The sequence below is a fragment of the Triturus cristatus genome, chromosome 8 (assembly GCF_964204655.1).
Source record: "Triturus cristatus chromosome 8, aTriCri1.1, whole genome shotgun sequence".
Classification (NCBI taxonomy): domain Eukaryota; kingdom Metazoa; phylum Chordata; class Amphibia; order Caudata; family Salamandridae; genus Triturus; species Triturus cristatus.
In genome coordinates this window covers 1,107,942,291-1,108,014,379 of record NC_140591.1, presented here as the reverse complement: position 1 = coordinate 1,108,014,379, position 72,089 = coordinate 1,107,942,291, and positions in this window count along the sequence as shown.

The following is a 72,089-nucleotide window of genomic DNA, read 5'->3' as shown; positions in this document are numbered from 1 at the left end:
GATAAGTACCCGGCAGAGTAAGAAGAGAAATTTAACTCCCAGACACTGGCCAGCACCCTGCTTGAGGTAAGTACCCAGCGGAGTAGCAATAGAAATTAGCTCCCAGACACTGGCCAGCTCCTTCTTTGAGGTAAGTAGCCAGTGGAGTAGGAATAGAAAGTTAGCCCCAGACACTGGTCGACACCTTCCCTGCGGTAACAACCCAGCAGAGATAGAATAGAAATTTAGGCCTCAGACACTGGCCAACACCTGCCCTGAGGTTAGTACCCAGCTGAATAAGGCTAGAAAATCTGGACCCCATGCGCTGGGAAACGTCTTCCTTGAGGTAAATACCTGGCAGAGTAAGAATAGAAATTTAGCCCCCAGATACTGGCCAACACCTTCCCTGAGGTAAGTACCCGGCAGAGTAGGAATAGAAATTTAGCCCCAGACACTAGCCAATACCTTCCATGAGGTAAGTACACGGTGGAGTAAAAATTGAAATTTAGCCCTGTGGAAATATGGATTTTTATGATCAGTTATGTCCCCTATCTTGGACCCCAACGGTTTCATGTATAAATCACAAGTACATGTATGTTCCCTCCAGTTCCAGTTATGAAGACGCAAACACATATGCGTCCACCGTCAACATGTCCTCTTTCAGATCCGCCATGAATGGGCCGGATATTCTATTCCTAAGTATGAAAGGCCACCGGCTTTATATGGTTCATTTATCCCATTTTTACAGTCCAGGCGAGTAGGCCCTGATTCTGCCATTAAGCCTTTTCCTGCCTTCTGCCTCTGAAAGCTCCAGTCTGAGCTCGCATCTGTATCCATGAACTTTGTCCTACTCCCTGCGCGGCTAACGGTGCCTGACTCAGCCTGTCTGCTTGCCAAAAACTGTATTTCACCTTCGAGATTATCTGCTCCGCTCCCCATCCAATGCATTCCTGTCTAGTAGTTTAAGTAAACATTCTTCCAGCTACCGAGCAAAAGGCCCGGCTTCTCTGTCTTTATGCAAGTAATTCATAGCCCTGTTACTATGGAAGATTTCTGCCCTTGCATCTCATGTAGACACTTAGACGCTTGTACACGCACTCACAGTCAGTATAGAATAGATTTTGTTCGAGAGACCTTTCCTTTTGGATAACATAGTTCTTTAAACATAGGATGTTAGATATGATTTGGGATTAGGTTCACTTGACCCCCCAGACTTCTGTCTCCACATGTAGAGCTAAATGTCAAGTCCCCTTCATCCCCTAGTTGCACGTCAATCACACGTCATGCTGCTGCGCGCGCATCTCTGCCAAGTATTTCTGCTGACATTGCGAAATTCTTTCATGGAACCACCCATTTGTGACATCATACCTAATGACGTTCTTTAGTTACGCCTAGTTACACCCATTTTAGTTACGCATGTATGTTTTTATCTCTGTTATCAACTGTTACGCCTCCTGCATCTGTTTCACTATAATGCCTCTTCTATAAAAATGATTACCTGTCAATAAAGTATGGTCCTTCACTTCCTGAACCTTCGTGGTGATGGAATATGGAGTCCACAATTCGAATTGATTTTGGAATAAAGCCCGTTCCGAACCTCTAATACCACGGATTCTGCCTCTTATTTTACTGAGCTATTATTATAAATTTTCCGCATCAGGCCCGGTCTCCTGTCACAGCTGGATGGACAACAACGCGTACCCACAGGATTTCCTGTATCTCCCTCCTGCCGAGCGGGGGTAACTGAGGCTGCGATCAACACCCAGACGAGGCGGTGAGAAGTGCGAAGTATCCCGACCAGAGCCTAGCTGAGAGAGCAAGATCCGAGGTATACAGAGGCCCACCAGGTTCCGAAGTTCCGAAGTTTCGAGTCGAGTCCAGTCCGGTTCAAGTCCAGTTCAGTTCAGTTCCGAGGCCTTCCGTTCCGAGCTACCCGGTGAGTACCATTGTCGGGGAGGCGTTCTGACGTGCACATAGGTTGTGCCGGTCAAGACGGGTTTGGGTACACAAATTCGGTCTGCACTGTTTCAGCAGTGTATCTGTACTGTTCAGCAGTATATCTAGTATGTCTAGTATATAATTCAGAATTACCTAGTTAGTGCCGAGTATTATGCTTAGTGACTAGTTCCCTAAATGGCCATCATTGTTGTTCATTAAATGTTAAATATTAAATGTTTTAAATACGTTCTGCATATTGTGGTGTGAATGACTGTTCATTATTGTGTTTTGTTGTATTAAACGTGTTCAAAATTAGGTATCAGATCAGTTCTCAATATGCCGCTCTTTTCGAAATTAAGACAGATCAAAACTAGAAAAGGGGTACTCGAAGAAGCTGTTCCCATTCCTCCTAGGGACACTCCAGGGTACTTCATGTATCATAAACATGGCCTAGACGCCATATTATTTCTTGATTTATGGGTAGACTACACCAAGGAATTACCAGAAAGTCAGAGGTGGCCCGCAGCTGGGACCTGGGATGCAGATTGCATCATGAAAGTAGAGGAAGAATTATGGAAAAAGAAAGCTAGACAGTCACAGAAAGATGCCATTGAATTATGGCGTAAAGAATCATATAGACGTACAGAAAAAGCGCTCAGACAGGAAGAGAAAAGTAAGGAGAATTCAAATAAAGTCCGAGAAAATGTATTAATTGAAGAAGGTACTCGAGTAAAATCAGAACAAGTAGACAGACAAAGAAATGCCCTTATGAATGGTATGTATCCTCTTCTGGCCGAAGGGTTACCTAAGGCTACTCCGGAGATACCAAAAGACTTGCCACCCCCATTGTTTCCGATAAAAGCACATCCCAAAGGGCATCCCAGAACCGCAGAAGATGTTTTCCTTTCCTCTTATTTAGACGACGCAGCTCCCGAGTATGCTAATACTGCGCCACATAGACCGCCTGCCGAGGGGGTTCAACGCCAAGACCCTCCTCCGTCTGTACCTCCGCAACAACAAACTCCGACACAAGTTCCGGCAAGCACATCTGTTTCTACAGCTGTATCCACACCTATGGTTGCTATATCACGTTCAACGAATCCTTTCACATCCAGCACCCCAGGTGGTGCTACAGGAGGTACATCAAACATTTTTTCCACGCCACCCAGAGTAAATAAACTTTCCTTTCAAGAATTAGCCCACCAACGTACGCCCAAACTAGTAACTCCCGACATGCTTAAGGAACTTCTAGTAGATTGTAGATATGACCCTGTGCCCGGCAAAGAGGACGAAATGCTGCTGGCATCATTACGTATCCGACGAGCTGCAATATATTTAGGGAGGCTACCAGGAATGACTACACATTTAGAAAATATATATCACTTTGTCCAGTCAGGGCGAGATTCTGAGAGTATTAATAGAGCCATGGAGTACCAGAAAGTGGAGATACAGGGGGAACTGTTACGTTTCCTCATAAATTGTGTGATCAGAAATCAAGACCGACCAGGGGTAAATCCGGAAGAAATGCGAATTCTTACCACATGGAGTCGGAATATATCAGAGGGGAGACATGATAAACGATTAAGTATAGTAGCTATGTGCCGAAAGATCCGCAAAGAAGTAGAACGAATACACGAAGAAAGATTAGCAGTAGACCAGCCTGAACAAACCGAGGAGGAGGAAGAATTAGAACTGCCCACAGGACAGTTAGAAACCATGGCCTATGTAGGTAGAGGAAGATCTTGCAATAATACTAGATGCTTTACTGATCCGATACGTCCGATACGTCCAGATAATAGCAGAAATTTCCAAACCCCTATAATAAATATAAGGTCCCCCGAACATTCGTTCCAAGCCGCTGACAAATTACTCCGAGAACGAAGGGGTTATCATATACTCGATTCTATGGACGAACAAGAATTAGCCAGGTCAGCCGTTCACTGGGTTGATAGTCCCGGAAAATATAGTGATGATACACTAGCGCACACGTTTTTGAACCTCACCTCAGATGAACAGCGTTTAGCTGGTATCTATATGATTCAACAACTCCTTATATTATATAAAAGCCAACACTCCGATCCTGGTCCCTTACCTGATATATTGACTGAATTACTCACGAATAAATGGAGAGGTTCAGGTACTGAGTTAATTAGAGAAATACTAGAATCCAGAAAGCAGTACATTCTTTTTGTATGCCCCGAACATGTCTCACTGCCCATCAAGGAAAGAACGACGTATTATATGGATAGACAGAATCCCTTACGCGAAGTGCACCCGATAAAAGGTGATGACAATCAGTTTAAACGTGTGTTTGTATACACACCCATATCTAAAATAGAACTATTAGAAATGAAGAAAGTGGTACCCAGTCATGACAAAGACCCAGCGGGTTTCCACCGTGAAATTAAAGACATGTTGCTCATGGGAGAGTATACCTATCCCGACATTATGAAAATATTGAAGGTATTAATGCCTGCGGGCATTTACGAAAAACTCAAGGAAAAGGATTGGGAGGTGGGAGACCAAAAGATAGATTGGACAGCATTAGAAAACGAAGAAACAGCTCGAGGTCCAGGTTCAGGGCTTGGGGAAAAGACCAAAACACTACCAGGTTTACTAGTACAGGTACTGCCACGTTTATTAACTACGAAAAAGGAAGACTGGGGTGCAATCTCAGCCTGTAAACAAAAGCAAGATGAGGACACTAGTGATTTCTATGCCCGATTCGAAAAATGTTTTGGTATAAATAGTGGAATAAAAGCAAGTAGCGAATCGTATCCACATCTGTTTGTGACAAAATTAGTTGAAAATTCCTTGCCCCAAGTTAAGAATAGAGTATTGAAATTCGAGAGTACCTGGCAAGGTAACACTCCGTCACAAATGTTACAAATGCTACAGTACCATCACAATAGAATTAGAGAGGAACAAGAACATGAACACAGACGCATGAAAGACACGAAAATGAAAATGCTAGTTTCCCAGACAGTTCCAGCTGACGGTCATAAAAAGGGTATGACACAGTCCAGTGTTTCAGTAGGTTCTGTAAAAGGGACATGCAACTATTGTAAACAGCCAGGTCATTATGTACACGATTGTCCAGTTTTAAAACATAATATCGCCATAGGTAATACAAAAGAAAGACCACGGCCACTTAGACAGGATCAGAACCAACAAGGAGCCCCGCAGCATGCACAGTCTATGCCAGCTCCACCACCGCAGCCTATTGCTGCCACACAAACAACGACACGACAGATGTATCAGACCGCACAGTATGACTATCCTGATTATCAACGATACTCATGAAACAGCCTAGAGAGGGAAGTTGGCTTACCCCTTATCGAGGTCCCTGTAGATCAAGAAGGACCTTATGTACACAGTGAACTATTAGGCCAAGATAGAAAATTTTTACTTGATACAGGGGCAAGCCGAACAACCATAAAACATAGTGAAGTTCCAGGGGCACCCCTCTCAGGCTCACAGAATATTTCCCTTGGCTTTTCAGGAAAACCTATCATTAATGAAGTATCACAGCCTCTTCCACTTACGATTGGTCCCTTGACACGAACTACAGATTTATTGCTTACTAAATCATGTCCAGAAAACCTGTTAGGTATAAAAACATTGAAAGCTCTAGGAGCTATAATATGTTGTTCTCCGGAAGGAGTAAGATTGTTTTTACGTGATTTCAAAGGGCACTATGTGTCCCGAGACATGGATCACCGACTGCAGACTTTACCCACACATTTATGGGCACAAGGCCCTACAGATGTTGGTTGCATGAACATTACACCATATCGAGTCACACTAAAGACAGGAGTGGTACTACCACGAATGCGACAATACAAGTTACCCCCAGATGCTGTAGTGGCTTTACTGCAAATCATTGACGAGCTTATTACCCAAGGAGTGGTTGTGGAAACTGACTCCAATGTATGTAATTCCCCGATAATTCCGATTCTTAAACGAACTGATCCAAAAGCCCCGCCAGTATATCGATTGGTTATTGATCTGCGCGAATTAAATAAATGTATTATACCACAATACCCCGTAGTCCCAGACATTTCTTCATTACTGACAGCCATTGATTCCGAAGCAACATTCTTTACTGTAATTGATCTCAAGAATGCCTTTTTCAGCGTCCCAATAGATCCGGAAAGCCAATACTTGTTCGGATTTAGTTTAAATGGACGAAGCTTTAAATTCACACGCGCACCTCAAGGATTCACAGAAAGCCCCAGCATCTATAGCCAAGCACTGAAACGAGAACTTGACAGTATCCACATGCCAGTCAACACTGCCCTGCTTCAATATGTCGATGATCTGCTGATCACCGCTAGAAGCGAACCTGAATGTGAAAAAGCCTCACTGACGGTTTTACAATTTTTGGCCGAAAAGGGGCACAAGGTGTCCCCTTCTAAGCTGCAATTCTGTGTCCAGCGAGTTGTTTACCTTGGGCACTCGCTGTCCAAGGAGGGAAGGCAGCTTACACCAGATCGCATCCAGTTAATTGCTAACATGCCAATACCCAAGACACAAAAGGAGGTACGGGCTTTCATAGGCCTCACTTCATACTGTAGGCAGTAGATCCCTCAGTATGCATTTCTAGCAAAACCACTCATTCAGTTGACAACGCAGGAGGCAGCCACATCGACTGTTCTCCCTTGGACTCAGGAACATACACAAGCTTTTGAAAGCCTAAAGAAAGCTTTATGTCAAGCACCTGTTTTAGCAACACCATGTTACAATAAACAGTTTACACTCTTTGTTACAGAACGCGAAGGTACTGCCTTGTCAGTACTCACACAGGAACAAGCAGGATCACACAAACCATGTGCTTATTTTTCTAGTACATTAGATCCCGTAGCTCAGGCTCTGCCTGCGTGCCTGAAATCAGTGGCAGCAACAGCTTTAGCAATCCGACAAAGCGATGCCATAGTGTTAGGACACCAATTGACAGTACAAGTACCACATGCAGTAGAGGTTCTCTTGAACCGCACACAAACACAACACCTGACTATAGCAAGACTCACCAGTTACGAATTAACATTGTTTCAGCCACACATAGAAATCAGACGTTGTAGTACATTGAATCCTGCCACACTGTTACCAGTAAATGGAACAGACCCACTAGCACATGATTGTATTGAAGTTATCACTATCACGACGAAACCCAGACAAGACTTGACAGACGTCCCATTGTCAGATCCAGACCTGACGTTGTATGTAGATGGTTCATGTATGAGAACAAGTACAGGAGAGTTAGTGGCCGCGTATGCAGTCACAACAGACACTGAAGTCATTGAAACAAATTGCATAAATACCTTGTCAGCTCAAGCAGCAGAGCTCATCGCTCTGACACAAGCCTGTATTCAAGCCACAAATAAAAAAGTCAACATATACACTGATTCACGTTATGCATTCGGAGTTGTACATGACTTCGGCGTGCTGTGGCGAGAGAGAGGTTATTTAACTTCTCACGGTGCCCACATTCAGCACGGACCCCTCATTCATGCCTTATTAGATGCAATACATCTACCCACTGCAATATCAATTATGAAATGTAAAGCTCATACGAAAGTTACTGATATCATTTCCCAAGGCAATGATTTAGCTGACAGAACAGCTAAGCAGACTGCTCAAACTCACACATCTGACATGACAAAGACAATAGTTCCGACACCAACACATTGCATGACGGTTAAGGATCCCGCTCTTGACGTAATTGACATACAGACACATGCTACACCAGATGAAATAAAGAAATGGACTGAATTAGGAGGGATCCAAACGGATCAAGGATGGATGACGAAGGAAAAATCTGTATGGTTCCTTCCTGATTCTATGGTTCAAGTTATCATTAATACAATACATAGTCCAGCGCACCTAGGAGAAAAAGCTATGCTAGACAGCATTCAACACATTTGGTTCAACAAACATTTACGAGCAGCAGCTAAACAAAAAGTTTGTACCTGTATGATCTGTTGTCAGTTTAACCCAGGTAAAAGCATTCCCGTAGAACAGGGTGGATTTCAGCCTCCTGATCACCCTTTTGAAGTCCTCCAGATGGATTATATCCAGATGGAACGATGTCGAGGATTCAAATATGTTCTTGTAGTTGTCTGTGCTCTTTCCCGTTGGACAGAGGCATACCCGGTTTCAGATTACACTGCCCCGACTACTGCCAAACAGTTGGTTCGAGAATTCTTCCCACGGTACGGTTTACCACGTGTTGTCTACTCAGATAACGGCCAGCCGTTCTCATCCGAACTAATGAAACACGTTTCACTTTTGTTAGGCTATCAGTGGAAATTTCACTGTGTCCGACACCCCGAGGCAGCAGGTCTCGTGGAACGACATAATCAAACTCTGAAAATTAGATTGTCCAAAATATGTAGAGAGAAAGGTGTCGACTGGGTAGTAGCCTTACCAGTTGCACTCTTTTACATGAGAATGGTAGCGCACTCTCGAACAGGGCTATCCCCTTATGAGGTGATCTTTGGCAGACCACCAAATATGTGGGGGACGCCTATACCACGCAAAATAACTGATGTTGACTGTAATATGCTGACAGATTACTTGGCTTCCTTGATGTCTGCACTACAATCTTGTCGTTCACAGGTAGCTGCAGCCTTTCCCGACAACACCGAGGTGAAACCCCATGACGTAGTTCCCGGGGACCTGGTGTTAGTGCGAAATTTTGACCGGAAGACTCAGCTGGATCCTAGGTGGAAATCGCCTCAACTTGTACTGCTCACCACGAGGACAGCCGTGAAGATCGAAGGTCGCAAAGGTTGGATACATTCAAGTCATATCAAGAAATTTCATGGACTACCGTCTGATGTAAACGATACACCTCGCGTGTCTTCACCGATTGACTCAAAGCTTCCTTTGGTTGAACAGAGAGATAAGGAACTATACAAACTAAAATTACGGTCTAATAAGTCAGGCAATTTGATTGTTTAAGTCCTCTCCAAGGTGAATCGGTCGAATTTGTCTCTGACATGTATCCCCTAGACCTGAATAGAGAAAGAAACCGAAAGATGCAGTTGAAACAACATGCGTACTGTAAATCACTGCGTAGTCATTGCACAGTGACGTTATTAATTTTGTTTTTCTTAAGTCTTTTAATAATCGCTGCAAGTATATTGTTGCACATATATTATCCTATTTCTAAACATGTTTACAATGTTACTGCTGAACATTCTTTTAGTGAATTACCCCCGCATGAGTTGTCCTATAGATTTGCGCTGCGCAATAACACTTTTATTAGTATGTTACATCATTCCCATCAGACTAGCAATGCTACAAATTGTTGGATATGTGGCCGACTCCCTCCCTATCAGAACTATAAGGGAATTCTGCCTCTCTTTCCATATCCGTTCACACACAATGGCTCCTGTGGAGCATGGTTTAGTTTAATTAATTCCTTCGATTCAAACTCAGTAACTTATCAAGACAATTGGGTATGGGGAAACCTGAACCTAGTTTTACTCAAAGTCTGCTACCCTAACAAGGAGGGACTTCCCAAAAGAACAGGAACTGATCTAGAAAATGAAGTATATGGATTAGGGAATTTCACGCTTAATCTCATGATCCTGAATGTTGAATCCGAAGCTGCACCAATTTTGCCCGCTATGTCAGTGTTTCCAGTTAAAGGTGAATTATGTGTAAGAAAGAATGGTTCCATACATATGGGCCATAGTAGATGCACCACTGTAATAGAATTCAGTGATCAAGGCAAGTCTACATTTAGAGCTTCTCGCCATTCCTACTTCGTATGTGGTCAGACTGCATATATACATTTGCCTCTAGAATGGGATGGTACCTGCTACATCGGATTCCTTTTGCCACCCGTTTTCCTAGCTCCTCCTGATTATCACAGAAATACTCATTTAGTACACAATAGAGAACGGAGAGATCTCCCAATCGTCGACTACACTGAAACAGCATGGGAAAAATACACAGATTTCAATAAAGGTCTCTTTCCCTATATAGGTACAGTTACCAATAGTAAGCTGATACGTAGATTAACCAGAACCCTTGAAGCAGTAGTGAACGAAACTATTTCCGCCTTAGGCAATTTAACAGAAGAGCAGTCTGCTATGCGGATTGTTGTGCTTCAAAATCGTCTTGTCCTTGACGTCATCCTGGCCGATAGGGGCGGAGCTTGTAGGGTCATCGGATCAAGTTGTTGCATTTTCATACCAGAAAATTCGCCGTCAGTATATAAAGCCATAACTCGCCTTCATAAGATTGTAAGCCAGATACACCAGAATCCAGGCACCTGGACTTGGTCCGGTTGGTTTTGGAGTGTATTGTCAGCCTGGGGATGGAGGGTCCTATCCTTCCTAGGTATTGGCTTTCTCATATTATTCAGTTGCTGCTTATGCCTACAATGTGGACCAGCGATTTGTGGTCTGTGTGCCACATCGTGTATTCCACCACCAAGATTTCATTCATCCCGGAAGAAGAAAGAAGAACAAATGATGCTATATGAACAGATCGACGGATTGATGAAGATTGATATCTCCTAAGGGCAAGTAGGGGACAAGGAGGGAATGTGGAAATATGGATTTTTATGATCAGTTATGTCCCCTATCTTGGACCCCAACGGTTTCATGTATAAATCACAAGTACATGTATGTTCCCTCCAGTTCCAGTTATGAAGACGCAAACACATGTGCGTCCACCGTCAACATGTCCTCTTTCAGATCCGCCATGAATGGGCCGGATATTCTATTCCTAAGTATGAAAGGCCACCGGCTTTATATGGTTCATTTATCCCATTTTTACAGTCCAGGCGAGTAGGCCCTGATTCTGCCATTAAGCCTTTTCCTGCCTTCTGCCTCTGAAAGCTCCAGTCTGAGCTCGCATCTGTATCCATGAACTTTGTCCTACTCCCTGCGCGGCTAACGGTGCCTGACTCAGCCTGTCTGCTTGCCAAAAACTGTATTTCACCTTCGAGATTATCTGCTCCGCTCCCCATCCAATGCATTCCTGTCTAGTAGTTTAAGTAAACATTCTTCCAGCTACCGAGCAAAAGGCCCGGCTTCTCTGTCTTTATGCAAGTAATTCATAGCCCTGTTACTATGGAAGATTTCTGCCCTTGCATCTCATGTAGACACTTAGACGCTTGTACACGCACTCACAGTCAGTATAGAATAGATTTTGTTCGAGAGACCTTTCCTTTTGGATAACATAGTTCTTTAAACATAGGATGTTAGATATGATTTGGGATTAGGTTGACTTGACCCCCCAGACTTCTGTCTCCACATGTAGAGCTAAATGTCAAGTCCCCTTCACCCCCTAGTTGCACGTCAATCACACGTCATGCTGCTGCGCGCGCATCTCTGCCAAGTATTTCTGCTGACATTGCGAAATTCTTTCATGGAACCACCCATTTGTGACATCATACCTAATGACGTTCTTTAGTTACGCCTAGTTACACCCATTTTAGTTACGCATGTATGTTTTTATCTCTGTTATCAACTGTTACGCCTCCTGCATCTGTTTCACTATAATGCCTCTTCTATAAAAATGATTACCTGTCAATAAAGTATGGTCCTTCACTTCCTGAACCTTCGTGGTGATGGAATATGGAGTCCACAATTCGAATTGATTTTGGAATAAAGCCCGTTCCGAACCTCTAATACCACGGATTCTGCCTCTTATTTTACTGAGCTATTATTATAAATTTTCCGCATCAAATTAAGTACCGGTAATTAAATTATTTACCACAGCCCCCACACACTGGCCAACACCTTTCCTCAGGTAAGTACCCAGCAGAGTAAGAATAGAAATTTAGCCCCCAGACACTGGCCAACACCTTCCCTGAGGTAAGTACCCGGCAAAGTAAGAATAAAAATGTATCCCATAAACACTGGCCAACACCTTCCCTGAGGTAAGTACCCAGTTGAGTAAGAATAGAAATTTTCCCCAGACAGTGGCCAGCACCTTCCCTGAGGGAAGTTCCCGGTGGAGTAAAAATAGAAATTTAGCCCACAGACACTGGCCAACACCTTACCTGAGCTAAGTACCTGGCAGTGTAAGAATAGAAAAACTGACCCCAGACACTGACAACACCTTCACTGAGGTAAGTACCTGGCAGAGTAAGAATAATATTTTAGACCCCAGACACTGGCCAGCACCTTCCCTGATGAAAGTCCCCATCGAATTAGGAATAGAAATTTATCCCCAAGCAGTGGCCAACAACTTCCCTGAGGTAAGTACCACAAGGAGTAAGAATAGAAATATAGCCCCCAGACAGTGGCCAACACCTTCCCTGAGGTAAGTACCTGGCAGAGTAAAAATAGAAATTTAGCTCCCAGACACTGCCCAACACCTTCTTTGAGGCAAGTAGCCAGCAGAGTAGAAATGGAAATTTAGCCCCAGACACTGGCGAACACCTTCCCTGAGGTAAATACTTAGCAGAGTAAGAATAGAAATTTAGCCCTCAGACACTGGCTAACACCTGCCCTGAGGTAAGTACCCGGAAGAGTAAGAATAGAAATTTAGCCCCCAGACACTGGCCAACTACTTCTCTGAGGTAAGTACCTGGTAGAGTAGGAATAGAAAATCTGGACCCCAGGCACTTTTCAAACACCTTCCCTGAGGTAAGTACACGACAGAGTAAGAATAGAAATTTAGCTTCCAGACACTGGCCAACACTTTCCCATAGGTAAGAACCCAGCAGAGAAGGAATAGAAATGTAGCTCCAGACACTTGCCAATACCCTCCCTGAGGTAAGTACTCAGCAGAGTAAGAATAGAAAGTAAGCCCCCAGACAATTGCCAACACCTTCCCTGAGGTAAGTACCCAGTAGAGTAAGAATAGAAAATCTGGCCCTCAGACACTGCACAACACCTTCCCTGAGGTAAGTACCTGGTGGAGTAAGAATAGAACTTGAGACCCCAGACACTGACCAACATCATCACTGAGGTAAGTGCCCGGCAGAGTAAGAATGAAAATTTAGGCCCCAGAAACTGGCCAACACCTCTGAGGTATGTACCCTGCAGAGTAAGAATAGAAATTTAGCCCACAGACACTGACCAACATTTTGCCTGAGGTAAGTATCTGGTGGAGTAAGAATAGAAATTTTCCCCAGACACTGGTCACCACCATCCCTGAGGTAAGTACCCGGCGAAGGAACAATACAAATTTTGCCCATAAACACTGGCCAACACCTTCCCTGAGGTAAGTACCCAGTTGAGTAAGAATAGAAATTTTCCCCAGACAGTGGCCAGCACCTTCCCTGAGGGAAGTTCCCGGCGGAGTAAAAATAGAAATTTAGCCCACAGACACTGGCCAACACCTTACCTGAGCTAAGTACCTGGCAGTGTAAGAATAGAAAAACTGACCCCAGACACTGACAACACCTTCGCTGAGGTAAGTACCTGGCAGAGTAAGAATAATATTTTAGACCCCAGACACTGGCCAGCACCTTCCCTGATGAAAGTCCCCATCGAATTAGGAATAGAAATTTAGCCCCAAGCAGTGGCCAACAACTTCCCTGAGGTAAGTACCACAAGGAGTAAGAATAGAAATTTAGCCCGCAGACAGTGGCCAACGCCTACCCTGAGGTAAGTACCTGACAGAGTAAATATTGAAATTTAGCTCCCACACACTGCCCAACACCTTCTTTGAGGTAAGTAGCCAGCAGAGTAGAAATGGAAATTTAGCCCCAGACACTGGCGAACACCTTCCCTGAGGTAAATACTTAGCAGAGTAAGAATAGAAATTTAGCCCTCAGACACTGGCTAACACCTGCCCTGAGGTAAGTACCCGGAAGAGTAAGAATAGAAATTTAGCCCCCAGACACTGGCCAACTACTTCTCTGAGGTAAGTACCTGGTAGAGTAGGAATGGAAAATCTGGACCCCAGGCAATTTTCAAACACCTTCCCTGAGGTAAGTACACGACAGAGTAAGAATAGAAATTTAGCTTCCAGACACTGGCTAACACTTTCCCAGAGGTAAGAACCCAGCAGAGAAGGAATAGAAATTTAGCCCCCAGACAATTGCCAACACCTTCCCTGAGGTAAAAACCCAGTAGAGTAAGAATAGAAAATCTGGCCCTCAGACACTGCACAACACCTTCTCTGAGCTAAGTACCTGGTGGAGTAAGAATAAAAATTGAGACCCCAGACACTGACCAACATCATCACTAAGGTAAGTGCTCGGCAGAGTAAGAATGAAAATTTAGGCCCCAGAAACTGGCCAACACCTTCTCTGAGGTAAGTACCCTGCTGAGTAAGAATAGAAATTTAGCCCACAGACACTGACCAACATTTTCCCTGAGGTAAGTATCCGGTGGAGTAAGAATAGAAATTTTCCCCAGACACTGGTCACCACCATCCCTTGGGTAAGTACCCGGCGAAGGAACAATACAAATTTTGCCCATAAACACTGGCCAACACCTTCCCTGAGGTAAATGCCCAGTTGAGTAAGAATAGAAATTTTCCCCAGACAGTGGCCAGCACCTTCCCTTAGGTAAGTTCCCGGTGGAGTAAAAATAGAAATTTAGCCCACAGACACTGGCCAACACCTTACCTGAGCTAAGTACCTGGCAGTGTAAGAATAGAAAAACTGACCCCAGACACTGGCCAACACCATCGCTGAGGTAAGTACATGGCAGAGTAAGAATAATATTTTATACCCCAGACACTGGCCAGCACCTTCCGTGATGAAAGTCCCCATCGCATTAAGAATAGAAATTTAGCCCCAAGCAGTGGCAAACAACTTCCCTGAGGTAAGTGCCACAAGCAGTAACAATAGAAATTTAGCCCCCAGACAGTGGCCAACCCCTTCCCTGAGGTAAGTACCTGGCAGAGTAAAAATTGAAATTTAGCTCCTAGACACTGCCCAACACCTTCTTTGAGGTAAGTAGCCAGCAGAGTAGAAATGGAAATTTAGCCCCAGACACTGGCTAACACCTTCCCTGAGGTAAATACTTAGCAGAGTAAGAATAGAAATTTAGCCCTCAGACACTGGCTATCACCTGCCCTGATGTAAGTACCTGGAAGAGTAAGAATAGAAATTTAGCCCCCAGACACTGGCTAACACCTGCCCTGAGGTAAGTACCCGGAAGAGTAAGAATAGAAATTTAGCCCCCAGACACTGGCCAACTACTTCTCTGAGGTAAGTACCTGGTAGAGTAGGAATGGAAAATCTGGACCCCAGGCAATTTTCAAACACCTTCCCTGAGGTAAGTACACGACAGAGTAAGAATAGAAATTTAGCTTCCAGACACTGGCTAACACATTCCCAGAGGTAAGAACCCAGCAGAGAAGGAATAGAAATTTAGCCCCCAGACAATTGCCAACACCTTCCCTGAGGTAAATACCCAGTAGAGTAAGAATAGAAAATCTGGCCCTCAGACACTGCACAACACCTTCGCTGAGCTAAGTACCTGGTGGAGTAAGAATAAAAATTGAGACCCCAGACACTGACCAACATCATCACTAAGGTAAGTGCTCGGCAGAGTAAGAATGAAAATTTAGGCCCCAGAAACTGGCCAACACCTTCTCTGAGGTAAGTACCCTGCTGAGTAAGAATAGAAATTTAGCCCACAGACACTGACCAACATTTTCCCTGAGGTAAGTATCCGGTGGAGTAAGAATAGAAATTTTCACCAGACACTGGTCACCACCATCCCTTGGGTAAGTACCCGGCGAAGGAACAATACAAATTTTGCCCATAAACACTGGCCAACACCTTCCCTGAGGTAAGTACCCAGTTGAGTAAGAATAGAAATTTTCCCCAGACAGTGGCCAGCACCTTCCCTTAGGTAAGTTCCCGGCGGAGTAAAAATAGAAATTTAGCCCACAGACACTGGCCAACACCTTACCTGAGCAAAGTACCTGGCAGTGTAAGAATAGAAAAACTGACCCCAGACACTGGCCAACACCATCGCTGAGGTAAGTAAATGGCAGAGTAAGAATAATATTTTAGACCCCAGACACTGGCCAGCACCTTCCCTGATGAAAGTCCCCATCGCATTAGGAATAGAAATTTAGCCCCAAGCAGTGGCCAACAACTTCCCTGAGGTAAGTGCCACAAGCAGTAAAAATAGAAATTTAGCCCCCAGACAGTGGCCAACCCCTTCCCTGAGGTAAGTACCTGGCAGAGTAAAAATTGAAATTTAGCTCCCAGACACTGCCCAACACCTTCTTTGAGGTAAGTAGCCAGCAGAGTAGAAATGGAAATTTAGCCCCAGACACTGGCTAACACTTTCCCTGAGGTAAATACTTAGCAGAGTAAGAATAGAAATTTAGCCCTCAGACACTGGCTAACACCTGCCCTGATGTAAGTACCTGGAAGAGTAAGAATAGAAATTTAGCCCCCAGACACTGGCCAACTACTTCTCTGACGTAAGTACCTGGTAGAGTAGGAATAGAAAATCTGGACCCCAGGCACTTTTCAAACACCTTCCCTGAGGTAAGTACACGACAGAGTAAGAATAGAAATTTAGCTTCCAGACACTGGCCAACACTTTCCCAGAGGTAAGTACTCAGCAGAGTAAGAATAGAAATTTAGCCCCCAGACAATTGCCAACACCTTCCCTGAGGTAAGTACCCAGTAGAGTAAGAATAGAAAATCTGGCCCTCAGACACTGCACAACACCTTCCCTGAGGTAAGTACCTGGTGGAGTAAGAATAGAAATTGAGACCCCAGACACTGACTAACACCATCACTGAGGTAAGTGCCCGGCAGAGTAAGAATGAAAATTTAGGCCCCAGAAACTGGCCAACACCTTCTCTGAGGTGAGTACCCTGCAGAGTAAGAATAGAAATTTAGCCCACAGATACTGACCAACATTTTCCCTGAGGTAAGTATCCTGTGGAGTAAGAATAGAAATTTTCCCCAGACACTGGTCACCACCATCCCTGAGGTAAGTACCCGGCGAAGGAAGAATACAAATTTTGCCCATAAACACTGGCCAACACCTTCCCTGAGGTAAGTACCCAGTTGAGTAAGAATAGAAATTTTCCCCAGACAGTGGCCAGCACCTTCCCTGAGGTAAGTTCCCGGCGGAGTAAAATAGAAATTTAGCCCACAGACACTGGCCAACACCTTACCTGAGCTAAGTACCTGGCAGTGTAAGAATAGAAAAACTGACCCCAGACACTGACCAACACCATCACTGAGGTAAGTGCCCGGCAGAGTAAGAATGAAAATTTAGGCCCCAGAAACTGGCCAACACCTTCTCTGAGGTAAGTACCCTGCTGAGTAAGAATAGAAATTTAGCCCACAGACACTGACCAACATTTTCCCTGAGGTAAGTATCCGGTGGAGTAAGAATAGAAATTTTCACCAGACACTGGTCACCACCATCCTTTGGGTAAGTACCCGGCGAAGGAACAATACAAATTTTGCCCATAAACACTGGCCAACACCTTCCCTGAGGTAAGTACCCAGTTGAGTAAGAATAGAAGTTTTCCCCAGACAGTGGCCAGCACCTTCCCTTAGGTAAGTTCCCGGCGGAGTAAAAATAGAAATTTAGCCCACAGACACTGGCCAACACCTTACCTGAGCTAAGTACCTGGCAGTGTAAGAATAGAAAAACTGACCCCAGACACTGGCCAACACCATCGCTGAGGTAAGTAAATGGCAGAGTAAGAATAATATTTTAGACCCCAGACACTGGCCAGCACCTTCCCTGATGAAAGTCCCCATCGCATTAGGAATAGAAATTTAGCCCCAAGCAGTGGCCAACAACTTCCCTGAGGTAAGTGCCACAAGCAGTAAAAATAGAAATTTAGCCCCCAGACAGTGGCCAACCCCTTCCCTGAGGTAAGTACCTGGCAGAGTAAAAATTGAAATTTAGCTCCCAGACACTGCCCAACACCTTCTTTGAGGTAAGTAGCCAGCAGAGTAGAAATGGAAATTTAGCCCCAGACACTGGCTAACACTTTCCCTGAGGTAAATACTTAGCAGAGTAAGAATAGAAATTTAGCCCTCAGACACTGGCTAACACCTGCCCTGATGTAAGTACCTGGAAGAGTAAGAATAGAAATTTAGCCCCCAGACACTGGCCAACTACTTCTCTGAGGTAAGTACCTGGTAGAGTAGGAATAGAAAATCTGGACCCCAGGCACTTTTCAAACACCTTCCCTGAGGTAAGTACACGACAGAGTAAGAATAGAAATTTAGCTTCCAGACACTGGCCAACACTTTCCCAGAGGTAAGTACTCAGCAGAGTAAGAATAGAAATTTAGCCCCCAGACAATTGCCAACACCTTCCCTGAGGTAAGTACCCAGTAGAGTAAGAATAGAAAATCTGGCCCTCAGACACTGCACAACACCTTCCCTGAGGTAAGTACCTGGTGGAGTAAGAATAGAAATTGAGACCCCAGACACTGACTAACACCATCACTGAGGTAAGTGCCCGGCAGAGTAAGAATGAAAATTTAGGCCCCAGAAACTGGCCAACACCTTCTCTGAGGTGAGTACCCTGCAGAGTAAGAATAGAAATTTAGCCCACAGATACTGACCAACATTTTCCCTGAGGTAAGTATCCTGTGGAGTAAGAATAGAAATTTTCCCCAGACACTGGTCACCACCATCCCTGAGGTAAGTACCCGGCGAAGGAAGAATACAAATTTTGCCCATAAACACTGGCCAACACCTTCCCTGAGGTAAGTACCCAGTTGAGTAAGAATAGAATTTTTCCCCAGACAGTGGCCAGCACCTTCCCTGAGGTAAGTTCCCGGCGGAGTAAAATAGAAATTTAGCCCACAGACACTGGCCAACACCTTACCTGAGCTAAGTACCTGGCAGTGTAAGAATAGAAAAATTGACCCCAGACACTGGCCAACACCATCGCTGAGGTAAGTACCTGGCAGAGTAAGAATAATATTTTAGACCCCAGACACTGGCAAGCACCTTCCCTGATGAAAGTCCTAATCGAATTAGGAATAGAAATTTAGCCCCAAGCAGTGGCCAACAACTTCCCTGAGGTAAGTACCACAAGCAGTAAGAATAGAAATTTAGCCCCCAGACAGTGGCCAACACCTTCCCTGAGGTAAGTACCTGGGAGAGTAAAAATAGAAATTTAGCTCCCAGACACTGCCCAACACCTTCTTTGAGGTAAGTAGCTAGCAGAGTAGGAATGGAAATATAGCCCTCAGACACTGGCTAACACCTGCCCTGAGGTAAGTACCCGGAAGAGTAAGAATAGAAATTTAGCCCCCAGACACTGGCCAACTACTTCTCTGAGGTAAGTACCTGGTAGAGTAGGAATAGAAAATCTGGCCCCAGGCACTTTTCAAACACCTTCCCTGAGGTAAGTACACGACAGAGTAAGAATAGAAATTTAGCTTCCAGACACTGGCCAACACTTTCCTAGAGGTAAGAACCCGGCAGAGAAGAATAGAAATTTAGCTCCAGACACTTGCCAATACCCTCCCTGAGGTAAGTACTCTGCAGAGTAAGAATAGAAATTTAGCCCCCAGAAACTGACCAACACCTTGCCTGACGTAAGTACCAGGCAGAGAAAGAATAGAAAATGTGCCCCCATACAGTGTCCAACACCTTTCCTGAGGTAAGTACCCAGTTGAGTAAGAATAGAAATTTTCCCCAGACAGTGGCCAGCACCTTCCCTGAGGTAAGTTCCCGGCGGAGTAAAATAGAAATTTAGCCCACAGACACTGGCCAACACCTTACCTGAGCTAAGTACCTGGCAGTGTAAGAATAGAAAAATTGACCCCAGACACTGGCCAACACCATCGCTGAGGTAAGTACCTGGCAGAGTAAGAATAATATTTTAGACCCCAGACACTGGCAAGCACCTTCCCTGATGAAAGTCCTAATCGAATTAGGAATAGAAATTTAGCCCCAAGCAGTGGCCAACAACTTCCCTGAGGTAAGTACCACAAGCAGTAAGAATAGAAATTTAGCCCCCAGACAGTGGCCAACACCTTCCCTGAGGTAAGTACCTGGGAGAGTAAAAATAGAAATTTAGCTCCCAGACACTGCCCAACACCTTCTTTGAGGTAAGTAGCTAGCAGAGTAGGAATGGAAATATAGCCCTCAGACACTGGCTAACACCTGCCCTGAGGTAAGTACCCGGAAGAGTAAGAATAGAAATTTAGCCCCCAGACACTGGCCAACTACTTCTCTGAGGTAAGTACCTGGTAGAGTAGGAATAGAAAATCTGGCCCCAGGCACTTTTCAAACACCTTCCCTGAGGTAAGTACACGACAGAGTAAGAATAGAAATTTAGCTTCCAGACACTGGCCAACACTTTCCTAGAGGTAAGAACCCGGCAGAGAAGAATAGAAATTTAGCTCCAGACACTTGCCAATACCCTCCCTGAGGTAAGTACTCTGCAGAGTAAGAATAGAAATTTAGCCCCCAGAAACTGACCAACACCTTGCCTGACGTAAGTACCAGGCAGAGAAAGAATAGAAAATGTGCCCCCATACAGTGTCCAACACCTTTCCTGAGGTAAGTACCCGGTGGAGTAAGAATAGAAATTTAGACCACAGACACTGGCCAACACCTAACCTAAGGTAAGTACCCAGCGGATTAAGAATGGAAATTTAGCCCCCAGACACTGGCCAACACCTTCCCTGACGTAAGTACCCGGCAGACTCAGAATAGAAATATAGCCCCCAGACACTGGCCAACACCTTCCCTGAGATATGTAGCCACCTTAGTAAAAAATTCTATAACTGCCTGCATATACTCTACATACTTAAAGGGAAACAACGGTTCCTGTGGACTCATAAATAATGATTCAAGCAATATAATTTGCACAATCGCAATAAAAAGAGGGTAGACTAATGTCAGAGGGCAAGGAACCACCAACACATTTGTACAATTATGCACTGTGTAGGTCTGGATGATATTCTGTGTGCGATGAATCACAGCATCTGTATTCCCAAGCTGCGTGAGTCAGCTTCAAGGACGGTCATTGTACTCACGCAGCTTGGGAATGGTCGCCTTTTAAGATTTATGGAAACCTTGTATATAAATATACACCCTGCCACTTACGATTAGGTTCCATTTTTCACTTTGGGACACAGTGCACAAATATCTGTTCTATTGTAAATTTAAACAATGTATATAATAAGTCTGTTGTGTTTATAAAACAAGTCATAATTGTACAAATGTGTTGGTGGTTCCTTGCCCTCTGACATCATTCTACCCTCTTTTTATTGCGATTGTGCAAATTATATTGCTTGAATCATTTTTTATGAGTCCACTGGAACCGTTGTTTCCCTTTATATAACCATTACCCTGGTTCCGTTAGTGAGTAGGGTTCCCCTGTCCTTTCTCTTTTTACAGATATTCTACAGCATGAATGAAATGAATGGTATAAAATAAAAGACAACCAACCATTCACTGATGAGAACATTTTGTAGGGATACCGAAAGTAAAAAATATACACGCCCATCCCTCATGACATTGTCCAGTACTTTTTTACAATTAATGTTTCGCCCCCTACTCACTGACAAAAATTATTCATTTGGCAACATTCCATCCTCTGGTAAATGTACATATGTATTATACATAACACACTTAAGTTGTGTAAATGCATTCCACACAACGGTTTTAATGGATACTAAGTATGTTTGACATTTCACTATTACATTCAATTTTTAAAAAGATGCGAAACATTCTTTATCTTCAGTGATCTGTTTTAACTCACCACTTTCTAAAGAATTGTGGTTAAGGGCTGTTTTATATGTCCATACAAATCCGCGTCACTATTGCAAGTGCGGTAAAATGCTGCCTAGTCGAGGCTCATACGTAATAATGTTTGCGTTGTTATGCCATGCATGGTAATTATATGCGTGGTAAAATCATATAATCCATCCCACCCTACATGATTGCGGTATAATGCTGGAGCTAGTGCTACTGCCCACTCCTGGCGCGTATGTGTGTTTTTGTGATTCTGGAATGAGGTCGGAGAATGCTGGTAAACTTACCTCTTTCCCCTTTGGGAAATCAATGACGAACTCAGGTGGCCAATCTCTTTCAGCCAAAAGGATATCATATTTAAATGTCAGGTTCTACCAAAAGAGATCTTTCACTTTTCTGAGAATGTCCTCTTTCATTTGGAGCGTTATTTCGTATAACTGATGTGGGACACTTTCTTGTATCAAGTGTTTCCACCGTGATATGTTCATTCAACGCTGCTGTCATTAGAAATTCCATCAGGTTCTGGCAAGCTATTGTTACTTCTGCTGCACTGTCTAGCATTGTCAGAGCCCATTCCCCATTCAATAGTTGAGTCCCCAGTAGCCTGTGCATTTCTTATTTTAAGGCCAGCTACCTTCTTCTTTTTAAATTGAGGTTTACTTTTTCGATAATGTAGTCTGAAGTGCAATGTGTGTCTCTTGGCTTGACTCGCTCTTCTGATCTGTGTTCTGACCGTCCTTCCCTATCCGAGGTTTTTGATGAACCTTGAAAGAAGTGAGAGGGATGTGTATCATTATCCTGACACCTGTCAGGTTTCTTAATATTGTCCCGGTTTCTAAGGTTATATTTCCTGTCAGAAGGCTCCTGTTGAGAAGACCCACCCCGTGATTGTGATGCATTTTGCTTGTTTATTGTCCCATTTCTTTTAAGAATCGGGTGCTTGCTTTGAGTTATCCTTTTCAGGATTACCCATCAATTGTGGTATCACTGGTCTAGCTCCCAATTTATCTCTATCCAGGGATGCATAGGTATCTTCAATACTATATGGTAATTCTTGCTCCTGTTGTGCATGAGTGCATTCCCTCAGGTGTTGGCGTATAGCCTCCGCTGCTGCCTCCCCTTTTATGTTAGCCAAAATAATTGTTGATACCTGGGCAAAATTGCCCATCAATTTCAGCCCTAAGTCTAGGACAGGTTCTGCCCTGTACTCATTCTGTATTTGTTTCAATACTTCTGATATGAGGAGTACCATGTGTTCTGGTATAAACGTCAGCCAAGGGGTACAATCTTCTGTCAGGGGAGCTATCCCCATTGGCAAGCAAATTGTCAGTATTCTGTGTTTTTCTTATGGGCCAGTGTGTGGAAAAACTGCCTCAAGCTGTGCTATTTTCTTTGCTATCCAGAATGGTATTTGCTCACATTTAATAGGCATGCTTCCCATAATCGCGTTCAGCATTTGTTTGGTGATTTTTGTTGTGGTCCCTTGTAGTTGATCAGCTGAGTGACCCTTGTAGGTTGAAGTGTGAGTGTGTGCGTTACTCACTGTGTAAGATTTCTGTAATGTTTTTTGTTTCTTTGTGAAGTGGACGTAAGTCTGCTGCTGGCAATGTATCAATCTCTGGATGTGATGTGTAATCACCTAGGACTGGCCAAGTCTCTCCGTTTCTGCTGAGCAGACTGAGTTTCACTTTATCTGTGGTATGGGGGAGGGTGCCTTTAAACCAACATATGTGTTCTTGGTGTCAAATCCCACCAGGGAGGATCCCTCAAGCGTACATGAACCCTGACAATCGGACATTTAGGGACTTCATATCCCATCATGCTGCGCGATCAGGTAGAGACACGCATGCGTCACTGAGTCGGCTTGTTGCCCCCATAATCGTATCCGGATCAATAGACGCAGCTGATTATTCTGTGGACGCTGAAGATGAAGAGATTAGCGAGGAACTGGTCCGGTAAGGGTGTTCATCACACCACCCAATTTTTTAATGAGCCACGGGCTTGTAAGCCTTTGTGGAACTGCACAGTTGCTGTTCAAAATTGATTTGAGTGTTGGCACTGCATGTTCTTCTTCGCTGGTGAGTTTCAACAGAAGCTCATGCGGAGGGAAAAGCAAGGGCCGGCTGGACTCAGATGAGTGTGGTTCTGCGTGTTCTCCGTTGGCAAATTTTAACCGAAGCTCATGCGGAGGGGAAAGGGAGTGCAGACAAGATTCAAATTTAAACTTGCATTTTGGTCTGAAGAATACGACAGAGAGAGAGCGGTCCGCTCAGGCAGCTAAACTCTGGCCAAGAATGATTTTTTCTGAGAGTGCTACGACCTACTCCTTTGTACATTTAATAAGGTGGGATCAGTCTCCCTGACTGTGGTGTATTCACTCGTTGAAGAATAATACACCCACGCTACGTATACCGATGCCTGTATATTCATGATGCTATGATAGGAATAGAATGTGTATCCTTATTTCCATTTATATTTGTTTATGCTTATAACAGGGGAAGTGTGTCAGAACCATGGAAGGACATTTCTCACCTCCCCTGTGATTAATAGCAGTACAGATAAAGGGGTATGTAGGAAGTTGCAAAAGGATAATAGTGTCCACTCAGTTGGTAACAGCCCTATAACCTTTTGGCCTTCTTCTCTCCTCATAGTTGTACATACTGCCTCACTACATGTAGAAAGTATCACAGAACAGTGAGCCTACGAATGCGGAACTTGCCTTATTCTTACTTTTTGTTACAAGTATTGCAAGTGTTTATTGAAGGGGTGATTAAGTTAGAGAGACAGAGACAATGTGTTTTTTCTTTTACAGATCTCCCTCCCTGCCGATCCCTACCTTTCCTTCCCCCACTTAATCACTCCAATAGTCTGTGCTGTAATAGCATTCAGACTTGGAGCTATTGAGAGGTGGACCCATACTAGCTTCACTTCAACCCCGAGGATACATCGTCTCAGACACTTGGTAAGTTAACGGGACTTCTAAGTCCTCGTATGAACAGTATTCATCTGGAGTATAAGAATGAAACGCATGTATCTGCAGGAGGCAATTTAACCCTAGAATAGAACACCTCTATTCTGAATGCCTCATGTGCCTCAATCAAGAAGGTAATGGTATGGTCTAAGGCTGAGGGACCAGAATTTTCTAATTTTATAGCAAGTGCATTTCTGCAATTTTCCGAAATGTTTATAGCACCTTCCTGCTCAGCTTCCTCCCTATTAGCACCACTACTACCACTAGCAACAGCGACTGTGCTTTGAGACATTATAGGTGGATGTTCATAGAAAAAGAGATAACGTTTTGCACAATGTGGGGAACTATAGTCCTCTAAGTTTGAATAAACATACAGCCAATACATAGGGTATGCCTACTCAGCTGTGGTGGATTTTCCCTCCCCACTTTAGACGTCTCTGGGTAAATGTGAGTAGAGGTCTCTGAGAAAGCATGACTGAATTACTCAGATTTGACCCTTAAATAAGAACCAAACCAACTCTGGGTGCCATGTCATGTAGCTACTAATAATACATTGGATCTGCGTGTTTAGACAACATAAACTAAGGGATTGGTGTCCTTACTTACTCCAGACACCCCCAAAGGATATGTTAGCCTTTAGACCAGCTATCTCACAGTGCCACTATAAGCCCCCTAACCTTACCAAGGAGCGAATAGTTTTTGGCAACTATCGAGCATGACAACCTTTGATCCTCCATGGATCGTGGAGACTATACAGTACTTTTCGTTCAGTCACTCATGCTCACTTCTTCTCAGAGAGATAAACACAATAAACGATGGGGATGTTTTCAATAAGCATTTATTGACCCAGCGTTATTCTAGTATAACATACGTGTGCTGCAACCACCATTAGACAGAAACATATATATGATTGCAAGCACCGACAGAGTAAATAAAAGGTAGAATTCTACCATCGTGCTAAACCAGTGACTATATGCAGGCATATACATACATAGCAATAATCAAGCGTACTCCTAATGTGCGAACCCTAGCTAAGTGTACCTAGCATGTATGTAGGTGTGAAGCCAATAATTTCCCTAGGAAAGAGCCAACCGCATTACCTGAAGGGCAAGAAGGAAGGACCCCGTCTTGGTCTGAAGTTTGACATCCCGCAAGAGATATTTAGACCACTGCTTGCTGGAGTTTCTGTGTGTAGGGACTCCAGTGTCTCGTGTCAGCATAGAAGCTTCTCCTCTGGGTTGCCCAGCGAAGATGTGGTGCCTATATACCCAAAAGGGAACCATCAGGTGTTCTACCTAGATGTGTAATGATACTGTGGGCCTGACGTCCAAGGATGACGATAGCGGTGACTTTTGTACAGAGTTATTATACAGAAGATGTTAATTCTGCTGTGAGATACTCAGAATCCTCATGCATAATAAATGAGGCTACTTTTCGACAAAATTCAGTATAAATAACAGTTTTTAAGTATCTACAAGTAAGAGATTACCTTCAGCGAAAAGTGGGGGTGCCCTAGTGGTTTTCATAGGAACACCCTGGTGGGTCAGCTAATAACCGAGGACACAATCCTTATTAGGTCAATTTATCAGTTGTTTTTTTTTCTTAATTTTATTTTTCAATTTTGCACAATAACAATACAAAGCATGTAGGCATGAACTCAAAAACAGGACATTGTATACATCCTTTACATTGGTAGTTCCAGTTGAAGCAGCGTAGTATTATACAGTCAAGTGCGTAGTTCAATATAGATAAGAGGTGTTGTTCGCAATCCCTACACACATCATATCACTGTATATAGCATTTATTGTAATTGCATAACAGAAACTGAAAAGGGAGAATTTAGCTACTAAGCGGAGCGACAGTGGCCAGCCTTTTCTTAGGGATAGATATGAATGGAGCGGTTGGTAACATGGTAGGCATTTGGCGGAAGTAGAGATTCTAGACACAATATCTGATGTGCAACCCAACAAGGATTTGTATGTCTCTCATGGGACAGAGTTTAGGATTCGTTTGGTGAAATAGTGTTTGTCCTCGGGTGTGTGAGCAGGTAACTCGTGAGGGGACCCCATATATCCCTAGGTCAGGATGTGCTGGGAAGTAGCTCTGCATAATGGGACAGCTGCTCCTGGCAATACAAAAAAACAGTCACCCAATCTTTGAACTTAGGCGCCCTCCCTCTGCCCCAGCGACAGGCAGCTCATCTTTTGGCCATTAGCAGTCCCAGTAAAACGTATTTACATTGTGATTTAGGGATTTGTTTGGTGTACCCCAGTGAGGCAAGGAGAGGGGTTTTCTCAATAGTCAGTGCTGTCATCTGTTCTATGGCTTCTAGGGCCTGCACCCAGTAGTCATGTACACCAGGGCAGTCCCAGGCTAAATGTAGGAAATCTGCACACGGGCTCCCCCACCTGTCAAAACAGTGCGAATCCCTGGGCCCGATTCACAGAACTAACTTAAGACAAAATCCTAAACTTACTACCATTTTGGTATTCACAGAAGGCACTTACTCATTTCGGTATTCACAGAAGTTAGGAGTCCTAACTTTGGGACTCCTAAATGCCTTCTGTGAATACAGAAAGTCTTAAAGTTAGGATTTTTCTCAGTTTAGGAGTAGTAAAGTTGGGACTTCTAACTTTAGGACTCCTAAATGCATTCGGTGAATACCGAAAGCCTTAAAGTTAGGATTTTTCTCAGTTTAGGAGTAGTAAAGTTAGGACTCCTAACTTTAGGACCGCAGCCAAGGGGAGTTCCGGCGCTATGTTATGGAGAACTGTGAAGAGGGTCCTCAAATTATGGGTAGTTGCTCTTCCAGGTATAAAGCCTGATTGGTCAGGAAGGACCAATTTGTCCATGAGGAGACTGAGCCTGTTGGCTATGAGTTTAGCTAGGATTTTAGTGTCACAATTAATCAGGGAAAGAGGTCTATAAGAATCACAATTAGTTGGTGATTTTCCAGGTTTGAGCAGAGATGTCCCTAGAGCTTCCCTCATAGAGGGGGTGGGAGTGTATTAGATTCCAGGGAGTCTTCATATACTTCACGAAGAATGGGAGCTAATTGGTCTATATATGTCTTATAAAATTCAATGGGTAGGCCATCCGTGCCCGCGGCTTTCCCTGACTGTGTGTGCATTATAGCCTTGCGTACCTCATCTAATTTGAAAGGGGCACATAAGAATTAACGTTGTGCATCTCCTAATCATCTCTATGCTTCGTCGCCAAGATACTCCTCAAGGTCTAGTTGGTCAGTCCTAGTGGAAGTGTAGATCGAGGAATAATGCCCAGTGAATATACTGAGAATGTCTGCTGTGTCGCGATGGAGTGAACCGTCCGGCCCTTGTATTTCCAGGATGTAATTGGAGAACCGTGGCTTATGTATAGTTTCTGCTAGCACTTTCCCAGGGCGTTCACCCTCCCCATATCTCCTGGCTACCTAGTATTTGCCCCTGAATTTGGCTTCACGATTGGCAGTGTCTGTGTAGTCTGAAAGTGTGTCATGAAATTTCCGCAGGATCTCTCCATTTGGGCCGGTAGAAAGTTGTGTCTTTAATGTCTTTAGCTCAGTCTCCAGCTTCTTCAGTGTGTTTTGTATGTCCCTAAGTACCCCCGCACTCTTGGATATGCAGATACCCCGTATGGTAACTTTAAAGGCTTCCCAAATGGTTCCCACTTCCTCCACAGAGTCCCTGTTTTTGCAGAAAAAGTCTTGTATTTCATCTCCCAATTCAGTATGGAAAACTGTGTCTAAAAGCGTGGAGGGTTCCAAACGCCATCCGCAGCGTGGGGTGCCGTAACCTGGTGAGATCAATGTCAAGAAAACTGGAGAATAATCTGAGTATGTGCACGCCAAGTGCGTGACGCTCGTTATGACAGGTCAAAGACCCTGTGAAATAAACAAGTAATCCAGACATGCCCACGATGCGGCCTGTGTAGTAAAATGTGTGCTTTCCCATTTGTGCTTGTGCGTGTGTCGCCATGCATCAATGAGCAAGCTTGCTTTAGTTATGCCTTGTAGGGCCACGCAGGATTTTGTGTAGTGATGTGGGGCAGGGTTGGACAGGTCGATGGAGGGATCATGTACCGCATTAAAATCCCCCCCATATTATTTGGGTGGAGCCTATCTCCACGATCTTGCCCCAGAGGGTCGTGAAAAAATCTGGGGTGTCTTACATTGGGGCCATAGCAGCATGCCAGTGTTACAGAATCCGTGCCCAGTCGCCCCCACGCGAGGCCAAGTCAAAGTTTGCTTTATTCGGTTAACATTTTAAAACCATCAAAGCACAGTACAGTAGTTCATTTTACGGGCAAATGCAATAACAAAGAAAATCATAAACACAAAAAATAAATACAATACAATTTGGCGCTGAAGACAATAAAAGTATGTCGTACAGTTACTTCAACAGTATTACAATTAAAAAAATTAATTTCTCAATAAAAATTCCATCTTCAACAGTTAATTAGGCACAATACTCTTTGGGAAATGAGGGGAGTAGCTAAATAAACTGAGCCCTATTTCTAGATCTTAAAGCACCCACAATGAAGCTTGCAACCCCAAAACAAATAAATGGGGACTCCAACATTTGTAAATATGCCAGCGCAGGCCTTACTTGCTCAAATTGACGAGTCTTGAAAATCGGAAGAATGTATTTTTTACGCTGAGAAGAGTAAAATTTACAAAAAAATACCATGTGCAACAAGTTTTGTTCAGAAGTGTTGTCACAAGGACAAGGCCCCAATGTTCCCTCTTTGAAAAAGCCTTTGGGGTAAGCCAGGAGCCAGGGGAGCAAACCATGCTTAAACCTTATTAGCAAAAACATATGGAAAGGTTTGTTGATATAGGTTAAATAAGGCTGGATCTCACCACTTAAACTCAGCGTAACAAACCTCCTAACTGTCGGTTTCCCCAACTCGTCTCCTTCCCTTGTCAGCATAGCTCTTGTCAAGAACTGTGTCTTAAAGGCCTTAATTTGCTCTTTACTCAGCGCACAAGGACTGGTAAACAGTTCAGGGCAGCCAAGCGACTTCAAATTGTTTTTGATATAACGGATCCATGGGATAGATGTCGCTTCATCTAGGGACAAACAATCTTGGATAATTTGTTGGTTTAGATTTGGAGGCTGCTGCGCCCAGACCCTCAACCAACATAGTAACGGGGCCACAGATATTAGGTCAACAAGATATCCCGCCCCCAAATCCTCGTGTATATTAAAAGTTGGTGCAGAGGGGGGAAGAGACAACAATTTCCGAAAAAAAGTATTTTCTACTACTTGGATGTCCGCAGAGGCCTTATAACCCCAGATCTCACTTCCATATAGGGCCATGGGAATACACTTAGCTCTATAAATTTTTAATAGAGCAGGTAGCGGTTTACACCCCAAACGCTTTGCAAAGCCCAACAGAGCGCCTGTAGCTCTGGCAAGGTTATTCTTTTTCTGAGCACGTTGCATGACCCAAGATATTCTGTCGTCAAAAACAACCCCTAGATATGGGAATGTCTGCACTTTTATTAATTTCTGCCCATTACAGAAAAACTTCGCCCTTTTCGCTCTTCCCGAGCCTATTGACATGGAATGTGATTTTTTAAAATTTATTAATAGGTCGAAAGAGACCATAAAATCATAAAATCCTTTTAAGAGAGCTTGTAAACCTCTCGCGGTCCTAGCCAACAAAACAGTGTCATCCGCATATAGTAACGCGGGAATCATTTTAGAGCCGGCTTTGGGAATATCATTACTAACCGCGGTTAGAACCACACCCAAATTGTTAATGTAAAGTGAGAAAAGTAGGGGAGCAAGAATGCACCCCTGTCTTACTCCACGCTTTACCTGCCAAGCATCTGTCTGACTCCCGTCGTCACTATGGCGAGCAACTGCGGTGGTGTCCTCATGAATAACAGCCAAGAAGGAGATCAAGACTGGGTCAAGCCCCAGAACGGCTAATAAGGCCCATAATTTTTGCCGGTTTACAAGGTCGAAAGCAGTGGACAAATCCGTAAAAGCTAAATGGAGGTCCCCCTGCTTAGCGACCGTGTATTTTCCAATAATGAGATGTAAATTAAGGCATTGGCCTACCGTACCCCTTCCTTGTCTGAACCCATATTGTAGGTCAGAGATTATAGATTTCTCCTCCAACCACACTGATAAACGAGCAAGGACAACTTTACCCATTACTTTCATGGCAGAATCCAGGAGAGAAATAGGCCGGTAACACGCCGGGTCTTCTCTTGAGCCTTTTTTAAAAAGAGGGACTATAACAGCTTTGCCCCAAGATTTAGGAGCGCCGATCACGGAAGCAGCATTAAAAACACGAGTTAAAAGTTTAGCCCAAAACCTTGAATCAGCCCTGTAAAGGTCAGCGGGAACTCCATCCGGACCTGGGGCTTTACCCATTGCCATAGCCTCAATGGCCTCCAGGACCTCTTCCTCCTTAAAAAGGATTCTTGAAGCTAAAGTATTATCCGCATAATTTACTGGATTAGGTTCTTTGATCTCCGAGTAAAGGCCACTAAAATGGGCCACCCATCTGTCTGGTGAGATGAGACATTCTTTGTTAGTATTCTCCAGCTCATTAAAAAGAGGACTATTAATCACCTTCCAGAACTGGCTACTATTTTTCTGGATACTTGCATCTGACAAATCATCCCATGCCTTGTTCTTTAACTAATTTTTCCTGTCCTTTATTGCTTTTTTGTAACATCTTCTGGCCTCGGCTATCTTACTAGGATTGATATCGGGTTCTTTCAGTGCCAATAAGAGAACAGAGTGAGCACTAGAACAGGTATGGTCAAACCAGTTTTAAAATTTCTTGGGCCTTGGTTTCCCATGACTGGTAAGATTTCCCATAGCTTGTTTAGTAATTCTGTCAAAGGCATCCAGAATGGCCCTAGGTTGTGCCACTGCCGAAAGACACAAGCTAAAATCCTCTTTTTTACTTTCATATAAGTTGTCAAAGAAATCTGCCGGAGTAATAACATCCCATCTCAAACGTCTTCCCTGACTGGTAGACTCTAAGTTTGTATTAGGGAGCAGAGGCAGAGGAACATCTTTCCTCAGTGCCTTAACTTTAATTTCCAGAGTGAGTGGATTATGATCACTTAAAACATTTTGTGTGACACGAAAAGTACCCAGTAGGTTCATCATAATGCGTGGTACAAAAATGTAATCAATTGTACTACCACGGCCTTGACCCGTAAACGTATGGACAGGGACCAACGTGTCTTGAACAGGCATGTATAAGTGATAGGTCGGTACCATGTTCTCCAAATATATCCCACCCTTAGAATGTTCAAAATGGGTAGCTTCATATGGACAAAATTCATAATGGTAATTAGCAAAACAATTAAGATGGCATACGTGAATGTTAAAATCGCCAAAGAGTAAAAGCAAATAAGGTTTAACATTAATTGCATCATACTCGTCCAAAAAACTGGACAGTGCTTTAAGATGCTCTAACTCATCCACCCTAGTGAATGAGCTATAAAAGTTAACCACCAAAAATGATGGCAAGTTAACACAATCCATTTTCACCGCTAAAATATGAGGAGAGTTAGTAAGTAACAGCTCCATACTATATAGTAACTTTAGACTAAATAATAACAAAAGACCCCCTCGAGGTCTCCCCATGACAGAGGGCACAGCATATTTAATAAAGGACTGATACCCATCCAGGTAGTAAGGATCTGTAGCCTCCCATGTTTCTTGTAGAGCAATTATATGATAAGTGGAAAGGAAAGCCCTCCAATTTTGATCACCTCGTTTGGAGCGAAGACCAGCAATATTCCATGATAGGACAGTAATTGTGTCTATTGCTGGGGTGTCCACTACACACACTTGCTCTACTCCATTAGAAGGCAATTCAACACCCAAGTTATCAGAGTTAAGGATTGGAACTAATCCACTCCTAACTACAGAATCTTCATCAGGACGCCTTTGTGTGACACTTATAACTGCCTCTGACTGTAAAGGTAAGATTTCAACTGTTAAAGCAGAACATTTGCCAGTGTTATCCACAACAGGTGTCCTGGGAGGTAAAGACCCAGCGGAATTGGAAGGCACAGAACTAAAAACATCATTATGGGTGTGAACTCCACCAACCCTGAGTCAGTCATTAGCATCTAAAGTACCAAAGACTTCGAATCTGTTACTCAATAGCAGTGAATTACTTACAGGAACTTGCTGAAAGGGGCGCTCTCTCAATCTAACATGCCCCGAAAAGGGTGGTGGATAAAAAAATCCCAATGGAAGGACATTAACATAGTCTTGTTGGATTCTAATAGACCCTGTTTGTCTTAAAATATTATCAACAATATCAGGGGAACTAAAATTCACAATAACACAGTCACCCTTCAGAGTCTTAATAGACTTCCCCACCCAGGGTACCCTTCTTACCATTTTAAAACAATCAAAGAGGTGACTCCCCAAGACTGTCTTTCCAGCCAAAAAGTGAAGGGCTTTATTTTTCAAAGAGGACCAATGTTCCTCCTTGCCATCACAAATTTTCGGGATATTTGCCAAAATAACCGTATATGGACATGCCTCTGGTGGCAAGTGCAGTGGACGCTCTTTATGTGTAGGTTCCCCCCGTGTACTCCGTCTTTCAGTGTGACCCCTCGGCCCTGGACTAACACCATTAGATCCCCGATCAGATGGTAAGGGGATTATAGGGCCCGTAACAGGAATGGACATAGAGTCGACCAGTTCAGATACTCTAGAGGTGACTTCACCTAAGGGAAGTAGATCAGAAGGCTTAGGCCTTAACGACGGAGCACCTTGACCAGCAATATGACGTTCAATCAAAGTAAGTCTGTCGTCAATCCTGCTAAGTCGGTCCAAGACTGGCGATATAATTGCCCTCAGTTGCTCGTCTAACAGCTTAATCAAATCAGCTGGAATGTCCCTCATAGTAGCTACGTCCCCTTGAGCCCCGTGTTCAGTAAGCCCACTTCCCTTAAAAGGAGTTACCTCAACCACTGGACTACCCACCGGATGGGCCAACCCTTGACCCAAACCTTTATTCCTAGGTTGTTTAGCATGTTGACGATTTCCATTGGGGGCATGGGTAGCTTTTCTCTTTCCCTTGGGTACTTGAACAGGGGCAACAGAAGAGGTCTTTAACTGCCTAGTGCGTGAGGCTGGGGGGGAGAAAGAAGGACTAGAGACATTCATCGGAAATTGGACACTGGAATGACAAGTCTCTAATGCAGGCCCAGAAGAGATAGAGTGGGTAGCCTGCGTAAGAACAGCTGAATTAAGCTGGGTAGGAGGCTCTAAAGATAACCGTCTTTCCACAATTTCAATCTCTTTAGACACGGCGTTTTCAGCTTTTTTTAAAAAGGCGTCTAAGGTCCCTGACCCCCCCACTATAGAGCCCTTGTTAAACATTTTCGCCATAGCTTACACTGCTACGAAATACCTACAGCAAATATGACCACAGTTATCACAGCATGAAATAAAACCTTGGCAGCACACAACGTAACAACCAACTTGGTGGTGCAACAAACAATCCCCAAAAACGTGTGAAGCTGCTGAAAGAGAGGTGGCCCAGCCCAGCCTCGTCCAGCCCCAGACGGCCACAGACGGCCCGCCCTTCGCCCGGCACCGCCCGCGCGCGTCCCGCGACGTGGAGGAAGTGCCGGGTTTTTAAGTGACTCCTGGCGCGGGAAACGCTGTGGGCGGGTCTCCGGCCGCACAGGCTGCTGGGAAATGTAGTTAGTCCCCACTCAGCGACCGCTGTTGGTGCTTGCGGCGGCGGAGGACGGAGGAGTCAGCAGGGCAAGGCACACAGGGCGCACCAGGTGAGACAAGTGATAGGAGTTAACAGCGCACCCACAGGTCAGCAAAGGAGCAACCCGCTCTGCCGAGGAAGTGCCGGGTTTTTAAGCGCCTCCTGGCGCGGGAAACGCTGTGGGCGGGTCTCCGGCCGCACAGGCTGCTGGGAAATGTAGTTAGTCCCCACTCAGCGACCGCTGTTGGTGCTTGCGGCGGCGGAGGACGGAGGAGTCAGCAGGGCAAGGCACACAGGGCGCACCAGGTGAGACAAGTGACAGGAGTTAACAGCGCACCCACAGGTCAGCAAAGGAGCAACCCCACGCGAGGCAGTATCTCCCATCAGGGTCGGTGAGTGTGCCTGCCAGGACAAAGGGTGTGCGTTTTTTGATGATAATGGCTGTACCCCTGGCATAGGATGACTAGGATGAGAAGATTCTATGGTCAGCCCATTTCTGCACAAAATTATTAGTATGCATGAGGTTACTATGTGTTTCTTGTAGCATCGCTATGTTGGTTTGGTGTCTATCTAAATAGGCTAATATCTGGTGCCTTTTCCGTGGATCTCACCACCAAGTGATTATGTTTAGTTTCCCAGAGGAGATTGTGTCAGTCATGAGTCCAGAGAGTGTATGATGAGTGGCACAATAGTTGCTCAGTGAGCATGAGTGTGAACCCCTAGGTGCTGCACGAGTACACCTCGCCATCAGAGATCATGGTAGGTGGTATGAATGATCTCAGAGAGGGCAGAGGATGCCCGGCGCTTCATTAGAGTGAAGACCCACAATGGCATCCGGTACCGTCCTATTGTTCAGATTGGGGTCTCTGAAAAGTGTTTGTAGAAGGTGCGAGTCTCCGGCCCTCGCCGTGTCCCGCCTCGTGTCTTGGCCGCTTGATGAGTAACTGGTTATCATTCAGTGTGAGTCAGATTCTGCAGTCGATGAGGTGGAGCGCTGAGAGGTAGTAGGTGAACGAGGATTGTGGTTGGTGCGTTTAAGATGTTTTAAGAATTCGTCCACCTGCTGTGGTTTAGTGAAGAAGCGTTGCTTGCCTTGATAAGTAATTCTGAGGCGCGTTGGATATAACAATGCATAGTCTGTTTGGGCCTGCCGCAGTTTATTTTTTGCCGCTGTAAATTTGCGCCTCTCTTCTTGCACTGTCGCCGTGAAATCGGGACATATGGAAAATGTGAGGCCATCAAAGGTCAATTGTTGCTTGCTTCTTGCCACTCGAAGTGCTATGTCCCGGTCCCTGTAATTCAGGAGTCTTGCGATAATAGGCCGAGGTGTGCTCCCTGGCGGTGGTTGTTGCCCCAAAGTGCGGTGCGCACGCTCGACGATGAACTGGGGCGAGAAGGATTTCGCGCCTATGGATGATAACAGTAATTTTTCGATGTACTCCTCCATTTTTCCGGTGTTAGTAGTTTCTGGAAGACCTAAGACGCTGATGTTATTGCGCCGACTTCTCGCTTCTAAATCTTTGTTCTTGGCCGCTAGGAGTTTCAAAAGTTTGTCCATTTGTGAGACTTGTATTGTGACCTGAGAGGTGGTATCTTCAGTGTCCGATATGCGGCGCTCCACCTCCTTTATGTGTTCCTCATGACCCTCAAGTTTATGAACAATGGCGTCTATGCGCGTTGACATACTATTCACTTTATCGACTATGGTGGCGAAGCCTTGTCTGACCTCTTGAAGAATAGTTTTCATGTCTTCAGTCTGTGTGGCGGAAACATCTTGGGTGACTTCCCCCCCAGTCGTATCTTGCTCATCTTGTGGTGTGCAAGAATGAAATCCAATTTCTTTTCACACTAAGCTAGATCATAATGTTGTACTGAGCCCAAAGGTAATCATGCTTGGAGTCATAGATGAAAAATTTACCCCGGAGATAGATTATTTTATTGCAGTTGCTATGACGATTTTTAGATTGGTATTAGCTACAACATGGGTAGATCCACAACCCCCGCAATTCCAACACTGGCTCGCCCACCTATTAGCTATTTTTAGTCTAGAGAATGCAATGCATGTCAGAAAGGGTGTTAAAACAAAGAAAAAAGGGCTGCTAATTTGGGCACTTGTATCTAGATTAGAAATTGGAGGGGGCTTTGAATGATGAGAGGGATTGCCCTGGTTGTCCCTTTTTACTAACTACTCTTAGCCTTGCAAATACCTTTATCCTTGTACATTTGCACCTTGTAGAATGGTCTGTTGTTTACATCTAATGTATTATTGTCGGCTTTTACCTCAGTCAATTATTATTAATCTCAGTCTCGTCATTATATTTATTCCGCGCGCTGCACTTTAAAGAATGGGTTGTTGACAATCATGTTTTGTAACTGCTGATTTTACTTTGCTCTCTTTCCAACCAATGTATCAAAAATGATTTTGTACGGTTTAATAACATTCTACCCTGACTGGGGGGTGGGGTGGGGATTTTTGTCATACAATGCATAATAAAGATTATTTAAAAAAACAAAAATGAGGCTACTTTTCGAAGAAAACCACACAACATTTATTTGGCAACATAACTGGGCAAAAGGTCAGCATGAAAACCAATATGTAGAGCAAGGTAGGACAAATGTAGGGAAAAGGGACAGAAAAGGTCTGTAGTGTGGTACATTGGGGGCTTTAACAGAATGTCCACCAGCCTTGCCCCCAGAGAGAAAGCTTTGGAGGCCATGATGCCTCTCACTGAATGTGCCAGGTTTCCATTTGTCAAGATGGAAGAGAGAACTCCTAAGGATCCAAACGATGCACAATAGGTTCACCTCTTGATACCCTCAATTCAGATCTGTAATAGAGAATGTTAGGGTGATCAAGCGAGGGAAGGGATAGGAAGGGAACAGTAGGGAAGAAGGAATGATGCCTGAAAGAAGAGAAATAAATGGTTATCACAAAGAATAAGACTACTCCCAGTAAGTCTCACTAATGAAAGAAAGCCACATACCTCCAAAAGAATACTGTAATCTCTCACTTCTCCCACATAGTAATTGCAGTTTAACAACTATTTCCTCCTCCTTTCAAACCAGAAAACAGAAAAAACATTATACTCAACACATAAAACAAACTCAAAACAATTGAACACTTTCGCCCAGGTCTCGAGCATACAATACCCCAAACAAAATGGTGGATTAGAAACCAAAGTTATTCAGAATCCTTCAGTACCAAAAGATATAAAAAAACAAAATCTTAGTCTTTGAAAGGAAGGAAAAGGTTGATAAACGTTGTTCTTGTGCACAACCATATTCAATGTCTCTTCGATAGGATCGTAGGAAATCCGATTCCGTGGTTGACGAAGCAAAAGAAAATACTGAAAAGGCAAGTCAGTTAATGAGCTAGAAGAACATAAAAAATAATAAATATCCCTGGTTATTACCGCATAACCAAATCCAGCAACAGGAACCATTATGAAAAGTCACTTGTCTCCGATAGAACTCTGCCTCGAACCAGGAACAGAAACAGAAAAAGTTAACTCACTGCAACCTTCTTTGACAGTCTAGTTTCTCCTTTAGATGCAGCCGCTGCAGCGTCTGTTTGGGAATCTGAAAATTCCTCCAAGAGGGAATGGCACTTGATATCCTCCCCGTTACCACCCAGGGCACTCCGAAGGAAACTGGAGAGGGAGATGAAAACAATCCTAGTTCAGCAATCCGCTCAATGCCAACCAAGTGGAGCGGACGGAATTCAACAGGTCGGGAACCATGTAAGAAGACTTTCGGGAACAGATCCAGCATCTCAGAATTACGCACGCCCACTGACGTGCAACGTTCGTATTTAACAGCCACAAATAGGCTGTGTTCAAACTACAATAACTCCCATTGCCTCATGGGAGATTTAGTATCTATCAACGAAAAATACTTAATGAGAACCAAACAACTGTGTTGTTTGCCACATGTAACGACATCTCTCAGTTTTTGCAGGCGCCTTGCTTCTGATTCCTGACAGTATGCACCCCAAAGTGGGAGGGGTTAAAGCCTGCTTCTCCCATTATCCATCTGATCCATCTGGCAATTGTAGGAGAGGAAACCGCTCTGTGAGGTTTAGTCAAAGCTATCAGCAATTTTCTTTCCCCATGAGGCCAAAACGCTCCCATCACCGCCTCGTACATTTTGAAGGCACGAACCACACATAATTTCAGCACTTTGGGAACTCTGGATAAGATACTATGCCGGAATTACATTTTGTTCTGCAAGCAATATGAAAGGTCATTCCTTCTGGAGTGAATACTCTACCTGTAATGTCCAAAGCCCAAACATCCGAGACTGCCACACAAAATGAGACATAGTAACATTGCCAGCTTCTCTGATAACTGCTTTCTAGACAGGTATCTATTGGAAGGCCAGGACTTAGAGTTTAAGGCCCTTATTCATGTACCATAAAACCGAGGGCCCGATTCACAGAACTAACTTAAGACAAAATCCTAAAGTTACTACCATTTTGGTATTTACAGAAGGCACTTACTCATTTTGGTATACACAGAAGGCACTTACTCATTTTGGTATTCACAGAAGGCACTTACTCATTGATGAGTAAGTGCCTTCTGTGAATACCAAAATGAGTAAGTGCCTTCTGTGAATACCAAAATGGTAGTAAGTTTAGGATTTTGTCTTAAGTTAGTTCTGTGAATCGGGCCCGAGTACCTGGGTTGGAGGTAAGAGTTAATCTGATACCCCTTAGAAGTTAGCATACCAACGAATGTTCTCACACTGGATGCCCATTCATGGGCAAGTGTCCCATAAAGATAGCTGATCTGAAAGTATTAATGGAATGGTATGCCAAGCCCTGAGAAGCCAGGGTCACCAGAAAATTCAGAATCTGGACAATTTCTGCCCCCATGGAATCCAGCTTGTTTTGGACACACCGGCACACCCACCTAGATCAGGCGGATCAGTACCTTCTGGTGGTGCTATCTGCCCAGGCTCTGGCGAAAAGTGAGGCTGCCTCTGCTGAAATTCCCTGGACTTTCTATAGTTCCCGGTAATCGTCCGCGCCATAAGACGAAGGGAACCCACCAACATCAGGGGGTGAGGGTTGCCCTGAGGGCCCCTCAGGAGATCCAGACACAGGGAGAGATGGTTTGTAAAATCCCATGAAAGTTCCATCATGACTGGAAACCAGGCTTGCGACCTACAGATTGGGGTGATCACCAACAGGTCCACCTCCTGTCTGCACACTTGCACTGACAATCGCATTATCATCGCAAACGGAGGGAATGCATAGGCTCGTTCCATGCTCAAGTCCTGAAGGAAGGCATCCGTGGCTACGGCCTGGGGGTCCTGTCTCCAGATGCAATACCTGTCTAGTTGGGACACGAAGAGGTCCATGGAGAACTGACCCAAATGCTCTTGGAGTTGGAAAATCTGGGGTGCAATTTTCACAGGCTCCAATGTCACGAGGGGCAACTAAAATCTGGTTGGTCCGGCCCAGCAGGTGTTCCTCCGCCAGGGAAATGCATTTGGTTAAACAGTACTCCCATAGAGTCCCCGCCAGGGAAATGCAATTGGTTAAACAGTAGTCCCATAGAGTCCGAGCAATGTCTGACAGGGCTTTTGATCGAATCCCCCTCGAGATGATTGACGTACCGGACTGTCACTACATTGTCCGTCTTGAAGAGGAATGAACATTGAACTTTGTCCAGAAGGAAGTGACCTGCTTAGGGCCACCTGAGTCACCACAGACCACCTCTCAGCTTTCCATACCAAATGAAGAGTCAGAGAAACAGTGGAGAATATACACCAATAACCATTTATTAATATACGCTCAGAGCTGGGCTCCGTCTGCACAGTCTCGTAAGAGTACTACAGAGGGAACTGAGGAACAGTAAGTATAACAATACATTATGTAAACTGCGTGGTTAGTTAAGAACATGCCCACAGTGGAATTTTCCAAACAGATGTGTTGGGACAGCGAACAACAAAAACAAGGTTTGCACTCTTGCATCTTGCACAACCAAGCTCAGTTTCAAGGCCGTTCTACCCTGGGCTGCGATCAAACTGCCAGACAGGTGGTAGTGGGCCTTCATCGAGTGGGAAAGCTATGTACTGGTACTATTCTTTGTTGCAGAAATGAAACTTAGCAAAGGGTGTTTTCTCAGAACAGGGAAAGATTAGTTTCGAACATCGCACAAAATGGAGTCTAAAAGAGAAAATGGCCCAGCAAATTCTTACTTATACATGGCATTACATGAGCATCAACAAACATAATCTAACAAATCCTCCTTTTAGCATGAGCTAAAGAAATTTTCTGGTATTCAAAAACAGGTAAAACAGGCACATAGACAAGGCAACTGTAACATCATCAGAAGCAGATCGAGCATCAAAATCAGACATGCAATCAAGGTGAAGCTATGGGCACACTTTCCAGTCAACATCAGGAATTGGGACAGCAAGGAGGGATGAGTCGCTCAAATATTCCCTTATCTATATTCATAAGATCATCGATATCAGCTTGGAGAATCATAGCGGCTCAGGTAACGGGCTGATATTTTCTGTTTGGGCGAGAAAACAGTGGCACAATAGAAACAACAGAGGGGAAGGCATTGAATAAAGATACAACAGAATACTAATACTGCTATAAAGTAAATCATTTCCTTGAGGATCCAACCCCAATTACCCTAAAGAGACCAACCCCAGTTTCCACTTTCCATCCACTTGACGTTATCAATGATGTCCAGAATGTGTTGTGTTATACTCTTTTCCAAATTTTCTATATCGACAACGCACTGGTCACCAAGTATTGCACATACTCTACCCCTCTTTGCCAAGATAAAATCCACCACATATCCAGTCTGTTCCAAATAAACCTGTATGCTTTCTAACTGAGTAGTAATATCTATCAAGGCTGCCACTGTAGTATTGGATAGAATTTGCAACTTACATCAAAAATATTCCCTAGCTTTCTCACCCCTGGCCATAGCAGTACCACCCAATGTAAGGATGGAGGAGAGGATGTATCAAAATGTGATCCCATTACTGTAGGTGCTCAATTCCAAGTCTGCTACCCCTTCACAAAATTATTTTGTTAGTGTCCTTTTCACCCATCTTGTTCTTTGTTGAGCATATTTACATGGAACGCCCAAAGGCAGTACCATTCCAAGAGTCACATCATCTGTCCCATTATAGACATTGGGATAAGTCCCAGTGGACAGATATAAAAACCCTGGATGTGCATATATCTGCCCCTCATAATTCACTGCAGCATATCTGGAATTCATTTCCAAAGTGCTCAAATCTTTCTTATTTACTAGGGAAAGGGTATTTTTATACAGTATTATCCCTGAACAATTGTTGTAAAAAGAAGTATCTGTACTGTTCACTATGGGGCAACAAGCTGGATAATAACCAACCCAATAGTGTTATATTCTATTCTTCCATAAAAAAATTATCACAATATGTATTGTTATCACAACCCGGCAAAACCTTACCCTGTGGTTTTTGATGATACAGACATGGTCCAGGATAACCACATTCAAACATTCCCTTTACCTCCACAAACTGAGGTGGTCGAGTGTATGTGTAATTAACAAGCGATGATGGGTGTGCAGGCCAAAGGCTAGTGACAGACGGAGTAGGATAGCAGGCAGTCCCTTTTCCAAAAAATCTCCTGTGCATTTCTACAAACACATTATCCGGAGCAGCCCACTTATTGCATCTCGGGGAAATGCCTTCACCTACATTAAGTGTAGGTACACTATGTGCACCTTCCAGAAACCACGATACCCCACATATTATTAGCACGTTACCAAAACAATAAAAAATACAATTGTATTTCGTATAGGCCAAATCGTACGGCGCTGTATAGTGGCAATTAGCTGATCCTCCTCATTAACTTTTCTACCAAAAGGATGCATAATGAACAAGGGGCAAAAAGAATCAAGAAAATGTGAATGTTCCCAGTGTCCGTCAGAGCCTCACTTGTACAGGCTGCTATTGTCTATCAATCAGTTGACGCTCTTGAACACCAGCAAGGGAGCTTGCTCTGTCCTAAGATCTTTCCTAATCTATCCCACGCTGATAAAAGTGATATACTTTCAAAGTATGCTTTCCTGACTAATGTTCAAACAAGAAGAGCAAAACAGATGCAATTTGTGTTATATTCCACTCCTTCTTCGGTACTGCTACTCAGTACTTTCCTACCTTATTCAGTCCATCCCTAATTTTTCTTTTTCCTCGACTCGGTGGTCCTCATCCGCTGACTTAAATTGGTCCTGGCGGTTCCAGGCACTGTGTGATCACAGAACAGAGGCTCCTGGATAGCTCGTATTTCTGGTGGGACAGCCTCATTCAAAGCATTTGAGTCAATAAAGGGCACGAATCTGGGCACCTGTTCAAATTCAATGTCTTCTATGCCTTCCTTGACCCACTGATCTTAAGGCAACGGTAAAGGCATTATTTTGCAATGGGTCGCATAGACCCAATTCTTTCGACCAGCAACCTTTATAGCCATCTGTGTAGCCTGAAGGACTTGTTCAGGACCTTCCATCTAGGCTCCAAATTTTTCTTCCTCTGAAAATTACAGATAAGCACGACATCTCCGGGCTAGATGCTGTAGCTGGGACCCTCTGGCTTAGGAGGGAAGGAGTCTTGCACCTGTTGGTGAATTGAACGCAAACTTTCCATCAATTGCCCAAGGTAATCAAGCAATACAGGATATTCAATATCGGAATATCTTTTAGGCCTAAGGAACCCCAGGCATTTGTTGGGCGGCCGAAAACAATCTCATAGGGTGATAAGCCAGTTCTAGAATGTGCTGTAGTCCTATTTGACAAAAGAGCTAACGGAAGAGCACCTAATCATCTCAACCCTATTGTCTCCTGAATAAATTTTTGCCTATTTCAGTTTTAATGTACCATTCTACATCTCGACAAGGCCCGCTGACTGCGGGTGATTGGCAGCATGGAATTTCTGCTTAATATGCAAGCCTTCACATATTAGCCTAATCACTTTCCCATTAAAATGAGACCCGTTGTCACTCCAGATAATTCTGGGCATTCCGAATCATGGTAAATACTCTTTAATGAGCACCTTTGCAGTTGTGGTGGCCGTAGTGTCTTCAGTGAGGTAAGCCTCAACCCATTTACTAAATGAAAGTGCATATAACCACTAGGGCATACTTGAGATTGTTACAACTTTCTAGCTCAATGAAGTCCATTTGAAGGACTTCAAAGGGGAATGTAGGTGGTGCAAAGATACCGGATGGAGTGGGGGTACCTTTTCCTGGATTGTGCCTCACACAAATCATGCAACTTTTCACTAAATGTGCAGCGGTCTTGGAAATATTATCGTTACACCAAACCGGGGCCAATAATTTACAAATACCTTTTGCGCTGATATTAGTAACCACAGGGAGCACGTATGCATCGGGTAACATCCATTTCTGTTCTCCAGAAAAATCAATCCACATCCCTTTGTCATCTAAACGTGCTGTACTGTCTTGCCACACAGCTAATTCTTCCACCATGGCCTCACTTTGTATCTCTTTCACACTTTCAACCGTGTTTTCAAACACGGTGTTCTTGGGAACCCATCTATTCTCTTTATCTTACTCCGAGTAGTTTCTTTGGCTGTCTGATCAGCAAACACATTTTCTCTATTAATGTCATCTGTCACTTTCTTGTGGGCACTACACTTCACAATAGCCATTTTCTCAGGAAGTGTTAGTTCAGATAAGAATCGTAATATCAGGTGTCCATGTTGTATCTTAGTACCATGGGAGGTAAGAAACCCTCTCTCTGCCCATAGTTGTCCGAAGGTATGTGCAACCCCAAATGCATACTGGCTATCTGTGTAAATATTGACAACCAATCCTTCCCTCAATTCACAAGCTCGTATAAGGGCAACACGTTCTGCCACCTGGGCAGATTGATAGGGAACTCGTGATGTCAATACGACTGTGCACAATGTAGTAATAGCATAAGCTGCAGTGGTGGTGCCATCCGATAATTTAAAACAAGAGCCATCGACAAATAGTTCTCCTCGGGGATCAGATAAGGGAACATCAGTCAAGTCTACCTGTCCTTTCGTCTCTTCCTCTGTTCGGAAAATGCAATCATATTTGTCAGCTGCATCACAATCGGAAGGGAGGGGTAGTAACGTGGCTGGTTTGAGTGGCACATCTTTTGATCGTGATTTGTTTGGCAAACAATGTCAAGTCATAGCCTTTAAGAAGTGCACTGGTGAGGTGCTGTGTTCTTGTTTTATTCAAAAGTGTGTCCACTGCATGGGGCACCGTAACTGTGAGGTCATAAAGTATGAGTCCAGCCGATTGTCTGATGGAAGTGGCCACAGCCGCGACTGCCTGCAGACAACTCAGGAGGGCCTTTGCGACAGGAACAAACAAAGCAGAGAAATAAGCGCAAGATCTCTGTCTATCTACAAATTTTTGATTCGATACCGAGAGAGCACAACCAGCCATCTCGTGGAGGTATAACATGAAGGGCTTGTTGTAGTCAGGTGTACCTAGTACTGGTGCAGAGCAAAGTGCATTTTTTAATTCTTCAAAGGATCGCTGACAATCTGGCATCCAAAGTAAAGGCTCATGGACGTCTTTCATTGTTAATGAAAGCAGGGGTTTGATTAGTAAAGAATAATTAGGGATCCACTGTCGACAGTACGAAGTGATGCCTATAAAAGCACACACATCTTTTCTAGTTTGCGGACAGGGCATTTTATTAATGGTGCTGATGCGTTCTGGCATTAACCTTCTACCGTCCTTCGACAGAGACCTGGCTGAACCCCTCCTCGGCACCCGACATCGCCATAGCCTTCCCGGACGGCCACAAGATCGCCCGCAGGGACCGCGCCAACGGAGTAGGAGGAGGAATCGCCATCGTCCACAGGAACACTCTCAGAGTCTCGACCAACAACAACGACATCCTCAGCACCGCTGAACACCTGCACTTCCAGATCCACACTGACCCCAACACCACCCTCAGAGGAACCCTCCTCTACAGACTCCCCTGGACCCTGGCCACAGTTCAGCGACTCCATCGCCGACTTCGTCAGTACACAGGCCCTCGCCTCCATAGACTCCATCCTCCTCAGGTACCTGAACTTCCACCTCAAGAACAACAACGATACCAACTCCACCACCCTGATCGACAACCTCGCCAACCTTGGACTCAGACAACTCGTCACAACACCCACCCACTCCGCCGGCCACACGCTGGACCGCATCTTCTCCGCAAGATCCCACGTCTCCTTCAACCACACCACCGAACTCCACTGGACCGACCATCGCTGCATCCACTTCATCTTCTGGAGACCCACCACCGCACACAACAGACCCCCCCACCGCTGCTGGAGCAAAGTCACCGAAGACCAGCTAACCACCACCCTCGCCCGGAGCCCACCCGCCGACCCCACAGACCCCGACGCCCGCAACCTCAGACAGTGGATCGACGACTGCGCCAACACCCTCGCCCCATCAAAAAAACCTCCAACAGTCACACCAGCAAGAGAACCAGCTGTTTCACTGAAGACATCCAGACCTCCAAGCAAACCTGCCAAAAGCTAGAGAAGAAATGGCACCGTAAACAGACACCAGACAGCTACGCAGCCCACAAGAACGCCACCCACAGACACCATCACCTCATCAGATCCGCCAAAAGGACCTCCTTTAAAGACTGCCTAGACAACAACCCACACAACAGCAAAGAGCTCTTCAACATCGTGAAGGAACTCTCCAACCCCAGCTCCAACACCAACGACATCCGACCTTCGCAAGACCTGTGCGAGGTCCTTGCGACCTTCTTCCATTGCAAGATCGCAGACATCCACAACAGTTTCAATGCCATGACCGCCCCGACAAACCCTGAGACCTCCGCCCCCATGGTCAGCATCCGCACTGACCCCCTGCTCTCCTGGACCAACATAAACGACAACGACACCATCAAAATCATGAACACCATCCGCTCCGGATCTCCGTCAGACCCATGCCCACACCACATCTTCAACAAAGCCAGCACCACCATCGCACCTCATCTCCGGAAAGCCATCAACATCTCCTTTGAGACAGCGACCATCCCGGTAAGCTGGAAGCACGCCAAAGTCAACGCATTACTCAAAAAACCCAAGGCTGACCCAAGGACCTCAAGAACTTTCGGCCCATCTCCCTGCTCCCGTTCCTGGTGAAGGTAATCGAGAAGACCGTCAACAGACAACTGACCGGCTACCTTGAGGAGAACAGCATCCTGGACCCATCTCAGTCCGGGTTTCGAAGCAACCACAGTACCAAAACTGCCCTCATCGCCGCCATGGATGACATCATGGCCCTGCTAGACAACTGTGAAACCGCGGCCCTTATCATCCTGGACCTGTCAGCCGCCTTTTACACGGTCTGCCACCGCACCCTACGCACACACCTCCACGACGCTGGGATCCAAGAGAAGACCCTGGACTGGACCACCTCCTTCCTCTCTGGCAGAACCCAGAGTGTCCGCTTCCCCCCTTTCCGCTCCGAAGCCACCGAGATCATCTGCGGCATACCCCAGGGCTCATTCCTCAGCCCAACACTGTTGAACATCTACATGGCACCGCTTGCCTACGTTGCTCGACTGCATGACCTCAACATCATCTCCTACACCAATGACACCCAGCTGATCCTCTACTTCAGCAAGGACCCCCCACCGCCAAAACCAACCTCCACGAAGGAATGAAAGCCGTCGCCGAGTGGATGAAGAACAGCCGACTGAAGCTAAACTCGGACAAGACAGAAGTCCTCATCCTCGGATCCACCCCCTCAGCCTGGGATGACTCCTGGTGGCCGACTGCACTGGGAACAGCTCCAACACCCACCGACCACGCACGCAACCTAGGGTTCATCCTCGACTCTGCCCTCTCCATGACAAAGCAGGTCAACGCTGTCTCGTCCTCCTGCTTCAACACCCTCCGCATGCTCTGCAAGATCTACAGGTGGATCCCCACCGAAACAAGAAGAATGGTCACCCAGGCCCTCGTCAGCAGCAGGTTGGACTACGGAAGCGCCCTCTATGCAGGAGCCTCGGCCAAACTCCTGAAATGACTTCAACGCTTTCAGAATGCCTCTGCATGCCTGATCTTCGACATCCCTCGCCACAGCCACATCACACCCCACCTAAGAGAGCTGCACTGGCTCCCCGTCAACAAGAGGATCACCTTCAAGCTCCTCACCCACGCATACAAGGCACTCCACAACACCGGTCCAGCATAACTCAACAGAAGACTCAACTTCTACACCCTCAGCCGTCACCTCCGCTCCGCCAACCTCGCCCTCGCCACAGTCCCCCGCATCCAAAGAGCGATCTCCGGTGGCAAATCGTTCTCTCACCTCGCCGCCAAGACCTGGAACACCATCCCCATCCCCCTACGGCAGACCCAGGACCAGCTAACCTTCAGAAGACTCCTCAAGACATGGCTAATCGAGCAGTAGCAGCATTCCCCCCCAGCGCCTTGAGACCCTCACAGATAGGTAGTGCGCTCTACAAATGTTCGAATTGATTGATTGATTGATTGATTACCTTACACCTCTTACATTCACATAAGACATATCTGCTACGAGGGTTGTCCATCACCAGTACTGTGCAGCCAATAAACTTGCCATTACTAAATAAATAGGCATGGAAATACTGAAGTGATCTGTCATACACTTCAGGTTAATTGAAGGACTTTAATTTAGTCCATGACTGCAGGTCCCAAATATCTTTACACTATGGCCGCTTCTTTACATCCCACAATGGCTTTCAGATATGAGGTGATAGTAACAATAAACATCCCAGCATCTCTCTCCACTTCTTTCTCCCTGAAAAAATGCCAGCTCCGGCCCAGAACTATACACTAGGGGGCAGATTTACTAACATTTTGCATCAGGCTTGCTTCACTTTTGTGGTGCAGCCTGACACCAAATCATTTTTGGAATTTACTAAGTAATGTGTAGCTACCTTGCTTGGCTTTGTGTAGTTTACTAAATATGAAGTAATGCAAAGCAGTGTATATTACACCCTTGAGTTACCTTGCGTTGGGAAGGCATTCCATGGGTGGAACATGGATGATCTCATACATCCACCTATGGAATTTGGTGCATTACCAGATTTACTAAAGCTAGTAAACTTGGGAAAGGGTCAAAATGGTACGCCTTCCACAGTGAGGCGTAACAAGGAGAAATGTACTTATTTCTTCTTATTATTTCCTCATTGTATTTGTGCTGCATAAGTGGAATATGCCTCTATGGATTGTGTTCGTGCAGGAAGTTGTCCCTTCCTGCATAAAAACAAACCTGCCTGTGATGCAGGCACCCTTGCACTACAGTGCAAGGGTACCTGCTTTGGCACTCGGCAGTACACAGTGCACCAGCTGTAGGAGAAAGCAGAAGCACCATTCCTTTGTAAACATTGTACATTTCTGCTGTTTGACTTTTATGCAGAGCAGTGCAGCAAGCTGTTTCACTAGACAACTTGACATGACATGTAAGCAAATCGGAGCCAAGATTTCTGATTGGACAACCCAGTGCAGTAAACAGCTAAACAGATTATAATCATAAGAAATACCATAATGGGACCCACAGAGCTACTCACAGCTGCCACTGTACTGAAAAAGCATAAATTGTGCTTCTTTCTCACACCTCATTATCCACCACACTGCTACACGCTGCGTGTCAAAACATGATAACTGCACCTTGGTGGTTATCACACACAACATGAAATCACTTCCCACATTGTATCCCAAAACAAAGACAACACCCCTCTAACCACAACCCACCCTATCGGGTGTAGATTGCTGCCCATGAATGTAGGTAAGCACTTCAGAGCCACACACGGGGAAATAAGAGCTATACGAATGTGCAATGCAATATTTATCGCCTGTGCATAAACAAGATTTTGATCCTATTAAAATCTTGTTTTCATTACTTCATAGGTAGAAAACAAATAATGTGCTTCATTTTTTGCTTCTGTAACTGCTGGTATATCTTGAAATATTTGTACAGTTTATTTACAGGTATTTAAATTGTTTGTGAATTAGAACCAAATTAACATCCTACAGGATTTGCTTCACACTCTCTGTACACAAAGTCACTGAAATTATGAGTCTTTACCACATAATTATTAATGTACCTCATTTGCCATCTAATCCATCATACGCTGCATATTCTGCAGATTTTAACAAAAAAACATTTTGTTTCTAGCTCAAACAGATCAAAAGTTACTCAAATGCTGCAACGCGTGCTGCCCTGCAGTGGACGGTCCTCTGCTTAGGTTGACTAGTCTTACAGCGAGTGGTATCTGGATGTGGAACTGTTACTAATAATGTGAAACTTTTGCCCAGACAGTGCTAACATGTGCAAAAATGACATCATAATGAAGTGATACTATTAAAACATTTGCCACATTACACGGAGTAATTCCTGTGTTCTTGCTACATAATTTTATGTAATATTGCTGCATAATTTAGGCCGCCATTGCTGCCTAATCCCAGCAGCCCTGTCTGTACCACAGAAAGATTGCCACATAGTTCACTTTACAAAATCCTATCACTTTGCAGACAAGGAAGAAAAGTAAACATCTCCACAATAAAATAATAAGCATTTATTTGTCAGAAGAAAGCCTGACATGTATTTAACATGTCTTGGAACACGCATCAAATGTAACAAGATAAAACCAAGTTTAAATGCATTTTTATTGCTCATTAGCCTACTGAACTCTGAACTCCCACACCTCTATTCTGTGCGAGGTGCCTTGGTCATTTAAGGGGGCCGAAGATCCATATTGGCTGGCCCGGCCCTCAAATCACCCCCCCCCCCCCACGTAGCTATGGCTCTGTGGCTAATGACAAAACTTTGTTGAAGGGGTTTCATTACATTAAGACAGGTTAGCCTTCGGAGACAATTGTGACCGATGAATTAAGGAGTTTTTGTCAGAGAGCTATGGAACTTTCTTGTGAGAACACTTTTTGCCTAAGGAATTGTTTGTTTGTGCCGCCAGCTTAGTTGAGTGGCAAAATCATTCAATCATTAGAATGTCCCGTGAAGGCCACATGTGTATTTCTACCACTTGTAAGAAGTTGAGACAGAAAGTTTGGTGGCCAGGGTTAGACGAATAGGTGCCAGTGCTTATTGGCAAGTGTTCACAATACACAGTCTCTAAAAAGCATTGGAGCATCTCAGCAAAGCCAATATTTCCAGTGCCACTTCCAGACAAGGGATAAGGTGGCCTTGGATTTCTCAGGAATATTCAGTTATGTACTTTCTGAAAAGTTATATTTGATTGTTGTGATAAGCTATTTTTCTCAGTGGTTATATTATTCATTCTTCGAAACAGCTTACTCAACGACAGTCATCTCTTTCCTAGAGAACATTTTTATGGTTGAGGGTTCTCCATATAATATTGTTACTGACAATGGTATGACTTTATTTCCAGTCAAATGACAGAATTAATGTACAAATTTGACATTAAGCATTCTCAGCTTGCTCTCTATAGTCCCATATCCAATGGTTAGGTTAAGAAGGTTAATCGTATTTTGAAAGAGGGGATTCAGCCTGCTATTGAAGAAAATATTAATGTTTCAACTTCTCTAAAAGAGAAAATATGGGCGTATCTCACAACACCCTATTCCACAAAAAGGGTGGCACCATTTAAGGCTTTCAGAGCAAGGGAAGCTTTTGGCTGGCAAAGATTGCTGAAAGTAAGCAAGATTTGTTTGAAAGCAAGAATGAAGATTTACTGGAAGAAATGAGAGGGTCTTGTCTAGACAAGAAATACAGAAGAAAATTTACAATCTCAGGAAAAATGTCATAAATGTTGCAGTTACTCTGAATAATTGTGTTTTGATTAGGTAACCTTTTAGAGTTAGTATAGGAGAGTAAACATTTTCCATGCCAGTAAGAATATTTATTATTTCAGGCAAAGCTTCTGTTTTGTTGGATGGAAAGGAATGGTGGAACAGATACAGTGTGGTTCAGCTATCTGATTTGCAGGCAGAGATATATTCGCCTACATACTGTAAAAAGGAAGCTGGGGAATCCATGAACAACTGATATTGCCAGCAGTAATGCTGTCTCACATGATGCACAGGAGTACGTGGGTAGTTCTAGCAACTGTGCACCTGCTAACAGCAGGGCATCTGTCACGAATAACTCAGAAATTGGGGTGTGTGATACAAATGAGGTGTTCTCTACTCCAAATGCGTGCCTCAATGAGTCTATAACTGTCAAAACCAGTGTTTCTGACACCAGAATGTCTGAGATCACTGATGAGGCTGTTTGGACACGTAGTTCACTGACAGTCAAGTTACCTACCAAGCTGCATGACTTTGTTTTGTCTTAATTTGCTTTGTTTTGTATAAGGAAGGTTATTGTGTTGTTATTTGACTTGTCTAGAATACTGATGGCGTCTAGCGCTGGGCTGAATCTGGAATATAAAGGCTAGAGTCAGCTGCCTGTTCATCTCAGAGCCTCTCCGGTGGTTGTTCTGGTCGTGGGTCCTTCAGAAATAAAGACAAACTATTGGGCATATATATAAGAAAGGGGCAGAGCGCGGGTTAGCTCCAAAATTGGTAACGCTGCGCTCTGTCACTTTGGAAGCATAGGTATGCACCGTATTTACAATAATACGGTGCTTCCCTGCGTTTCTCTCTGCGTTGGTGCTAAATTCAACTGCCTAGCGCCATCTCAGGCAGCCTTGCACTATAGTACAAGGGTGGCTGCGTTGAGGGAATAATTGTTTATTTGCAGGAAGTTGTCCCTTCCTGCACATAAACAATCCAGAATGGCGATTTGTAACTTCTATGTGTGCTGCATGTTTTTAAATGATTGTTTATGTGCAGGGAGGGACACCTTCCTCTACATTAACAATCATTCATGGCATTTCTCCTCGTTTTGCCATGTTAAGACCAGGTTTTCCCTGATCTTAATTTTGGTGCTGCCTCCTATTTACGCCAACCTTGTCAATAGGGGGCAGCATCAAAATCATGGATGTTGCAGCAGAACGCTCACTACAACACCCATTGCACACCCCCTTCACACTAAGTGTAGCATGAAAGGGGGTCTTATTTACAAGGTGGCGTTAAGCTACGTTAAGTGGCTTAACGCTGCCTTGCAAATAAGGCGGAGGGTTTATCACCACAGGAACTTCACTAAAAGTAACGTTCCTGTGGTGATAGGGGCTTGTAAATATGCCCCCATTGGGCATAATTATAAGGAAAGTGACGCCGCGCTCCATCACTTTGGAAACGCTGGGCTGCACTGTATTTATAACAATACGGTGCAGCCCAGTGTTTCCCCCTGCGCCAACGCCGGCAGCCCTACACCATAGTACATGGGTACCTGCATTGTGGGAATGATTGTTGTTTTCCCTCCCTGCACATAATCAATCTTAAATGGCGATTTGTAACTTCTATTAGTGCTGCTTTGTGCAGCACACATAGATGTTGCAACTCGTCATTTTTAAAATGATGTTTATGTGCAGAAAGATACACCTTCCTGCACATAAACAAACATGCATGGCATTTTGCTGTGTCTATGCACAATGCAGCACACACAGAAACAGCAAAAACGAGGAGAAATAAAGCATTTCTCTTCGTTTCGCCATGTTAAGCCCATGTTTGCTTTTAGTCTTAATTTTGGCGCTGGCTCATTTTTACTCACCTTTGTACATATGGGACAGGTCAAAATAAATGGGTGCTGTGGTAAAACGCCCATCAGAACACACATTTCCCACCCCTTTCACTCTAACTATAGCGTGAAAGGATGCCTTATTTACCAGGCCAAGTTAAGCCACTTTAAGTGGCTTAACGCTGCCTTGTAAATAAGGCAAAGCTCATATCGCCAAAGGAACGTCACTAAAAGTGATGTTCCTGTGGAGATAGGTGCTTGTAAATATGCCCCTACATCTTTTGTACTTAAGGTCGTCTCGTGAAGTCTTGTGGGGATCCTGGCTGATTATTGCTCACACCTGCATGTGGATCCAACAAAGTGCCGAATGAAGCAGGCCAACTTAATATATTGCAGTGTATGCCCAATCCTTGAAGATAAAAGGAAGAGACACCACTGGAACCATTAGACACTGATGACACCCATTCACATAAGAGGACAACTCACCTCATTTTAAGTGACCAGTTTCTTGAGATAACGAAGAAAGTTACAATATTTCTGACTAAAAACAGAAAAATCTGAGGTAACAAAATGGGTTTTGACATAAATGATCAAATACTTTAGGTGCAGAGTCAAATCTCAAAGCAAAGCTATGCCAAGAAAATATGAGTATGTGATAAGAGAAAACGATTTTTCCATCAAACAAGTGCAGGATTGCCGTTCGCCGAGGGAGTCCTGTGAACTCTTTTTGGAAGCCTGCCTTATTTTATTGAATCCTTTTTTACTGAGAGTGACTCCAGAACCCTTGTGAAAGCTGCTGGCGGCTGGACGCTTAGGACGGGACTGCGAGGACCAGCAGCCCCGTAACCTGAATCAGCTCCATCCTCTTCCCGCCCCCGCTGCCTGCTACTATATAACTCCTCACGGCCCCCGCTTCGCGGGAGCCGTTTGCCGAGGGAGTCCTGTGAACTCTTTTTGGAAGCCTGCCTTATTTTATTGAATCCTTTTTTACTGAGAGTGACTCCAGAACCCTTGTGAAAGCTGCTGGCGGCTGGACGCTGTGGACGGGACTGCGAGGACCAGCAGCCTCGTAACCTGAATCAGCTGCATCCTCTTCCCGCCCCAGACATTTAACTGACTGTTACATCCGCTGCGCGGTCGTGCGCGGTCGCGCGCTGGGAGAAGCCCAGGACAAGGGCGGGACCGTTTGTGGCCGTTAGTGGCCGGACTGGCCGGGTCGGGCCATCCCCATTGGTTGGCTCATCTTGTTGCCTATTGTTTCCCTTGCTCTGCGTGTCCCTAACAGTGGAAATATGAGTAGGAGAAACCAATCAGGCATAACACACGCAAAAAATCACACTGAGAATGTAAATAAACCATTACCTAGCCTGACCGCTATTGATCGTATGCTACAGAAAACAATAGGGGTGGTTGCTAATGCAATCGAAAATACCGAACACCGCCTCTCCTTACCCGCTGGTAGTCTTCTTCCCCCACAAGTGACCAATACATCGTTTTTAACTATTAATTCCCAAGATTCGTTCCTGGCTCTTTCGTAGCTCTACCGGGGCCCCATCTTATCCCTATCACTCAGTCAGCTATATCTATCACGGCTATTGACTCTCCTACCACAAACCCAGACTTACCTAGATTATCTCAGTCCCCCACTATTTTTTCTAATGACTTGCCTCCAGATTTTCCTCCCCACTCAGGGGTTGCTCCCCTAACTCCAACCTGTGATTTACCCATAAACCCTTTTTTGATTTCATCCCCCCCGTTAAGCCCACCACCTCACACTCCGAGGGTAATAACAAGAGGGCAAAAAAACAGGTCTATTTTAAAACATTCTACTAGGGATGGGCTCAACATAAAAAACGTAAAGCTTGCTAAAACATTGAAATGTACCTCTGGCGAAAATAAATACAAAAAGGTCACTACGAAATCCATCGCTACGAGAGGTAAAAAAGCAGTCAAAAATGTATCCACGAGTGTAGCTAAATCGTCTCAGGATAATGACTTGTATGTTAATTCACCTGATCAAATATCTATTCCATCTCCTTCTCCCCCTTCAAACGAGAATCTTCTGGAAAGAATCGAACATCTCATGAAGTCCTTAATGTCTCCACTCTTAGAAAGGGTAAAGTGTTTAGGGGAAAAAATGGACAATATGGAAAAAATAATGAACACTTTTAGTACTAGTCTTGGCCAAGCGGAAGTTAACTTACATCCTAGAGTCAAACAAAATACTGACCCACATTTAGGTAAAAAAAGATTAACACCAATTCGCCCTAGTACTCCGGTATTGTCCACTCTGCCTACTAACATTCCATCTGCTCCCTTGGGAATGCCCGAATCCAGGGCAACAGGGGAAGCTGCCCCACACAGGGACGCTGAGCCCGCAAGCCGCGTAACAAATACTATTAACATTCCAGGTCTCCCTATGGAACGTTCCACACAACCAACCCCGATGCAGTCTTTTCCACATATTGATTTACCCCCACAAACAACTCCATATACTGCAGTTCTAGTCGGGGTACCAGAATTAATACAGGGCAAAACAGAAACATTCCCCGAGTTAAGAAACAAAGTTGCCCATTGGCTGAATACGAATAGACCGTTACCCCACACTATCTCTGGAGAAATCTTGTTCGCAAGAAGGCTAAGTTGGGTGGGCCGTAGGCCAAAGGATATGTCAGGAGACTGCATTGTAATACATTTTAGGGATAGGCGAGTGATTCACCATATCAGTAATTTTTTTCCATTTAGTGCCAACACCAAGATTCAAGTTAGGGATTTGACTTTCTTCTATCCCCAATCTTTTTCCAACTTGTTAGATACACAATCCCGCGACTTATCAGCTGTGGCTAGAAATGAGGTTCCCAGACTACGTTATAATATTCCGACCTTCAACTATTACGATCAGCTTTCTGAATTGGAGAGAGTGGATTGACTTAATCTGGACGGTTTGTCAGCTATGCCCATGTGTAATCCATTTCCCTCCAGTGTAGAGCTGGATCGTATGTCCGTGGGTTCTGAAACGTCTGGCCCCCTCTTGCTACCCTCAGTTCAGTGTCTCAACCATGTGGATTTGCTGAGAACGATCCCTGATGGTGCGGCTTATAAAGATGATTCATTGCTTAATATTCTATTTTGGAATGTGGCTGGTCTCCGTTCAAAGGTTCTGAATGACACTTGGCTTGCTTTTATTTATGATTTTGATATCCTGTGCTTTCAGGAAACCTGGGCTTCCACTGAAATACATCTCGAGGGTTTTAAAACATACTTTTCCCCAGCTTTACCCTCTCCCTCTGGTAGGGCTAAGGGGGGTCTGACTATTTTTGTTTCTAATACCCTTCGTTTTACATCAATAGTCCCTATAACGTTAAACGTAAATTTCCAAATTCTCCTCCTTCATTGGAATACCTGCAAAGCTTTAGTTATAGTGAATTTTTATAATATTCTTTCTGCTTCTGATTTGGTTAATGTAACTAAGGAATTACACGGTCACTTTCAAGATTTACTCTTAAAAACTCATAAGGAGTTGGTCTTAATTTGGGGTGGGGATTTTAATCAAAATCTATGTAATCATAGTGATAACATAGTGTGTGGCATAGTGGATGAGAATGTTGATCCGTTACCTCACTTTTCACACACTTCAACTGGACATCTCTTGAATGAGATCTTGAGCGGATTAGATCTTACACTAGCTAATAATATGTTGAATCCTCCCATACCGGTGCTACCAACTTTTAACGGAAGAGGCAGGCCATCTACCATTGATTTTATATTTCTCTCTATGGCTGCAGGTAAAGATTTATTCACCTGTAAAACACATGATATTGCCATTAGTGATCACTACCCTATCAGTCTCGTTCTAAAAACTCCCAAGATTCGAGAGAGGCTTAATATTGAGGCAACTTTAGCCCAAAACAATTTAATTTTAGATAGACTGAATGGATATTCACTAAGATGGGAAAAGGTTGATCCCATGGTTATTACAATATCATTGGTAAAAAAAATGGGCCCAGTGATCAATAAATGTCTCGATCCAGGCACTTCTAACGAGGGAATCATGGATAACTTTGCAACATTATTGATTGCAATAAAGGATTCTTTATCCGTAAATCTAAAAAATGGAAAACCTAAGGGATGGTTTGACTCTTCCTGTACCAAAGCGTACAAGAATTTAAAAACTGTCCTTCAAAATAAGGTAAGGAACAGCAAGGAAATTGCAGCCTCCAGAATCAAATATAAACAAGCTCTAAGGCGTAGGAAAAATGACCTAAAAAAAGAGCTTTGGGATCAATTACATAAAACATCTATCCTTGGTGACACCGCTGCCTTTTGGAAGGTTGTGAAGTCCCCTTTTTTAACTGATTCTGCGCCAAAGTCAACTGTCGAGGTTGCAATAGACGAACAAACTTGGCTTGGATATTTTGAGCGGATATTCAGCCTCCCCTTAACTGCTGACCCTTTAACATTTTCTAGATCATACACCCCAAATCTCCCTCTCCCAATTAACATTCGATATGAGGAGGTGGAACAAGCCTTAAAAGCTAGTAAAAATGGTAAAGCTCCAGGCCCCGATGGGGTTCCAATTGATTTTTTTAAATTCATGATGGGCTTATGGCTTCCAATTTTAACAAGGGTTCTACAAGCTTCCTGTGCATTGGGCCCTATTGATTCTTGGACTAAATCAATTCTTGTCCCCATCTTTAAAAAAGGGGACCGCCACTTGCCATCTTGTTACCGACCGATCTCTTTGTTAGATTCACTTGGGAAAGTGGCTGGTCGAGTTATCCTAGAGCGTCTGCAGCAATGGGCACTGGATAACAAAGTTCTTTCGGATCTTCAGTATGGTTTCCGTGAGGGCTTGGGAACTACAGAGCAAGCCCTTAACCTCTCCTTGATGATAGACAAATATGTTAGTGCCAAAGGAGGGGCCCTCTACTTGGCATACGTGGATCTCTCCGCAGCATTTGACTGCGTCAATCACACTAAACTGTGGATCATCCTTGAGAATATGGGAATAGAGGAGCCCCTAATACTTTTTCTGCGCGGACTGTACTCGGATGCTACAGCCCGCGTGAGATATGGCTTGGGGGGTGAGGTGACAAAACCGTTCAGAGTGGAGCGCGGTGTTAGACAGGGATGCGTCCTGGCCCCATTTTTGTTTAATTTATATACAAATGGCTTGGAGAAAGCCATGTTACTTGGGGCAAAGGACCTCCCCACCATAAACCATCGCTCTATACCGGCTCTACTCTACGCGGATGACGCTGTAGTTCTGGCGCAAACTCCGCTCGATCTGCAGCGTTCCCTCGCGAAATACCACTCATTTATGGAGAACTTGGACCTGAGGATTAATATTAAAAAAACATTTGTAATGTCTCTCGGGTCATTGAAAAAGAACAAAATGACTATTTCTGTAGACCATCAAAAAATAGAGAGCATTAATATGTACCCATATTTGGGTATTGTTTTCAATCAAACATGCTCCTGGAAAAGTGCCATCGAGTCTAGAAAACTCACCTTTGCTAGAACAACAGCCGCTTTGGTTAATTTTGCCAGCAAATTAGGAAGACGACCTACTGTTGAACTCCTGGAAATTTACAAGGCAAAATGCATCGGTAGCGTAATTTATGGGGCCGGTGTGTGGGGCTACGCTAAGATTGAAGAGGTCCAAAGGGTAGAAAACAGATTCCTACGATTCCTCCTGGCAGTCCCGCGGACTACTTCAACCTATGTATGTCATTTAGAAGTAGGATTGCCTTTTGTAGCAGATCTAATAAGGATTCAACCCTTGCTATTATGGCACCGCATTTGGACCTCCAAAGATACCACCTTTACCCAAGGGTTTATAAAAGACTGTATTGCCTTGGATAGAGCACATAAGGTCAGATGGATTTCTTATGTAAAGAGATTCTTAGACGACTTGGGCATGATACAGTACTATCTTTCCCCTTTGAAAATCGCTGAAATCCCAAGGAAACACTTCAAAAAGCTGTGCCTCGCTCAGCTAGAATCTCTGAGGTTAACTAGCGAAGCCCACAAACCCACAGTTCAACATTCCTTATTGACCCAAACGACTCTTTCAATCCAGCCTTACTTGACATTTAACATTACTGATTATGAGAGATCTCTTTTAACAAGGCTTAGACTGAATGTTTTTCATCATTGGGTTACCTTTCCTATATCTAAATCTTGGGAAAGACATCTTCAATCCTGTCCTTGCGATATGAGTTCCTCTCAATCTACACTGCATACAGTATTGTTCTGTAAATTTTACCACGACTTGAGAAAACAGTGGCTAATCCCGATTCTGAAAATTTGGGGTTTACGTAGATGCCGTCCTGCTTTCCTTGTTATGCAACTGTTGGACACTGAGCTGTTTGCTAAACAGATAGTTACTTACTTGAAATTGGTAGTGAGACATAGGCAGAATCTGTGACATGTCAATTTAATTATTTTCCTCTTATTAAATTGTATAATAACATTTGTATGTCATTGCATTAGCGAGGTACCTTTTATATATATTCTCTTGTTTTAGTATTTTTGCTTTCTCCATGCTGAAAATTTTGAAGATGTCATTGTCAATTGTATTTTCATGTACTTTTATGGTTGCCTCTTTGGCTTCCGAATAAAGATTGATTTGAAGTGCAGGATTGAGTATTTAATAAAGAGGTGTATTGTGGCACAAATTAAGATTATATTGTACTTGTTTCCTGCATCTTCAAATCTCAGTACTTCACCCCGGCTTCTTAGTCTCAGGCCCTTCTTTGTCCCAGGTCCTCCATTAGCTATCATTTGATCTCCCATCTATTGGTTCCATGGGGGAAGATTAGACTTTCTGAAACCGAGTACTGCAATTAAGGCTAATATCCTTTCATTTAAGTCTGGAAAGAGGTCTGTGCCCATTGATCAATTGCAATGAAAAAATATAATTTCCAAGATTCAAAGATCTTTTTATGCTTTATAAGCCAAGTGTGCCGTTTGAATTATTCACAGTATAATCACATACGAGACAGCTGACACGTGTTTTGCCAGTTTGGCCTGCCGGCCGAGGGCTTTTTCAAGGCTGACAAGAACAAATAACCACAGTGCTTTGATATAAAAAGGGTGTTAGACCAAAGTGCCAAATATTCATTAGTACAAAAGTGCGGATTATATACATAGGAAATAAGACCAAAAAGATAGAGTTTGGAGGGGCAAGATGGCGGCCGCAACTGTGGCCGGTTAAGCGAGTGCTCTCCACCTCCACAACGCTAACCATGCTCTGCTAGCGTTCAACTAACTACTCAAGCCCGGGGTATAGGGACCCGGAGGTTCCAGGTGTCATAGCCGCTTATGGTTTGTGGACTCCTCAGGGTCGCTGCAGTTTGGAGAGGGCAGCGCCTCCCGCGTCTCCTGCATTTACCGCGGTGGCATCTTGTAAAGGCCGACACCGATAGCGGCAGTCCAGGAGGGAACATGCCGGGGAAGAGTGCAACATCACGATCCGGGCGCGGCAGAGGTGCCGGGCAAACCGCGGGGGTGTTATCAAGAACGAGGCAGATGGCAGCGGGGGAAAAGCCGGCGGAGAAGGTAGCCGATAAGATTAGCAAATTTAATCGGCATGAGGAATGCAGTGGACGGCAGCCCCTCCAGCCAGGAATCACCGCTCCTGCTCCAGCGTTGTTGGAGAGAGACGCTGTACACCATATCCCGGCGATGTTCAAAATCAATAAAATTCGAGATGATGTGGCCTCACCCAGCACGCTAAGCAACAGTGGGGGGGGGTCCCCCCAGAATTTGGGCATTCAGGACGTGCAACAAGGCATACAGAAAACTCCGGTAAGCCTAATTTTGCCAAATTCTGAAAAGGGGATTCTGGGAGATGTAGTCAGTGAAGGCTCGGTGCAAGGATTGGTGCAAGTGAATGCGGAGGCTGAATCTACTCAACAACAATGGCAGCAGAATACTGAGGGGGTTGCAGCCGTCTTGGACCAGCCTGGAGCCGGTCTCTCAGTATTGGAATCCAATGTTAAGCTTGGGAGCGTAGAGGCACCAAGAGAGCTGCGTGATGTGCAGGACAAGGCCTCGATAGTTGAGGACTTCTTCTCTCTATCTGATAGGTCCTCAGTAGACAGTGCTGTACAGGATTGGCTGGAGGGGGGCAGTTTGGGGGGGGAGGAGGAACACTTGGAGGATCATTTGGAGGGGTCTATGGATGCTCCGGGCCAAGGCGATCAAGTACTCAGGGGAGGGGCAGGGAGGGGGTCAGCGACCTCTTCTGCCTGGGATGAACAGAACTCTCCTAACTACGCTGCCTCTGCCATATCGGGTGGAATCACCCTCGCTCTACAGGACCAATTAGTTCGAAGAAGCTCAATTTCAGTACCAGCTCCAGTATCAGCACCAGAGGAGATTACATTGGCCACCATCTATGACTTAATCATGACCCATAGAGCAGAGACACAGGCTGGGCTCTTACGTACTCAGAACGCATGCAAGCGCCTGCAGAACGCTGTAAGACGGGTGGCTAAGACCTGCTCGGAGGTGGCTATAAGGATGAATGAGGCCGAAACAAGGATATCTACGCTAGAAGACGAACTATGTGCTCAGAAGGAAACAGTAGGGTCCCTTAAGACATACAGGGATGAACTCCTCTGGAAAATAACGGACCTTGAAAATAGGTCTAGACGGAATAACCTAAGAGTACTGGGTGTTCCGGAGGGGAAAGAGGGTGCAGACCTGTTAAAGTTTATGGTGGAGCTGTTCTCAGAGGCATTCCCAGAGTTGGGGCATTGGGACTGGCAAAGGGAAGTCCAAAGGGCACATAGATTTCCGTTTGTACAAAAAAGGGGGCAGGGCTCAGAATTCCCTAGGGCTATTTTGATCTCACTGTGTAACTTTAGGGCGAGAGAGGAGCTCTATGATTTAGCACGGCCAAATAAAAGGAGAAGTGCTAAGGGCTGTGAGTTTTTTGTCCGACCGGATTTTTGTCAGGACACGGTCGGGCAGCGATGGAGGCTGAGACAGCTCATACCAGAGTTTCAGGCTAAGGGGGCTCAGGTGTTCCTGCAAAACCCGGCTAAATTGAAGGTTGTTAAGGGTGGTCGTAGTCAGTTCTTTATTTCAGAGATAAAGGCAAAAGAATACCTTCAGTCGATCTGATAACCCTCTATGGCTTGTGTCTTATACTAGTTGCCTTGTACTACTGTCTTGGAGGTACTTTGTGAGGGGTTCCAGGGTACTTTAGAGGGGGGTGACTTATACTTTTATTGGGAGGGCCCTCTCGGAGTGTCAGTCGATAAAGGCAGGGAAGTCTGAAGGACGTAGGATATGGAGCCTTGAATGTTCCTTGAGGGCTATAGGTGGTTGGTTGGACAACGGTTCTTTTTTTCATTACGAAGGTGGTTTTGGGAGGTGGAGGATGGGCACTGGGCTTTATCATCACTAAGGGAAGGAATTCCCAGTGCTCCTTATGGGTGGTGCGAGGGGTGGTGGGTGGGGGGTGGGTATGGGGGAGTGCTGGGAGGGGTGGGGAGGGGGTTGGTGGGTGCAGGGGTTAACCGATTCAGCAAGGAGTACAGCCTTTATTTTGTATAGTCTTTATCAGGCCGTTTCAGTTAAAGTTAAAGTATGCAGGTTTATATATGTCAAGATTAAAAATGGCTTTAGTATTTGAAATGAAAATTGCTGTATCAGTTGTATTAATTGTGTTGGATGTATCAGATGTTATATGCCATGCAAGTTGTTGGGAGAAAATTCGATCTCGGCGGGGTAGACAATATAATGTTAGGTTTCTGGCATTAAATACGATAAGGATATAGGATGAAGAAACTAATATGCTGTACACTTAACATTTGCGGGTTGAACGATCCTGGGAAAAGAAGAGTGTTGTCCAGAATTATATACTTAATTTCATGGGACCTTTTGTTTCTGCAGGAGACACATATTGCATGGGCGAATAGGGCCTGGCTCGGCTCCTTGGGGCTCGAGCTATTGGCCTGTACCACGCAGACAGTTAATGCTAAGGGTGTCGCGATTCTTGCTAAAAAAGGATTATTTAAATTGAAGAAGTACAAAGTTGATAATTTAGGACGCTGGGTAATGATAGAGGCAGTGGTTTCACAGCAAGTTATTACACTATGTTCAATATATGCCTCAAATTTGGATGACCCAGGCATTTTTCAATTGATTAACACAGAATTAGCATTGTATCCACATCCTATGATCGTCTGTGGCGATCTAAACATACATCTCCATTCGCAGGTGAATTTAAGGACAGCCGAAACCTACGTTGGCAGGAAGCCGCGAGGCTTCAGAAGTCTGCAGGCGCTTGTTCAGGATCAAGGGTTATATGATGTATGGGCAGAACTCAATGCAGGCCAGGACGGATTTACGTATTTTTCTGCCCCACATGGGAAAATGGCACGGTTAGATTATTTTTTGGTATCTGGCGCTGTTTTATCGAGGGCTTCAATTAAGATACTCCCCAAAATTATATCAGATCACAACCCGGTAGTTTTGGAGTTCGACTGTTTGGGTTTAATGGTCAGGTCCCAAAAATGGACATTTGATAGAAAGCTCTTGCTCAATGAGGATTACTGCAATTGGATGGCTAAATGGATTCCTGAATGTATCCAAATGAATATAGGATCAGCTAGGATAGACATTGTTTGGGATGCATTAAAGGCCGGGATAAGAGGTGAGACACTAAGATTTGCTGCAAGGAAGCGCAAGATAGAGCGCTTAAAGGTTATAGATGATTTAGGGACTCTTTCTCGGCTCGAGCAAAAATTGGTTCAAGAAATAAACTCTAGAGGGAGCATTAAGGAGGCTCAAGTTGAGGTTGCTGCTTGTAGGGCAAAAATGTATCAAGGCTATGCGGATGTGTCTGCTGCTAGGTACCAAATACATAGGAGAGAGCTGTATGAGTATGGGGAAAGGGTTGGCAAGGTCCTTGCTAATAGATTACGTCAAAAGGAGGTCGACTCTAAGATAGCTAAGATCAAAGATCTTGATGGTAACATGGTGGAGACCCCTTCTCTGATTCAAGATGCTTTTAAGAAATATTATGAAAAACTGTATACATCAGAACCAGTCGTAAGTGCAGAGAGGTATTTAGCGGAAAAGGTCTGTCTGGGGCTAAAGGAACAGGATAAAGAGGCATTAACGGAGGAACTCTCTTTGGAGGAGATTGAAGAGGCAATGATGTCTTTAGCATTAGGGAAGGCTATGGGATCAGATTCGATCCCCTTGGAGTTCTATATAAAATTCAAGAAGAAATTAGAGAGGATAATGACCTTAGTATTCCAAGCAGCATTTGCCGGGATTCCCCCGGCCTCTTGGTCTCAAACTGTGATAGTAGTTTTTAAAAAAAAGGGAAAGGATCCTCAGGAGCTCTCCTCGTATAGACCGATTTCGTTAATAAATGCCGATAATAAAATTTATTCGAAATGTCTGGCATTGAGATTGGGAGATGTGATCGGTCCCCTCGTCTCATTACAACAACATGGGTTCATTGCTGGGAGGGGGACCACGGACCACGTTAGACGACTCATCTCAGTATTTGATTGGGCCCAGGCGATGAACGCTCCGGTCGGGGTGGCCCTGTTGGATGCTGAAAAAGCATTCGACAGGGTCTCCTGGGAATTTTTATGGGCCGTACTGAGATGGAAGTCGTTTCCTAGCAGGTATATACGGGCAATACAGTCGATGTATCTAACCCCGAAGGCAATTGTCCGATTGGGGGGAGAGGAGTCAGAGACTTTTTTGGTCAACAGGGGTACACGGCAAGGGTGCCCCTGTTCACCACTTCTGTTTGCTCTGTTTATAGATCCTCTCATCGAAAGTTTAGAGTCGGACTTAGGAATTCTGCCGGTAACCTCAAGGTCATACTCAACTAAAGTCTTGGCATACGCTGACGACCTCGCGGTTTTGTCATCAGATATGAGCAATGCTATGCCTAGAATTGAGGCTATAACCGGAAATTTTGGTACAATGTCCGGTTATAAACTAAACTTGGGGAAGACTCAAGTGCTGCACTCAGAGGCTGGGCTTCCAGCGGAGCTAGGGGTGGGGGTGGTCACAGAGGCAACGTATCTGGGTATAATTATCTCACCTCAAATCCAAAAAATTCCGAGTATCAATGTAGAGCCGATACTTGCCTCTTCCAATAAAATTCTGGAAAGAATTAATCGGCTGCATCTCTCCTTATATGGAAGGGGCAATGTTCTGAAAATGTCCATTTTTCCTAAGTTATTATATCTGTTTCGGGCCATTCCTATCCTCTTTCCAAAATAATTATTTGACAGAATAGAACGAATGTGCTCACGATTCCTTTGGGGCTTCCGTCGCTCTAGAAGGGCAATTAAATGGCTGTATTTGCCACTGGAACGTGGTGGTCTGGCTCTCCCAAATTTTTATTTATATTACTCAGTTTCGCTGTTTCAATCAATGGGTGTTTTGATATGGGGTAAGATGGCTGTGCTGGATCCCGCTTTCTCTCCGTCTATATACGAGTGGTGTTTGGGAAATTCAGCACAAGGGTTACTTTTAAAAGTGTTAGAGCCAAGCTACAACAAAAAGACAAGGTTTAAAATTATCCAGGCGGCCTACTCAGTCTGGAAGAGGTTTCGCAAATTGTTATCTATTCCTAGTATTATATGGTATACACCTTTAGACTCGACTGTTCTATCTTCTGTGGTGTTTCAGGATTCTGTTATGCGTAGGTGGTCACAGCTTGGTATTAGGTTAGTAGGAGATTTGCTGGAGCAGGGCGAGATGGTATCTTTTTCAACATTGCAAGATAGATTTGGGGTTGGAAATGTGGATTTTTTCAAGTATCTGCAACTAAGAAGTGCTTTACAGGCCGTAACTGCGGGGGGGAAATGTCACCCTTCACAAATCCGTATTTTGGATTTAATAAAAGGGAAATGCAAAATAGGGCAGTTATATGTGGAGCTCATGTTAATACAAACTGATGACCTGGTTAGGCAGGAGGCAATATGGGAGGAGAAAGTGTCGATAGTTAATTTGGATCTACAGCTGGTAATGCGAACTGCCAGCTCTATCTTGCTTTCTGGTAGTCTCAGAAGTCAATCATACATGGCTATGTTTAATCTGTACTATACGCCAGCAAGGATAGCCAAGTGGAAGGCTGGTAAGGGGACTAACTGTTCAAGATGTGGACTCTATGCAGCAGATTCGTTGCACATGTTTCATTCTTGTCCTGTCCTACAGCCACTTCTCCGGGATATCGAATGTTTTTTGTCACAATTTTTGGGAATACCAATTTCTGTTACGGCCTCTCTGGTTTTGTTTGGAATAGAATTCAGTACAGAGTCGGGTAGGCAGGTGTCATCCAATAGAGGATTTAAGTTTATTTGTATGTCAGTTTTGAGGTCTTGTATTACATCTCAGTGGCTGGATTCTGAGCCTCCTGCCTTCACAAGCTGGAGGGCAAAACTTATTGCTATATATAATACGGAATGGGCATTATACAAACTGAAAGGGATCACAAAAAAAAAGCTGGGGGCGGCTATTTGGGAGCCGATTAGAACTTGGATACAGCAATGATATTTAGTAATGCACTATTGCCTTGACTGTTTCTTTTTTATGTCAAGAAATCAGAGATATGTATATTCTGATTTTTTATGTCTTTTTTCTTATGTAATTCTCTGCTATAAACAATGGTCTGTAAATAATGAATTGTGTTGCTGAATCGAGAAAAAAACTCAATAAAGAATTATAAAAAAAAAAAAAAAGGAAATAAGACCAAAAATATATCAATTGCAGCAAAACAGACAGATAAGAAGTTAGGTCAGGACAAACGAGGATAGAACAACAGTTTACATGAGAAATGGAAGGAAAAAGGAAAAGGAGAAAGAGAAAGAAAATGGGGAAATTAAAACATAAGAAACTAGCAGTAGGTACCATCAAAAGTATATTAACATGTTTTGTATGGTAGCCATTATTATGGATATAGATGTTATACTAGTTATTGGAGACATAGACAAATCTCTATAGAATCTTTTAAAGTCACAAGTTCAAGGCGAGAGAGACAAACGTATAATCCCAAAATCATCAAAGTATCATCAGACTAATACTGTAATTATGGCCATTTAATACAAGTATTTCATAAAAACATGCAGAGTGGGAGCCCCGAGAGCCAAGAGTGAAAATGTTCTATTGAAAATTATTGGAGGGTTCTTAAGTAATACATCAAAATGCAAAAAAGATTGCACTTACCAGAACAATCTTGATTAAATCATATAGTCTGAAATGAGGAATGAGTGAAGTATAGTATAAGAAAGCTGCCGTTAATGGAACCATCCAGTTTCTTTAAACAGTAAAACTTGTATCATGAAAGACTGCCCTTCATGAAAACCAAGGGACTTAGGAACGCGCTGGCAACGCGAGGTTGTAAATAAGTTAAGCCTATTAAAGTTTGGCGCGTAAAGTGACTGCATTATTTCTACTGTCGAAAGAGCTGTTACTCAATGCAGTATGAGAAATCTAAACATGATGAGTGTAGATGAAGTTAAGGAGTTGCCGACCCCCGTTAAGTTAATTTAGACAATCGCCCCACATGGAAATGAAAAGTCGAGCTAATTGTCTACGTCAGGGGGGCCAACAGTACTAGAGGTGATATAAATTGGCTAACAGGACCTATAGGTTCTAACGGTGGTACTTACAATACACTTCCGTTGCTAGGTAGTCTCTGCGGTCCAGGGTGTATATAGATTATGACACGCGTACATTGTCTGGTCTGGTTAGGTAACCTCTGACCTGATGTGGGCCAGCGTCAAAATACATTAGGATATTGACAACAGAACAGCCATAAAAAAGTTACTGGATGTGAAAGCTAACGGCTGATTGCCCTGCAGTGCCTCACTACTGAAATGGGTAGAAAGTCGTACGACACCTGTCAAAAATAAAATTAAGGAAGGAGAAATAAAAAAAGAAATATTTTGCTTTGCTCTTGCCTCATAATGGTTCTAGTTAAACACCCAAATAGTATTTTTACTCATACCATCTTCGGGACCCAGATAGGTCTTGCCGGAACAGCTTTTACTTCCCAAGTGGCGGTGCATTTTAATTGGACGTTGCTTTGTAATGCCCGGAATTCATTGAGTTTCTGTAAAACAGCCAAACAATCATTGATGTCAAATGGTTTCTCATCCACCACTGCGCTGCCACAATCGAGGTTGGGTACCCACATTCTAGTCCCAAATAGGACTTCAAATGGAGTTTGGCCCCCAGGGAACTTCTTGGCATGGTATTAAGTGCCCTCTGGACACCATATAGGTGATTGACCCAACTGCCACCCAAGCCTTACACCCTTGCTGTTACGGATTGCTTTAATTACCAGTTTTTCTTCTCCACAATTTAATTTCTCTCTGGGTGATACAGAGTGGAGTACCGCAAGACTACATCCAAACTTTCCTTAGCTTCTTTGTAAACCCGAGAGCTAAACGCAGTGCCACAGTCAGAATGTAATGTGCCAATTGCGTATGTCCCTAAAAATACTCACAAATCCTTTATAACAGTTTGTGCATCAGCCGAGCGCTGTGGACAAACTCAGGAATCTAGAGCATGACTCCACTGCCACCAGCATGTACCTGTAAGCCGCGTCAGATTGTAAGGGGCCGTAGTGGTACAAATAGACACCTGCAATAGGTCCGTCTGAGATCAGTAGTGGTGTTTGTGGCGGACTTGCTACTGGGGAACCTTTCATTTGCTGACAGACAAAATGCACGTAAGGACAAAACCTTGGTCTGTTTGGTTAGACCTGGCCACCAATAACGTTTAAGTAGTGAAACCGTTGCAGTAATATCTGCATGTGCTGAACCCAGACCCTCTCATGCAGCTAGAATTAAACTCAATCTGCGATCCATGTTTGGTATTACTGTATCCCCCACTCCTGGAATCTGAGCATACAGACTTTTTTGTGCATCTAACTTGTAGGAGTACTTGAGTGGAAAACCTTTTGTCAAGGCTGAGCTGTTATGCGTAGCGTTCACAGCTATCATTATCGGTCCGTCTATCCTCGTACTAGAATGAGTGATTGCAGCAACGGCAGCAGTTCTCACTGTCGCCTTGGCGGCTTCAGCAGCCAATAAATTCCCCTCACCATGAACGTCAACACGCTGATGACTCAATGTATGAATTAGATGAACCTTTAGCAAGCCTTTTTTAAGCTCTATCACTTGATCCCAAAGCAACTTGTGCCTTATTGTGCAACCTGTGGAATCTCTAAACCCATTCTGTCCCCAGTAGTGGAGATATTCATATATGACTGGACACAGTAAAATGAATCGCACGCAATAAGTGTGGGGAATTCCCGATCTGTATTTATTAGTGCCAGTATCAGGGCTTTTAGTTCCGCCAGCTGTGCCGTGCAATCTCATAGAGACTGTGTCTGCAAATTGCTAGGACGGAACTTGCCATGCTGCATGCTTCCCTTTACAATCACACATGCTGCACTTTATTGCTGTTTACTTCCTATGGCAGGCTGGGCAGATCCCTCATTGTAAATGATGTATTCATACTGATCTAGAAGCATTATTTCATTCGGGAGAGGATATTCTTGTTTGTACTGCAGGAATGCTTGTGTTTCCAATGTAGATAAAGCCTCCTTGCCAGCAATACACTTCAATCAACACACTTTTCACACTAGAGGCTGCTCACATTATTTCTCTCATTGAAGGGAAGCCGTTCTGTGGGGAGACTCAATGTCTAGTTACTCTGGACATTGAGTCTCTCTACACGAATATTCCACAGAATGATACAGTCAATGTAATTCGGGATGTTCTTGTGGATCAGGACCTAGGGGGAGCTAATGCCGATTTCATTGTCAGCTGCGTCAACCTGATTTTGAAAAACAACATTTTTTTGTTTAAAGATGAGTACTTTAAACAGTTGAAAGGGACCAGCATGGGGGCCACATGTGCTCCCAGTCTGGCCTGTTTGTATGTTGGCCAGTTTGAAACTAAGCACATCTACAACGAGGTGGCCCCTTTTTTTGAAAATGTAGCGGGCTGGTACCGCTACATTGACGATATTTTCTTCATATGGGAAGGCACAACTGAGGATCTGGAACAGTTTTTGGACTGTCTTAATCTTGGAGACCCGAACCTTAGATTCACGTTCCACCATAGTAGGACCAAAGTTGACTTCTTGGACATCACAATAAAAGATGCTAATGGAGTTTTGGAAGTTGAGTTGTTCACTAAACCTATGGCTAAGAACACTCTTCTCCTCTTTTCGAGTTTTCACCCTAAATCTCAAAGGGATAGTATCCCTTTTAGCCAGTGTCTCCGTCTCCGGAGGAACTGCTCTGACTTACAAGACTTTTATAAGCATGCCGATGACCTAAAACGTAAGTTTAGAGATAAAGGTTACCCGAAAAAACTTTTGACTCATTCCCTTAAGCGTGCTAGGTTTTATGACCGAGATGCCTTGGTTAATAAACCTGTAGAAAGGAAGGAATTACCTAGCAAAGTTGTGTTTGTGAGCAAATTCTGTAATTTGAGCAATCAAATTAAGAACATTGTCAACAGGAACTGGCACATTTTAAATCATGAGGAAGAGGTAAAATTGGATAGACCATTGTATGCATTCAAGAAAAATAACAATCTAAGAGATATTTTAGTGCATACTTACCGTGAAGATAGGTTTGAAAGCCAGAGAACAATTGCAAATAACCCAGCAATTGGTAATAACAGATGTGGAACCTGTAATATCTGCCCCCAATGCATACAAACTAAAGAAATCATATACAATGGCTGCATAATTAAAGCAAATACTCTCAATAACTGCAGAAGTAAGAATGTGGTTTACTTTCTTCGATGCCCCTGCGGGCTAGGCTATGTAGGTTAAACGGGGAGAGAATTACGAGTCAGGCTACAAGAGCACAGATCAGCAATCAAAACTAAAAAATTAAATGCGCCCCTTGTGCCACATTTTCTTGAGTTTGGACATGGAGAAAATGACTTCCTGTGGTTTATCCTGGAAAAGGTCAAAATAGACAGGAGAGGTGGGAATATCACGAACAAGCAAAAAGCACGTGAACAATGGTATATTTCCCATTTGATCACTGCACATAAAGGACTAAACTCAAGAGAAGAATGGGAACACTTACTAGTGGCCAGATAAGGAGAACTAATAATTTTCATGTGCGTTTTTGATGGAGGGGTCCTTTCACCTTCCTTGTAGGGTGCGGTCTTCTCCCTACCTTTGAATGAGAACCTGAATATGGTGTAGGGATAGTATTTGGATCAGAGAACTGCCCTCCGCTATGAGCATGGGCCTTCTCACGTTTATGTGTAACTATGAATTCCTATAACAGAGGTATAGGTATTGGGGACAGGCATTATAACCACCTCTGATTTTTTGATGGTTTTTCCTAAGTTACACTGAACTGTGGTGTTAGGTCCGTACATTTATTCCTTTTAAGCCTGCTTACATTACCCGGGGCTTAGAAAACTTACTCTTTAAAGATGGCGGCTGTTTTTTCGAAGCTGCCTGAGTGCAAGGTTCGATCCTCGTTCTCCATGCCCGAGAGGGTTTGTGTATATTTCTTTACTTTATTATACTGGCTTGTCATCATTTGATGAAAAAAGAACCCCCGTAAGTGCAAGTAAGGAACAGTGGAAAACTAAAATGGTTTTCTGATGAAAATACTTTTTCCGGTAGCCATTGTTGCTATCTCACAATAGAGTTTCCCACTTTGATGTGGGATCACATATGGCTATTTAAGAGTAGTGGTGATTGTTCGATTTGCTAGACGCATATCGACATCTGCACCCAAATAGGTGCGATGACTATGAGCCTATACTTCCAAGATGGCGGCCTAATTTGCGGAGGTTGAGACATAGACGATATCTAGCCTAATTTACCCCGGAAGTGGTGTATTTACTTCCTATCGTTTAAACGATGAGGGACTATGTATTTAAACCTTCCGTCCTTCGTGAGTCTAGTTTTATCAACTCAGAAGGCCTTACCGTGCGGATCGTAACAGGCGGCACATAGGTAGGTTTCGACAACAGGTGGCTAGAGTTTAGACAGTGTGTTGGAGCTGTGATATTTGCTCTATGTGAATGGCTGATATTTTGTAATTCTTTCATAGTGCTACATTTGCACCGATCCCAGGTTTGGGACATTTCTATGCCTATACCCGAAGAAGAAACGGACATTCTATATTGGATAACTATCTAAGGTAAACAAGTAACTCTGAACCAGATACCCGG